The sequence below is a fragment of the Centroberyx gerrardi genome, chromosome 1, assembly GCF_048128805.1.
Source record: "Centroberyx gerrardi isolate f3 chromosome 1, fCenGer3.hap1.cur.20231027, whole genome shotgun sequence".
NCBI lineage: Eukaryota > Metazoa > Chordata > Actinopteri > Beryciformes > Berycidae > Centroberyx > Centroberyx gerrardi.
The window spans coordinates 17202185-17270679 of record NC_135997.1 but is presented as its reverse complement, the minus strand read 5'-3'; the positions used below and the strand labels follow the sequence as shown (position 1 = coordinate 17270679).

At 41.3% G+C, this 68495-nt stretch overlaps 7 protein-coding genes across 13 annotated transcripts in view; 3 read left to right on the top strand and 4 right to left on the bottom strand.

Moving 5' to 3' along the window:
- Positions 1–6849, top strand: part of LOC139920288 (transcriptional repressor CTCF-like) — an 8222-nt gene extending 1373 nt beyond the window's left edge. The window contains exons 2-13 of the mRNA XM_071910267.2: positions 1–222; positions 346–528; positions 689–1058; positions 1279–1449; positions 1785–1918; positions 2026–2146; positions 2247–2396; positions 3260–3420; positions 3545–3727; positions 3838–3973; positions 4573–4716; positions 5315–6849. The exon at positions 1–222 is cut by the window's left edge and continues 61 nt beyond it. Coding sequence (XP_071766368.1) covers positions 1–222; positions 346–528; positions 689–1058; positions 1279–1449; positions 1785–1918; positions 2026–2146; positions 2247–2396; positions 3260–3420; positions 3545–3727; positions 3838–3973; positions 4573–4716; positions 5315–5574 — 2235 coding nt within the window. The 3' untranslated portion in view covers positions 5575–6849. The remainder of the gene's footprint in view (positions 223–345; positions 529–688; positions 1059–1278; positions 1450–1784; positions 1919–2025; positions 2147–2246; positions 2397–3259; positions 3421–3544; positions 3728–3837; positions 3974–4572; positions 4717–5314) is intronic.
- Positions 6850–10007: 3158 nt separating this feature from the next.
- LOC139920295 (uncharacterized) lies at positions 10008–22104 on the top strand. Of its 2 annotated transcripts, none has more exons than XM_078286927.1 (17): positions 10008–10127; positions 12731–12818; positions 13297–13431; positions 13568–13646; positions 13795–13818; positions 13909–13962; positions 14135–14251; positions 14443–14506; positions 14625–14668; positions 14760–14885; positions 15741–15889; positions 16074–16182; positions 17472–18152; positions 18250–18491; positions 20271–20364; positions 20504–20600; positions 20720–22104. In XM_078286927.1, exons 3-17 carry the CDS (start codon positions 13340–13342, stop codon positions 20785–20787), a joined length of 2040 nt encoding a protein of 679 aa, XP_078143053.1. In that variant the 5' UTR covers positions 10008–10127; positions 12731–12818; positions 13297–13339; the 3' UTR covers positions 20788–22104. The 2 variants fall into 2 exon arrangements, with proteins under 2 accessions (XP_078143053.1, XP_078142859.1); XM_078286733.1 differs by having other exon boundaries at positions 14102–14251.
- Positions 22105–22322: 218 nt separating this feature from the next.
- Positions 22323–31338, bottom strand: vrk3 (VRK serine/threonine kinase 3). 3 transcript variants are annotated; one of them, XM_071910269.2, is made up of 16 exons: positions 31284–31338; positions 28911–29131; positions 28668–28826; positions 28396–28515; positions 28120–28254; positions 27800–27940; positions 27234–27277; positions 27042–27108; positions 25915–25999; positions 25717–25819; positions 25476–25568; positions 25188–25320; positions 24738–24855; positions 24449–24507; positions 24213–24349; positions 22323–23339 (listed from the first exon to the last, which is right to left on the bottom strand). In XM_071910269.2, the coding sequence occupies exons 2-15, from the start codon at positions 29128–29130 to the stop codon at positions 24213–24215; spliced, it is 1614 nt and encodes a 537-aa protein (XP_071766370.1). In that variant the 5' UTR covers position 29131; positions 31284–31338; the 3' UTR covers positions 22323–23339. The 3 variants fall into 3 exon arrangements, with proteins under 3 accessions (XP_071766370.1, XP_071766371.1, XP_078143563.1); XM_071910270.2 differs by having other exon boundaries at positions 28683–28826; XM_078287437.1 differs by lacking the exon at positions 31284–31338 and adding an exon at positions 29800–29842.
- Positions 31339–33046: 1708 nt separating this feature from the next.
- rab27a (RAB27A, member RAS oncogene family) lies at positions 33047–45092 on the bottom strand. 3 transcript variants are annotated; one of them, XM_071910273.2, is made up of 6 exons: positions 44967–45092; positions 39047–39214; positions 37140–37225; positions 36894–36997; positions 35920–36043; positions 33047–35458 (listed from the first exon to the last, which is right to left on the bottom strand). In XM_071910273.2, exons 2-6 carry the CDS (start codon positions 39197–39199, stop codon positions 35263–35265), a joined length of 663 nt encoding a protein of 220 aa, XP_071766374.1. In that variant the 5' UTR covers positions 39200–39214; positions 44967–45092; the 3' UTR covers positions 33047–35262. The 3 variants fall into 3 exon arrangements, with proteins under 3 accessions (XP_071766374.1, XP_071766373.1, XP_071766372.1); XM_071910272.2 differs by lacking the exon at positions 44967–45092 and adding an exon at positions 44801–44960 and having other exon boundaries at positions 39047–39249; XM_071910271.2 differs by lacking the exon at positions 44967–45092 and adding an exon at positions 44801–44960.
- A 1447-nt stretch (positions 45093–46539) lies between these two features.
- Positions 46540–48044, bottom strand: pigbos1 (PIGB opposite strand 1). Its single transcript, XM_071910307.2, has 2 exons — positions 47911–48044; positions 46540–47055 (listed from the first exon to the last, which is right to left on the bottom strand). Exon 2 carries the CDS (start codon positions 46987–46989, stop codon positions 46720–46722), a length of 270 nt encoding a protein of 89 aa, XP_071766408.1. The 5' UTR covers positions 46990–47055; positions 47911–48044; the 3' UTR covers positions 46540–46719.
- Positions 48045–49012: 968 nt separating this feature from the next.
- pigb (phosphatidylinositol glycan anchor biosynthesis, class B) lies at positions 49013–53475 on the top strand. Its single transcript, XM_071910288.2, has 12 exons — positions 49013–49485; positions 49650–49779; positions 50189–50306; positions 50421–50525; positions 50963–51093; positions 51198–51338; positions 51414–51465; positions 51731–51942; positions 52029–52093; positions 52206–52425; positions 52982–53159; positions 53261–53475. The coding sequence occupies exons 1-12, from the start codon at positions 49374–49376 to the stop codon at positions 53372–53374; spliced, it is 1578 nt and encodes a 525-aa protein (XP_071766389.2). The 5' UTR covers positions 49013–49373; the 3' UTR covers positions 53375–53475.
- A 9-nt stretch (positions 53476–53484) lies between these two features.
- Positions 53485–62198, bottom strand: ccpg1 (cell cycle progression 1). 2 transcript variants are annotated; one of them, XM_078282921.1, is made up of 11 exons: positions 62109–62198; positions 59784–59871; positions 59290–59404; positions 58983–59068; positions 58683–58872; positions 58395–58490; positions 57245–57562; positions 56825–56940; positions 56254–56370; positions 54668–55974; positions 53485–54554 (listed from the first exon to the last, which is right to left on the bottom strand). In XM_078282921.1, exons 2-11 carry the CDS (start codon positions 59841–59843, stop codon positions 54368–54370), a joined length of 2592 nt encoding a protein of 863 aa, XP_078139047.1. In that variant the 5' UTR covers positions 59844–59871; positions 62109–62198; the 3' UTR covers positions 53485–54367. The 2 variants fall into 2 exon arrangements, with proteins under 2 accessions (XP_078139047.1, XP_071766388.1); XM_071910287.2 differs by lacking the exon at positions 58395–58490 and having other exon boundaries at positions 53486–54554.
- Between the last annotated feature and the right edge of the window lie 6297 nt (positions 62199–68495).

Genomic DNA, 68495 nt, shown 5'->3' with positions numbered 1-68495 from the left:
GCTGCTGCCTTGGTTCCAGAAGGAAAGGTTCTGCCAGAGGGCGGGGAGGCCTTGATGCAGGGGGCAGCCATAGCCACACAAGGCGAGGTAGCCGGTAACATGGAGATGATGGTGATGGACGCTCTTGATCCGACTCTGCTGCAAATGAAGACTGAAGTGTTGGAGGGGGGCGGCACAGTGACCGTTACCGGTGGAGACGAGGGTCAGATCATCACCCTGCAGGTTGGTATGGAATATAGGTTAGAATGGATAATTATGCTGGATAATTATTTATTATCCCCATTGTTGGAGGGTTGAATTTTTGCATTTGTTGATGAAGTTGAAATGACTTGTTCTTCTACGCAGGTGGTGAATATGGAGGAGCAGGCAGGTGCTGCACTAGGTCTTGGTCAGCTTCAGCTGGTGCAGGTACCAGTCACGACGGGAACTGTGGAGGGACTCCAGGCCACTTTTGTTGATGCCTCGACAGCTAACAGTGAAACAGACCCAGTTATCTGTCACACTCTTCCCTTGCCTGAGGGCTTCCAGGTGCGAAACCACATTGAACCACTCTGTGAAACCAAATTAACTCCCTTTTTAGTTATGCCCTCCTAAAACAAACTACCATACTCGGTTAACTGTTGTGCTACCTTCTTCATGGTGTTGAAGGAAAGTCTCCTCATGAAAGATGCACCCTGTTAATCTTCAGGTGGTGAAAGTGGGTGCCAATGGAGAGGTGGAGACTATAGAGCAGGAGGAGCTCCAGGCCGCCCAAGAGGAGCTTCAGGGGACTCAGGCAGAGGAGGAAGTGGCGGTGGAGGAGGACGAGGAACCTGCTGAGCCCCAGCAAGACGACCCCGACTGGTCCAAGGACCCAGACTACCAGCCCCTTGCCATTGTCCGCAGGGGAAAGAAAGTAAAGAAGAGCCGCCTGCGCTATGCAGAGGGTGATCGTGACATGGATGTCTCTGTCTACGACTTTGAGGAGGAGCAGCAGGAGGGGCTACTCTCCGAGGTGAATGCTGAGAAGGTTGTGGGCAACATGAAGCCACCAAAGCCCACCAAGATCAAGAAGAAAGGTTAGAATTCAAACCTGTTTCTTTAGTATATCCCCAAGTCACAGTGGATATTTCCATTGATTCAAAAATGCAAAAAATTGTGCAACCTGTTAAGCATTTGCCAAGGTTTTGCTATGCCATGCAACATGCAATGCCTTACCATCCTAAAAAGGCGTTGTCATCAATGGAGTAGGTCTTTGGTGCTTTCTAGGAACCCATTATCTCTGCTTTTTGTCCCCAGGTGTGAAGAAGACGTTTCAGTGTGAGCTGTGTAGCTACACGTGTCCACGGCGCTCCAACCTGGACCGGCACATGAAGAGCCACACAGATGAGAGGCCACATAAGTGTCACTTGTGTGGAAGGGCCTTTAGAACAGTCACACTGCTGAGGAACCACCTCAACACGCACACAGGTACTTCAATACACACAGCACCACAGGTATTTGAAGAAGTGTGATATTCAGGAAGCCACATAATGGTGGGGAAAAGAGTTTGGTATAGTTTGTAATGATTTGGATAATTTGGTGAGTTAAGAAATTACACTTTGCTCTTTCAACACTGTCCAGCTGGGATAGTTATTGTTATTCCTGCTGAAATGTTATTAGACCAGCAATTTCTCCATTCAAGACAAAACAGAGTAGGCATTTACCACCAGTTAATTTTCACCCCTGCTTCAGGTGTACTCTTGCTTTTCCATCTTACTCTTATAGACTGCAGGAATACAAAACATTTTCTTTCAATTTCTTAGGCACACGCCCTCATAAATGCACAGACTGCGATATGGCGTTTGTGACCAGTGGTGAGCTGGTGCGTCATCGTCGCTACAAGCACACCCACGAGAAGCCCTTCAAGTGCTCCATGTGTGACTATTGCAGCGTAGAGGCAAGTAATCGCACATTGATTTCTGTTTAGACACCTACCTAATGTGAATTTCCCTTTCCTGTCGTCTGGGATGGGCTGTTTTTTGAAGGTTTCTCTCTGTTTTATAGGTGAGTAAGTTGAAAAGGCACATCCGCTCTCATACAGGGGAGCGACCTTTCCAATGCAGTCTGTGCAGCTATGCCAGCAGAGACACCTACAAGCTGAAGAGACATATGAGGACACACTCAGGTAAGACGCTCGCAGCATTAAGCGGTCAGAAGATTATCCTGGTTCACCTCCAGTTTGAGAAAAATCCCTCACTTGGTATACTGTCTCCTCTTTGTTGCAGGTGAGAAGCCGTATGAGTGCTACATCTGCCATGCTCGCTTCACACAGAGCGGCACCATGAAGATGCACATTCTGCAGAAACACACCGAGAACGTGGCCAAGTTCCACTGCCCCCACTGTGATACGGTCATCGCCCGCAAGAGTGACCTCGGTTCGTTGTGTTTTACTATTGACGCTTTTCTGAATATTGAAGTTATCTCATTTTCTGACACCAGGGAAGTTAAATAATAGCCATATTTGATGTTGTTTGTTCTTTCTTTATTTGATTCCATTTTAAACCCCATTACCAAAGAACACCTTTGAATCACTGTTTGGATAGTTTTTCACATATATCCCCCCCCCCCCCCGTAGCTCTTCTTGTTCTCCTTCCTACAGCAGACTTCACTTGCATTTAAATCAGCCATGGAAAAAGTGAGAGCCCTGTACACCCCTCTGTTGTCACTGAGCATGTTTACATACACATTAATAGTTTGATCTTGGACAGATTAAGGCAGTACTCCAACTACTGTTGGAAACTGTCATGTAAACAACCTTTTATCTGATGATCTTGCTTGTCATCAACATCCCCAGACAGACAAAGGAGAGGAAGAGCTGGGAAACTTGTTCTTACGTTGGTTCCTTTAGACTTAATAACCGGGTTATTAGAGAAATCACATTACTTTGAACCATGTAAACCTTGTAATTGAAATATTGCCATAAGCTGATTAGTCCCAGTAACTTGGAGTATTGGTGTGTATGTAAATGTACTCACTGTAGTTCTACTCAATGGGGAATTGGATGAATCTGTATGTACTTAAGTGGAAGTCATCAGTACAATATATCTGTTTAGCCTTCATAGCATATTTCAAAGCAAAACTGCCGTGAACCTCAATTAACTGGCTCCACTTTTTTTCTGATCCCTATACAACTGGTTAAAGCAGCCCATGTAGCACCTGTTGAGCCCATGTAGCACCTGTTGGGACTTGATTCGGCTCAATTCTTATATCTATACTGACTTGACTGTTTCTGTCCCAGGTGTGCACTTGCGGAAGCAGCACTCGTTCATTGAGAAGGGCAAGAAATGTCGTTATTGTGACGCTGTGTTCCATGAGCGGTACGCTCTCATCCAACACCAGAAGACTCACAAGAATGAGAAACGTTTCAAGTGTGAACACTGTGACTACTGTTGCAGACAGGTATGTGTCATGTGGAGTATGGAGCAGTTGTTGCCGAGGTTTCCATTTCACATCTGGATCTCTCTTTTTATTAATTTCTTTTCACGCTAAATGGCTGTCCTTTCTCTGACCTCTTCCCTCGTAGGAGCGCCACATGACGATGCACAAACGCACACACACAGGGGAGAAGCCATTTGCCTGCAGCCAGTGTGAGAAAACGTTCCGGCAGAAGCAGCTGCTGGACATGCACTTCAAGCGCTACCATGATCCCAACTTCATCCCCACCGCCTTCGTCTGCAGCAAGTGCAGCAAGACGTTCACTCGCAGGGTAGAACTGAGCGCTGAGATGTCACACATATGCACAAGTACCCTTCACATAGAAAAGGATAGTTGTTTATGTCACAGGGTTGTGATGGTCGTGTTTTCTCTGCCCTTCAGAACACAATGCTTCGTCATACTGATAATTGCACAGGCGAGGATATCGGTGATGAGAATGGAACCCCGCCCAAAAGGGCCCGCCGTGGCAGGAAAAGGAAGATGCGTTCCAGGAAGGATGATGATGATGACGACTCAGGTACAAGCGCACTATCTATACTTTTCATAAATTGATCAAATCAGTGGCCACTTTATTACAGAGCTGCCAACCTATATGTGTTTGGTGTAGCAGCTCTGCATTTTGACATCAGAACTGGTGCAAGTTGTTACTCAAAAACAGTCTTGCCATTCTTCTGACCTTTCTCATCAATGAGGCATTTTTGCCCTCAGGACTGCAGCTGACAGGATTTGTTTTGTTTATTGCACCGTTCTTGGTAAACTATAGACAATGTAGCACATTAAAATCCCAGGAGGTCCTCCATTTCTTAAATACTGGAACCAGTGCGACTAGCACCAATTATACCATGTTCAGTTGCGTAAATCACAGATCTAGTCCATTTGTGATTCACTGTCTAGAGGAGTGAGCCGTTTGTGTAAACAGAGAGGTTTACCGAATAAAGTGGCCACTGAGTGTATGTTTTCGTATGGTTGTAAGTTGTGTCCTTTTGTGGTGGTAGTATCTTTTGGAAAGACTCAGTAAGTTTGTTCATTATGTTTGGATTTTAAGTCTTTGTCTTCCCAACCTAAGAATGAGTGAAGGATAATATCCCCTACCTTTCCTTCCTCTCTCTTATGTAGAGGATGAACTGGATGAAATGGAAGAGGATGAGGACCTACCTGAGATTGAGGTGGAACAGGATCCACCAGTCGTCCCGATCCCGGCCCCCGTGGAGCCGCCAGCCAAGAGGAAACGTGGACGGCCCCCTAAGAACAAACCAGACAGTAAGTGTCAGACTTCCATACACTCTGCTAACTGTATACTGAAGGTCTATCAGCGTTCGACGTTTTGAGTTTCTCCAATTTCTTTAAGCCATTGTCATTATTAATTGTATATAAGAAGTTGTGTTTGTAAATGGGGCCGGGCGATAATGGTTGAAATCAATATCGTGATAATCAGAAGGATTTTTTTTCTATATAGAGAGGTGCAAATCACGTTAAATAATGACATTGAAGCTCATCACATTGAACTGAAGTGTGATATCAAACAAAATGAAGCAGAAATTTTAAAATAATATTCCTTTAAAGTGTTTCATACCTCAGTTTTTAAATAAAATTTACTTAGCAATTTAGACAACAGAATCACAGTGTCATATAATGTGAGTCCACTGAAAGACGATAAACGATAATATTGTGAAGCCCTACACGATAAGAATGGACCATGTGTTAATTTCAAGAGTCTGTAAATGTTTGCGAATAATTGCATGACTGCATAGTTAATGCAGAGTTGGAAGGAGTGAGGCTTTTTTAAACGTATCTTAAATCCATATTTAGCCCTGGTAGTTTTATAACAGCATTCTCTAACCTGAAACTCTCTTAACAGCAGCTGCTATCATCCGTGTGGAGGACGAGGCCACCGGAGAGGTGGACGACATCATTGTGAAGAAGGAGATTGAAGCTGAGCCAGAAGAGCAGGAGGAGGAGGAGGGGGGCGATGAGGAAACCACTGAGGAGGCGGAGGCTGCCGGGGGGAAATCGGCCGCTCAGACGGAGGGGTTGGCCCAGGTAGAGGAGCCGGCACAGGAGGCCCCGCCCAACGGAGACCTGACCCCGGAGATGATCCTCAGCATGATGGACCGGTGATGGGAGGGTCGACTGTAAACACACACAGACCCTTGAACACACCTTCGTTTAATTCTTGGTATTTAGGCTCACAAAACACATGCATCCTGCACAGAAATGAACATCCCTGTTGTAATTTAAGATTTACTTTTAATCATGTTGTTGATGAAGACTTAGATAAGTCATAAAGATTTTTAATAAGGATTTACCAACCAGAAAAATACATCTCAATGCGTTTCGAAGTTTGGGGTGGCTGTGTTGGACAGTGTCATTAGCCTCCTGACTGTTACCTTTGCCCCCCCCCCCGGGTTTTCTCTCTGACATGGTAGCCAATAGCTATGCCACATTATCTGCATTAAAAATAGCGTGCTAAATGTATTCAAAGAAGGTAGAAAATGAATTTAATTGTATCTGAAAGTAATTACTGTGTGTGTGTGTGTGTGTGTGTGTGTGTAATTTGAATCTTTTATTCAGGTGCCACTGCTGCCCCCTCTACCTTTTTTTTTATTACGTTTTTAGGCAACGTTTTTTTATTTTCAACCTGGGCCATATTTTCCTAGTTTTTGCCATTATGCTGATCAATTCTGATCAAAATTTTGTTATTTTATTTTTCAGTTATTTCACTGAAGAGCTCTAGATACCTCTCAGTGAGCAGGGAGCACTGCTCTCCTATACAGTTGAGGAATGGGCATATTTTTAGGGGGGTTGACTTTTAGTTTTCCTTTTGCCCCCTTGAATTGTATTGGAGAGCTGTGCGCCTTTCACCAGAAGCAGTCTGCATGATGGCAAAAAGATGAGGCCCAGGTTGAAAATGACCAGAATTATCCTTATCAATGTCACAAAATTACTGGCCACAGCAGGAACAAGATAAAGGCAACATTCAGGAGGGTAATGATAACACCGTTCAATACAGCCACCTCAAGGTGGTTAAAAAAAAAATGAAATATGAGATTTTTATTTTTTGGTTTCTTTTTCTGTGGGTGGTGTATCATAGACATCAGCCCATTCTAGTTTTTAAGAGCTTCTGCGCTGCTTATATTATGCTCCTTTCTTGCCACTGTCACACCCTTGATTCTGCATATCATGTGCTAAACATTGTCACTGATAAGTGCGAGGAAAGAACGTTGTTTAGCTCCCTCATGTCGCCATTCCACTTGGGGTTGATGTTTTATTTTTTTGTTAGTTTTTTGTACCGCTGACAGTGAAATGCTAGCAGCTTGAATGACGACTTAATGGATGGCAGATGAGAACAGATGTATGACTGTACAACCAATAAAAAGAAAAAGTCGCATTGAAGTTTTAGGTTTCTGCAGTCGTACTTTTCTTATTAAATAATTTAACATGAAAATTGAAAATCAATGTGTGATGGGCTTGGGCCGTTGTCACATTTTTGTGGTACAGTTACAGCCAAAAATATTCTGTTAATGATCACAATTTGCTGAGAAATAAATGAGTGCTAAAAAAGTCAAATTGCATGTTTTGCATGGAAATGCATTTTATTAGATGGATGATTTTATATTAAGATGTTCACACATTTGTACATTAAGAGAATTTTACCTTAACTATGAAATATGAAACTGACACACCACTGAACTCCTACTGTGACAGATTTGAGGTCTTGTTTAGCTTTAACTGGGACTTGATTACAACTATTTTACCAGGTGTCAAAGCAGTTGATTTGAGCATAATTATTATAAAAGAAAACTCTTGTTTTTAGGCTGTTTGCATTACAAGCTGATGTTTCACTCCTATGTTTTTGAAACCATTCATAACCAATATTTAGAATTCGCAAAATAGATCATTCATCTAAGTTACTGAATAAATGTCTGATTTTGACCGTGATGCTAGAATGCATGTGCAATCACAACATGCCTTTTCTTCCACGATGAGCCATGGGCTATGATGGATCTTATACACAATCCAGTGAACCAAAATTATTGCCACTGTAGCTTATCCTCAAACACTTTGAGCAAAGCAGATCCATCAGCCTCCACTGACACATTTCTCAAAACTTTCTCGTCTAAACTTTGTACTGCACTAACAAAAAGGGACTCATTGTTTAGGACAGTTGATGAATACTGCACATTAAATGAGGTGATGGCTTTTTCAGTTACTTAAAGGGGAACATCACTCAGTTTAAGCATTCATGTGTTATTACTAAGGTCTGGGAGAGCCTACGCAAATTTGTGAATATGAACAATTCTCTGCCAAAGCCAGAAAAGACAGTAACAAAGATTAAATTTGTGATGGATTAGATATAAAGTCTGGAGAATGGAAGGCTGTTCTCGTGGATCCAAACAATATTTTAGTTTTTACAACCATCTGAGCCTTATCTTATAGTAGAGATATCAGTTGTGAACCCCAGGGTGCTCGCCTATCTTCCCATGTCACCTATACAGTACCATCTTTCTCATCTAATTCTCTGTGAAGTAGCTCCAGGCTTTTTGAGTCTAGGTGCACTAGTTTCTGAGGTTTGGGGACCTTCCCATCTAATAATAGGGGTCAGATTAACATAGTAGCTGTAAACAAATGGTCATTGTGCATGGGTTCAACACCCACTGCCTCCCGAAGATACATGTGCAAATGTAGATGGTACTGGTCCATTCCTGCTAACCAGAGTGGGAAAGTTAGCTTGTTCTGCCAGCCACTTTGACAGGATCTGGCGAGGAGATCAACATAACGGTCTTAAAAAGCTAGCTGTTTGGTAAATTAGTGAAAGTGGCTGGAGAATTGTACTACCCACTTTCACTGGCTTAGTTGTAGACAAAAAGTAAGTTTATTTCCCTGCTAACCACTCTCTTACCAGTCTTTCTGCATGTCATATGACTTGCATCTCTTCGAGAGTTCAGTCGTGGCCCCCACTTTGCTCTAAATTACTGAGGCACTATGCAATAATACACGATGGAGTTTCAACCGAAAGCGATCAGTTATTTAATCGAGAAGATGAACAGCAGCATCCTCAGTTTTGACACCTGTAACGTCCTGTTTTGTTTAGAAAAACGTGAGGAAAATGCGCCACATGCTTTCCTTCCCCACCGCCCCCTGCTTTCGGTAAATGTGAACAAACTGTCCTCTGTGCCTGCACGTGATAGATTTAAATTAAACATTCAGACTGAAATTCACCTACACTTTAAACTGAACACCCATGGGTGACTGACTGCTGTGGTTGTGAGAGACGTCGGTACTTTACTCCTTCCTCCGCTTCGGAACACATCATGCCTGTTTTTTTCCGTTGGCTTCACCGTGGCGTCGCCAGCGCAGCAGCAAAAGCAACGGAGAAAATAGTGACAGAGCCAGAGACATCCCTGTTGCCCCAGCAACTAGCGACAACATGTCTTCCGGTTTGCGGATTTGATTTCAAAATAAAAGTAGCGTGATGTTTTTAGATTAGATCGTTGATGTAGCAGCACACAATAAGATATAGGTAAGAATAAGACAAATAGAGAGAATTATACAACAAGTAATTACCACAATCAATCATGAGAATAATACAACAGATAGTAACAGTAAAAATAACTTCTTAGTTAATAGATTTATAAACTTGAAGCAGGCATGGAAGTGTGCATTATTAACTATTCACATATAGCCTAAGGTATTCACTTATAAGGTGTACAGATGGAAGAACATGTATATACATAACTGTACATTTTAGAATTATTTGCATGCAACATTTTAAAAATAAAGCACATAAAATACACTGAAATAGTGAAATAAGAGCTTAAAGATACAATTAGGTCTTTTTTTTTTTTTTTTAATCTAAATTTTGTGTATTTATTTACACAGTTTGACCAGCAGTGGATGGGCTGTGTATAATCCTCATAATTGCATGATGTTTGTAATAGTTGTTAGCTGTTAACTACTAGAGGAGTAGTTTATTTAACTAAAGGATACATTTATGTTTTGATTTAAATTGTTTTGCAAGGCCATAACTTTTGACAAAATGTGACAAACAAGTTTTTAATTTATTTTTAATGCATATAACACAATGTTTTTACATTTGCATTGTTTGCAGGTATTGACAAGCCCAGTCTATAGCTCTGTGACTTCCATTCCCCCCCCTTTCCCTTTTCCCCCTTAATTGTTGCCTCAGTTCTCCATTCAACTTATAGTTCTTTAAGTGTGTAATTCAGTTTGTCTTCATTCATGCAGACTTTTTTAATGGTCATTGTATGCTACTTTTTTTTCCCCAGTGTCAATCACTTTCAATTTCAGTTCTCTCTAAACCAAATATCCCACTTGTTTATCTCTATAGCTCTGTGAAAGAAATGTCATAGAACTGATTTTAGATTTTACAAAGACATCTAGCATACTCTGTATTCCAGTCACATTTTTGTGTTCCCAAACAGATAAACTGCAAATTGCGATTCAGATTTAAACTTTTATTTTGAAAGCTACTGACGGGAAGTTGTTAGGGAACTGCTGCTGGCTTGACCGCAGACACAAAAAACTGCGAAATCAAGGAGAAGGACAGCGCCCAGAGGAGAATATTGGAAACCTCTCCAAACTGTATTGAGCATCGCGACGGAAATGGGCTCCCCGTCAGATTATCTGGGTCGTCGGATTTTAAGACACAGGTAGGGCTGCTGCTTTTATCGCCAAGGTCACAACAAGAATCCTGTTATTTTTCTTTACACGGGTGCGAGTCTAGTCTGTCCGACGTGAAGTTGCTTTCTAGCTAATGATGTTTTGGTGTGATGATGTCCCTTTCCGACATGATGAAGTCAGTCGGGCTGTGATTGCCTCCTCTCGCTCTGTGGTTCTTTTTGTGTGTCGTGTTTCGGTGTGAGGACACTTTTAGAGGGAGAGGGGGGATTCCTGATCCGGGCAGGAGTTGACTTTGTGGCCTGTGATGAGCTCCGGGGGTGGGGTGGGGTAGGATATGGGGGTCGTAACTGTTCCCAAGTTTGCCGATTTAACTCCTCGGGCACATCGTTACTTCAAGAAGAGCTCGGTGATGTGAACATGTATCCGGTTGTCCGTTTACTTAAATGGCCTGTTACCGCCGGGTTAGGCTAATCCAGTAATCTGTAAATCGAGGTGGTTTTATTTTTTTTCCAAACCAGGACCCCCCCCTCCTCCTCCTCCTCCTCCAACACACACTCTCACACACACAAAAGTATGGATTATATAGTCTAAAATGTGCGTGTGCTTGTGCGACGTAGTTATCAGTTAAGAGCTCCAGTCTAGATGCAGAATTGAGGAAAAAAAAAAACGGAATACAGTCTGGACTATACGTGCGCGTGCGTGCGTGCGTGCGCGTGTCTCCATCTACTCGTCGTTCACGCGCCGGCCTGCTGAGTGTGTGACCGGCTCTTTATAAAACTTGAGTCTTGTGAGGTGATTGAAACAGTCTCCTCTTTGTTCAGGCTGCCCGCGGAGAGGATTAATACAGCTAATGATCCCCATAATGTTGATGAAAGGTTACAGAGGGACAAACTAGGCGATTGACACTGATAATCAATACTGATAGAGTCCTGCTGAGCCTATCACAGGTGTAGGTGTAGGCTTGAGGTGTGTGTGTGGGTGGGGGGGTGGGGGGGGTAGGGAGTGGAGGATTTGTGCTGTCTGTCTGGCCTTTCACATGTGTATCAGTGTGTCATGATGACCAACTGCACTTTCATCCATAGCTGGGCCCACCTCAAGGTGCAGCAGGCCCGAGTGCTAACTACATCACATGTCTTCTGCCTTCTGTTTGGCAAAAAGTTGGGGTGTGTGTGTGGGGGGGAAGTTAGTTTTATCTGAAAAGGCTCTCTGGTATGGCACCTTTACCTCGCCATGCTCTCACCCTGACCGGCTCCAGCTAATCCTCTCAGCATGCGGCTGAGATTAGAGGTTTAGCTGGACCCCTGAAGCACTGCAGGCCCACCGAGTCCGCACCCTCACTGGACTCGCTGTCACTGCAGCATTGATCTGGACTTGAAGAGCATATTCTCCTGTCAGTGATGTTGTCTCTGAAAAGGCGTTTGAGCATGTTAAAGGATAGTCTGTCTGTCTGTCTGTCTGTCTGTCTCTGCGACTCCTACAGGCCGAACACTTCACTCTCCCATCTGTTGTCTTATTAACGCACAAAGGCTGCACTCACACATTTCCCTCTCTGTCTTTTTGAGAGAGTCACTGCACAGAAAGTAGTGTGGAGCAACAGATGCCACCAGTTTTTACGCTCTGTCTCTGGTTTGTGTAAGCTTTGTGTTAACTCATTCACAGATCCCATGTGTTAATATGGGTTTGGCTCTTGCTTGACAGATTTAGTCCGGTTTAAGTCTGTAATCCCTTTTGTGACTAGCTTAGCCCCGGCACGACCCTCTGCTCCTGTAGAAGCTGTGCTGGTCATTAGGGCTCGGCAATATGGTTGAAATCTAATTCACCATAATCATAAGGATCCATATATATCAGGATGTGGCTCACGTATGTAAAATCATGTTAAATAATCAAGTTAATGTTCATCCCATGATTTAACAGAATGGTAATTTTCAAATAATATTCCTGCCGTACCTCGTTTTGTCAGAGTTTTTAAATGAAATTTGCTTGTTATCATCAGATTAGAGAGCAGAATTGTGTGTCGCAATATCCCAAAATCACCATACCAACACAATTTGATTCCACTGAAACACGACAAACGATAATATTGAATCATCACTGCTCATTCCTCTGACAGTGGCTTCACGCCACTCTGAAGTGACATGACTTGTGTCTCTGATTTAGTTTTCTCCTCTCGTGTGGAAAGGTTTAGCAGAGCAGAGAGAGGCGGTTTTACACACACACGCAGAGATGGTTTTATATTCTCGGGCCAAACCTCTGTGTAGAATTTCCTGTGTAGAGAGTCAGCCATGAGACTTCCTGAGCCGTGTGTTGGATGTGGAGGGGGGGGTGGAGAAACGGGGAAGGAAGGGGAAGGGAAGCAGAAGCAGACTGTTACTCCCCGCTGTTGTCGGCGGTGGCCGCTGCGGTCGCTGCATGTCGCTCGCCGTCCCAGACTCTCAACAAAACAATGTGGAGGAAGTGAGAGAGCGGTTTCCGTCCTCTTTCTTCCACCATTTTCTCTTCGCTGACCACTGGTATCAGGAATACTCAGTAATCATTAGTGAAGAAAGAGTAAGGCGTGAAGTGAAGAGGGAAGAAGAGAGAGAGGGGGAGGGGGAGTTCGGCCTCTAATGTCTTCCTCTCTGTGTAATTGCAGGACATGTCCTTCAGTCTGTTAGAGCCGCTGTGCTGCACTCAACTGTCCAAGCATGCTGCAGTAGTGACGGTCTTTCTCCACTCAACAGGTGAGCTCTCTCTCTCTCTCTCTCTCTCTCTCTCTCTCTCTCTCTCTCTCTCTCTCTCTCTCTCTGTCTCTGCCCCCCCCTCTCTCTGTCTCTCTCAAATTCAAATTCAAATTCAAATGGGCTTTATTGGCATGAAATACAAAAGGTACTTATTGCCAAAGCAACATATACAAATACAAATTAAAATTATAATGAAAGTACTAACAGTAATCTCTCTCTCTGTCTCAATTCAATTCAATTAAGCTTTATTGGCATGATGTTTTGATAAAACATGTTGCCAAAGCACAAAGTCCCTAACATAAACAATGAAATAATAGAAAAATGAATACAAGTCTCTCTCTCTCTCTCTCTCTCTCTCTCTCTCTCATACTCTCCCCTCCCTTGTTGCCCATTTTGAATGTGCTTGTATTGCACTGTAAGCATGAAGGCCTTATCATCTTTGTCAGAAATGATTTCTCTCTCCCTCTTCCTCCTTCAGCAGTGTTTGGTCCAGAAGAAAAGTGCCTTCTAAGGGAAGCAGGATGTTCACGGGCTCCACCAAACTCCCTCCCACTAAAACACCCCAGCCCGAGAGGCTGGATGAAGTGTACGCTGCCTTGCGTAGAGGCCTACAGTGAGTAAACACATTTGGGGCGCTGTCCTCATTGATTACAGTGGATGGCTGCCAGGTGGAACATCGCTCAACTAACAGGAAATGGCTCTTTGTGAACCTTTAAAACAAAAGTCATGGTGATTGTTTCTGTTGTCAGGTCGTACCTGCAGGTCCACCAGCTGGAGCTGGACAGTCTGGGTCAGCAGATCAGAGAAAACAAGAGGAACGGTCGTCTGGTGAGAACCCATGTAGTCAAACCAGTCGCACCAGTATTACCATCCATCCAGTACCAGCCTAGCTGCTGTCACCTCTATCTATCCTCATTCAGGATGTTAATTTGATGCTTTGTGATGTTAACTGTTTTGTTCTTGTCATTCTCTGCAGGGGTCTTTGTATGAGCAGGATAAGGTGAGTTTCCTTAAGTAACTTGTTTGAAAAGGGTAGAGAGAAGATGATGTATTAGTTTACTGAGTTGGTATTTGTTCCTTTTTTCCCCAGCAAGTGAAAGCCATAGAGAGGTTCATGCGCCGCTTGGAGTTCCACCTCAGCAAGGTGTGTATATACAGTAAATAATAGTCAGTTGGTGATAATATTAATAAACACTATTGGTACAGCTCTTGTCTTCACAAAATGACGTGAAGTGCAGTAAAATAAATGGAACAAAATAAACCTTTGTAAACTGCTTCTCCAGGTGGAGGAGCTGTATGATGCGTACTGTATACAGCGGCGGCTGCGTGACGGAGCGAGTAAGATGGTGGCAGCCTTCAACTCCGCCACTGGCAGTAAGGAGGCGCGGGAGAGCCTGAGCGAGGCCAACAAGGGCTACAGGGAATGCACAGAGGTGAGTATTTCACCTCAAGTAATTGTGTTTGTGTGTGTGAACATGTACAGTAGATTGGATGTGGTTCTCTGGGGCCACACCCAATCTAAAAAAAAAAAAAAATCTTTTGCTAAAAATAAATATTTGGCCACATGTTAATGATATCCCACATCATAAGTTATTCATCCCTCTCCCTCTGTCTTCCTCTGCAGCACATGTGTTCACTTGAGAGTGAGCTGGAAAGCCAGATGGGAGAGTTTCACATTAAGATGAAGGGTGAGTCAGTTTCTGCACCCACTTGACTCTCTCTCTCTCTCTCTCTCACTTGACTCTGCTGTCCCTCCACTCTTTATCAGACGTATTCTTACTTTCTTGTCCGTCTCTGATGTTTCAGGTCTCGCTGGCTTTGCGCGGCTGTGTGCTGGTGACCAGTATGAGGTCAGAAACACATAAACACGCACACAGACGCACAGATTTTGCTCCAGTCTCTGTTCACACACGTAACGTTGGCTGCTTGTTGCCCCCGCAGGTCCTGATGCGCTACGGGCGGCAGCGCTGGAGGCTGCGGGGCCGAGTGGAAGTTAGCAACAAGCAGATATGGGACAGCGAGGATTACATCTTCCTGCCTCTCGTCACAGAACTGCTGTCAATCAAGGTGAGAAAATTAGCTTTAAACCTACCAGTAAAACTACACGCACTAAAAAATATTCCATATCAAGGTTATTATAGGAAACTAAAACGAACACTAGGTGTTTAAAAACCAAATATAAAAAATAGACTAAAACTGAACTAAAACGAACTAAAATAAAAATATAGAGATGATGGTGAGATGTTAGTTTTAGTCTTTTGTTTATGTGCAGGGTAATAAAAGAGAATGAATTTGGGGTGAACAATTTTTGGCTATTTTTACTGAATACTACACCACAAGACACCATGGTGCTATCCTGTAGACCGACATGTTCGGCCCCATGATCCCCTCTGGCTCTCAGAGGAAGTGCCAACAGCATCGCCGTCTGCACAACACGTGTGCAGAAAATAGTTGGGAGAAAATGTTTGGGATTATTTTGAGCTAAATGGTCTGAATTCATTGCTAATGCAATTCATTTATGCAGCATGAAGCCAAATTGGTCCAACCTCTAAGTTAGCTGACAATGCATTGAAACATTTATGTAAATACATTTTTTTAAAGAATATGATTTATTGTTTGTATTACAGAATACCTGTTGCAAACATATTCAAAATACCTGTTATGAACTTCTATCATTAAATGTTTAAAAAACACCACCCCTACCAAAAATGCTAAAACTAGAACTGAAACTAAATAAAAACTAAACTACTAAACTAAAACTTAACTGAAATTGAAGTAAAAATTGAAAACTGCATAAAATATAAAAACTAATGAAAAATCCCAAACTATAATAACCCTGTTCCACATCGTTTGTTGGTAATGGTCAGAAGCTTCAGCTGATTGTCGTCGTTGTTGATAGTTGAGTCTGTTTTGGTTGCCCAGGTGACGGAGCTGAAGAGCCTGGCCAATCACGTGGTGGTGGGCAGCGTCTCCTGCGAGATGCTCGACCTGTTCTGTCCGCTGCCCCAGACGCTCGCTGTGGATATCAACGACCTTGGAACAGTCAAACTCAACCTGGAGGTCACCTGGAGGTAAATCCAACCTCAGCAAATCCTTCTCATTACCTCACCATCTTGTGATTTCTTTGACCAAGCTGAAAATAAATTACTTTTCAAGTAGTACAAAAAAAAGGAAAATGTTAATTATTAAAATGTGTGTTAGGGTATGCTTTGCACTTTATCTCACTCCTTGTCTGTACTGTTTTTGTTTTTTTAGCCCGTTTGATAAGGACGACCAGACATCATCCACCAGTACGGTCTCCAAGCGGCTGTTATCCAATCAGAGCCCGCCTGACACACCCTCCATGCGGGAGCAGGTGTTCTATGTGAGTCACATGACCAGAGCATATCCAATCTCAGCATTTTGACTGTCCGCTAACAGCAACCTCCTTCACACCTGCTGTTATATCACCAGTAGTGTAGTTTGTGTGAGGGGTTTATAGTACACTTACTGTATAACGCAGTTTTTCATTGCAAAATATTTTTCCTACATTTTTTTTCTTTTGCCATTCATTCCTACTGATGGCTATTATTACTTTCATTTTGCTGGCTTGTTCTGTTTCAGCTGCTCCCCGACTGCTTTGTGTGTAGCGGTAGCAGTGATGTGTGTGAGGATATTCGCAGAGGAGTGTGTATTAGGATGTGTGGTCGTGGGACAGGCGTGCGTGACTCGAGGGGAGCGACTCCCCAAGTGAATGATAGCGGTAGTGGGATGTGTGAGACCAACAGTATGTATGAACAGAGCTGTGGTCCTTGTAGCTGTTTAATAGTGGTTGAGTAGCGCTCCAATCTGTCCCTCCTCTTCCTCACCTCGCTGAAGAGCGCGGCGCCGCGGGTCGGGGCCGGACAGAGCCGCTCGCTGGTGGAACTGTTCCATGACAGCTTGACGGACCGGACGGCAGCCTTACGTTGTGACTTCACCGGCACAACACCCCGATTCACCTGTTTACAGTTGGTGTGTTGGCATGTAGCTGTAGAGTAGTATGGTGTGTTGTGGTGACAGAACCAAAAGAAGTCAGAGGGAACATATAATGAATCAATAATGAACTTTACTTGTATATCACTTTTGTGGAAGCAGTTATAAATTGCTTTATGGGACACGATAAAACAAAGGTACTATACAGAAAAAGAATTTAAGTAAACGAAGACACAGCACAAGTTCAAACGAGCAAAATCAATAAAATATCATCTTAAAATAATGTGTTTTTGGATGCAATTTTTTTTAGCTTATGTTCCTCAGGCAAGTCATTCCAGTTTAGGGACCCTGATAGCAAAAGCCTGTTCACCTTCAGTTTGAATCTAGACTGCAGAAAGGCCCGCAGGGCCCTCAGCAGCTGCAATTTTGACATATTATCTGTAATTAGAGACATGGTGTGTATGGTGATTTGTAAGATTGAGTGTAGCATTATGTGTGTAGTATTGCCCCTTTGGGTACAAAAAGGGGTATTGTACAAAATATTTTGTTTCCTGGATGTAATTTGATAACCAACATGCGCATGAAAACCATAATCATTTCTTATGTATAGACATAATAGAATAATGATGTTTTAATCTAATGTTTTTCTGTCTCTCTCCTCTCTCTGCCTCTCCTCTCTGCGGCTGGGTTCCTCTCCAGTCTCTGTTAAAGAGGCAGGGGGAACTGGAGAACGGGACCGTCTGGTCCAACTCCTCCGAATCCTCCGATGACTCCTCCAGTCCGGCCATGGCGCACCACGCCCAGCGGCTGACGGCCTCCAACACGCTGCAGACCACTCCCACCACTCAGCTGTCCTTCACCCCTCACCGCTCCGGCACCTCCACGCCGTCGCTCTCGTCCAACCAGGAGGAGGACGAGCCGGACGGCGCGGAGGCTTTCTGTCAGACGGACTCCTCGAAGTGTTCGGTGCCTAACGGCCACCTGCAGAGTACGAGCTCTGACGGCCACATCGGCGACATTAGCCGAGATTGTACTGTGACTGATGAGGCGTCTGTCCAATCAGTCGAGCTTTCTGAAACCTCAGAAAACCTGAGCTGTTCTGACGTCTCCTCAAACCATCCTGTGTTGCTGGAGAAGCCGGATGGCTCGGATTTACCCGAATGTGGAGACCCAGACGTGTGTGTGTCAGCCCAGGAGGGGAACGATGACACACCCAAGGACTCAGCAGCACTTCAGGCTGAACAGTCTGAAGTGGAGACGGAGGACAGCACCACTGAGATGGGAGCAAATGCAGAGGGACTTAGAGAAGAAGCCTCAGAGGAAAACGCTCAGCCACACCAGTCCATCCAGGAGTCAAAACAACCAGAAGATCCTCCGGCGGTGAGCGTGTGCATGTGTGCACGTTGGGTGTTTTCGCGTGGGTATCCACTATGTTGACGGTGATATTTTGATGCCTAAATTTCTGTTTTCTCCATAGGTTTGTTTGCCTAGTTCTGCTAGTTTCAGTCAGGAAGTCGAGACGGCCCTCGAAAGTTTCGACTTTCTCAATTGCTCTGACCTCGAGGAGGAGGAGGAGGAGCAGGAGGAGGAACAAAAGGAAGAAGACCAAGTAGAAATGGAAGACAAGGATGGAGAACATGGAGAGGACCAACACAAAATGGAGGAAGAGAATATAGCGGAGGAAGAAAAGGACGAGGAGAACATATACACTGGAGGAAGGTGTGTATCATCTGGGATTTTTGTGTCGGGAAGTGTACAGATCGCCAAAAATATTTGTTGTTGAACACTGAATAGTTTCTCAACGCCTACTCTTTTAGCCTGATTTCATAAGGACTTCATATAACCCAAATTCTTATGTTATCTATCTCCATTCCCATTTCACATGACTGGCTGCCTTTTTTTCACCCATGCAGAAGTTCAGTGACATTCCCAGTTTATTCATATGGAATAGTTTTGTCCATACGCAGGGCTTAAAGCAAAAAAACATTCTGAGCCTGAAATGTTCCTGACTGATTGGGGGGGGGGGGGGGGGGGGACAGATTTCTGTGCTGAATGAGTGAATATTCAACACACAGCATTATTAATCTATAAACCTAGTGCAATAAGGATAACTGTGGAGCCCCCCAGGGGTCACCTGGTACAAAAAAAAAATGATGCGGAAATCAGTGGGCACGGTTTTCTTACAATTTACTCCTAAACCGTGCCCACGGATTAGTCAACCATGCGCACACATTTGTAATATCTATGTTGATAACATCAAAGAGGGACTTTTAGGCCTATATACAGTGAGCCAGAGCCATCACACACAGCTTGGCATACATATAGTGAGCTGTAATAGCCATAGGCACGTAGACCATATGTGAACCATAACCATTGATTAATCACATCAGTAGGTCTAATTTATGATCCGATGTGTTTTGGTGACAATATGAAACCTATTTACTCCCTATAAATCATGCTTGTAGAAAAAGCATGTTAATTACATTTTATATGCAACTCTGTGGGCCGCTGTGGTGTCCCTGTTTGACGTTATCAATATACATATTACAAATCCGTGTGCACGGCCTACTAATCCGCGGGCATGGTTTAGGACTCCGTGCGCACTGATTACTAATTCGAGGGCACGGTTTACTAATACCCATATGGATTTCCACATCAATTACTTTTTTCTTACCAGGTGACCCCTGGGGAGCTCTGTAGAGAACAGCCAAAGCAATGCCACATTTTTATGCTGAATGACGATTGTAAATTGTGAAAGACAGGTCAGGTTCCGGTCTGTCAGTGCTGCTGGAGCGGCAGCTGTAACTGTCGCTCCCGGTGTGCTCAGATATCGGAGTGCGCGCATAGCGGCGTTGTGTCTGGGATTTACCTCATGTGGAAGGAGCACTTTCTATCTGCTGGTTGAGCACAATTTGTCGCACCAAGTGTCAAACGGTTTCCCGTCTCCACCCGTTTATTCAATCCATACCTATCGCCGTTTGTTTTTTACTCCTCTCTCAGTGACGCGTGTATCTTCACCAGCTTTCATAAACTTCGTTTCCATATTTCAGCTGTGCTACACCACGGAATCGGCGCTACATTGTGATAGAAAGTAGCTTGCTGTTCATTGGATAAAAAAAAACTTGCTCGCATTCCATTGGTAAATGTAAAATATTGCTTTGCTTCGCTGAATATGATTGGATAAAACGCATCAAAAACAAAAACCCACGTGGAGTGAGTTTTTTTTTTTTGTTGTCGAAAATAGTTTGTGAATCTAAAATGTCCATATGCCGGAAATCCGGCACCTGGCCGGAGGTCTTTAAGCCCTGCATACAAATCCATAGGAGCTATTTAAACTGAAGACATGACCCATTATACTTTTGAAATGATTGACGCTCCAATCCCACATTTTCATAAACCTGTTTCTGTTTAATACCTTGCTGTAAATAAAGCATGATAAGGAAGGCTTTACAGTAAAGTATATTTGACCTGATACATGTATTTTGTCTCTCTCAACAGTGATGAAGAGGAGGAGGGGGAGGCTCTGGAGATGCTTATGGAGGCCCCAGAAGGATTTAGGAACTCAGATGAAGACTGTTACTCCCAGTCACAGGTAATCAGAGCGTGAATGTCTGTTGAACTGTTTGCTAATGCAGTTCTGTTCCTTGTCCAGTGTGCCTTGTGTCCATTTTCATGTTTATTAAATGAAAGTTTAAATAATACAGTGCGTAACAAACTTATATTTTGAAAAGGGGTCAAGCGTTGAGAACCTGCAGGACTTGGGTCAGGTGGAAATGCCCGAGGAGGCGGAGGAGCACCACAGCGAAGAAAAGGGAGATGAACAACCTGGTGAGAGGAGTTGGCCAGTATGCCGAGTCGTAGTTGCTGGTATGAAAACATAAATGCATGTCTGATGCATCAAGCATTATGTTGATTTGTCTCGTTTTTTGTTTGCTTTCATCTTTCAGAGGAGACGTCCCGTGATCAGGAGGACCGTCCCTCTACCCCCAGCAATTTGGCCACTACTGTCCTGTAATGATGTAGTGGAACCATAGCTAAAGCATTTCCCCGACTCAGATCTGCTCATACAATCTCCCATTTAGAGATGAAAGGCCTCAAGGATGTTCCACTTAACTGCTCAGACAAGCAAGCTCTGCCAAACGGTGGAGATTGTGCAGACAGAAATGTATTTGCCTTGTTCTGCCCAAGAACGAAAAATGTTGGGGTTTCTGCACCCCGGTCGTGACTGAAGATCCTTCCACTCCAAAGTTCCCACTCTCTTGCCTCCACACACACACATAGTTTCATAATGTAGCCCAGGTTAAAGGGGAATACCACTCAATTTATAAATTCACAAATTGTTGCTGTCAGGTGAAAACGTATTTCTAAAATGTCAACAATTCAGTAACTAAGAAAAACAGTCTTGTTTTTAGCTTGATGACAATGCATTTTTGACGTTAATCTGATGAGTTTTGAAAGGGTTTCATGGGACCAAAAGGTTAGAGAATTTTCTCAACCCATAGAGGACCGTGTATTCCTTCAAACATGAAAATCACCAAAATTGGAGTTATGAGGTTTTCACCCGACAGCAACAAAACATTATGTGTGTATGAGGTTAAGGCCCAGGAAAATCCGGTCGCTATTTGTGGACGAGAACAACCCTCAGAGCTGGAAACCAGAATATCCGGGTTATGATTTGCAATGTCACGTCAATGCACGGCCTAGAGCCGCTCCGCTGACAGCGGCTGGGAAACTAGACTTTATGACCATGTGATGTTTGTCTGAAGTTTTATATCCAAGTGAGCCACAGTGCTAAGTGGTAATTTAATCAGTTCCAAACCAGGATTGTACCCTGATATCAAGAAAATCCTCTCGTTCTGGGCATCAGAGACCGTTCTAGAGAATGTTCACCAATACACACGGGGTGCAGGAGTAACGTTTCATAGCTGAAATTCAGTGGCATTTCACCTGAAGCCACACCAGAGGTTGTATTGAGTATATTAGTACTGGAGATATACACTTTAGACTTGAAGGATAGGACTGCCTAATAATCTCTGCTGAGAATCTCTTCGCATCTTTCCACCAGATACAGAATGCATTTTGGTCCAGTGTTTACAAACAATGCAAACATACAATTTGCAATTTCAAAATATATTTAAACCTGCATGTTTAGCTGTGTCACACTGCCAGTGTGTGTGTATCAAAAGCTCAGATGATCAGTTTAAGCGTTTAAAACTACTCTTCAATCTAAGGAAGCTATCGAGTCTGTAGTTGTGTACAAGTGTTGCCTCAAGGGGGCGCTATACTCTTTCTGCATTATGCTTTAAATTGATCTACAGAGCCTCTTCATTCAGAAAGTGCCTCAAGTGACAGAAATGTAAGGTTTTACATAAATTAATGCCATGAACGAGAGAGGAGTATGAACATGGGCAAAGATACAGTGTTTATTTTCTGAATTACTTACAGAGTGTGCACAATAAGAGAATTATTTACTGTTTCATATAAAGAATTGTATATGTTCTGAAATGTTTAAAATTTAAATGTTTATGTTCAGAAATGTTAAAACTTTATAAAGGTTTCTTTGAAAATACCTTTGAGTGTATTTTTGTGTTGAATGAATCAGCAAGCTGTGTGTGTGTGTGTGTGTGTGTGTGTGTGGTTTGCTGTAATTTGGACCGTGACAGTCTCAGCCCAGGAAGCGCTGTGGTGAAACAAACGTCACACCAAGAGCTCCAAGCTGGCTCTCTGTGAAATTGTTGGGAGTATTTGGAAACTGTAGAAGGATTCTGATCCACATAGGAAAATGCTAAAGGAGTGCTCTTTAGATTTCAGGGTTCAGAATTCAATTTCAGAAGGATACTAAGGCACTCCGACTTGCTAATAAAATAGCCATTTATTGAGGCAAACGCCCAACGGCCCACACATCATGTAAAGAAGCGTCAGGGAGTGGGTCATTTGTTGATCCATGTCTGCTGGCTTGTCTCCAGTATTTTTACATTAGTTGGTCATATCAGAAAATGAAGGTAAGCATGTATACATAATTTACATTTGTCTACATCCTCCTTTCCTTTGACATTCACAGGAGATAAAGACAAAGTGGAAGGTATATCACTGAAAAGCATTTTAGAATGTCAGAAAAGATTAATTAAAACTCCTAACACCAGACAAAAAAGTATAGGAACACTGTGACACATTTGCAACTGTAACAATGACAAATCACCTCAAATCTGTGTATTAAAAATTGCAACTTGGGCTCTGCTATTCACATTGCCACTGTAATGCTACAAACTGCAGTGCACTGTGAGCAACAACAGACAAAATGCAATTGCTTTACACTTTCATCCAGAGAACCTTACAGCACCATGAACTCATATATTGACCCCATGAGAACCAAATCCTGACAATGTTAGTGTCTGGGTCGACCCACTGAACTACACAAGGAAACCTGGCACAGTCACAGCTGTGCTAACAGAAACACGCAACAATCACTCCCATTTTAGTGCAATAAAACATCACAGCTAAAACACATCATTACTCTAAAATCAGTAAAAGTCCATCTTCCAATTATCTCCTTTCTGTGCCATTCCTCTGAAAAATAAAACAAAAATACACTCTTACACACCCCTTTTGAATATTGTCACACAGAGTGAGCTAAGCTCCAGACAGTTTGATGTTAAGGCTTCATATTCGTATTTAGTCACAAAGTAGCACAATCACTATAACATTTAAGTGTTTTTTATTTTCCAATAATGAATAAAACCAGGCATCAAACAAGACAAATGCATTTCCCAAGTGTCAAAATGTTACTATGATCCATGGTGAGGCGTGTAGGTAGGAAGAAAAGATTATAAAAAGGCAGAAAAAATGTACAAATAATTAAGAAGAGAGGGAAATACCACCATGATGAGCTACAAACCAAGAGGGTTTGTGGACATCAGAATTTTTAACTTCATACTAAAATGTCTACTAAATTATTTTGAATCCTGAATACTTATTGAATATAACCTTAACCGGTCCAAAACCTTTTGGTACCCTAAAATCAGAATGTGATGTACAAGAGGAGGAACTGTAAATTTTTAAGTGTTCATCAGGTGCAGCTGAAAAAGTTGTGAAATTAAAGCTGACTGCATTTAAACCACATAGTCGTCGTGTCATTTTACATCAAAACCACAATTGGAGCATTTGGAGCCAAAAGATAAAACAATGTACCACAGCCCAAATAACTGTGGTGTTCACAGTGTTGAGCTGAATCTCTTATCCACAGTGACTTAGAATAAGAGCAAAAAAGTAAAATATATCATTGTCTAGAGAAAGTCCTATACAAGTTAAAATACTGCTTGAAGTGGCAGAATCTCACAATGTAAAATCAGGACTACGCGCTAAAGCAAGTGGCTCATCTGTAATCAGTGGCAAAAGCAGGCTGTGTACCAGAGATGTTCAGGTTCAGTTGTGTGTTCTCACCTATAAGCCGAGCGGCTGCTCCAGCGAGCCGCCCAGCCGCAGTAAGGCGGCACTTAGCCCGGCCTTCAGCGCCGAGTAGTCCGGCTGGTCGGAGTACTGCAGAGCCGTCACTTCAGTCAGGTAGACCTGCAGCGCACCTGCACCAAGACACATACACATATGAGCAAAGGTCATGTAACCACACACCGATTTTATGTTATATGACATAAACAATGTTCAGAAGGATTTTAACTCACTGAAAACTCGCTTCTTCCCAAAGCAGTGACTCAACAGTGCAGGCACATCCTCCATGTACCTGAGATGAGATTTGAAATGTTTTAAAGTGACTGAGATTTTCTGTCAACAAACAAACTATTTTTGCATAATTTCATTTTGGAAAAAAAATGACATCATAACTGAAGTACCTAGTTCAGTGGAACATAGCAATGTAGAAATTTTAGAAGTTAGAAATTGTAATATTTCTATGCTTTTTCAAATTTATGTGGACCTAATGCAGGTGATTCCACTGATGATAAACTCTCTCACCTCCGTTTCGTGGCGGCCACCTGGTCGGGGTTGGTGAGCTCAGCCCATGGCAGCGTTCCTGTGTGCCAGCGCAGCATGCAGAAGCCCAGAGACTGCAGGTCGCTGCGTCGAGATGGGGCTGGAAGAAGAAGCAGCTTATAAAAATGCTTATGCTTACAAAAAAAGCATCACAAACAGCTTCACAAGGCAGAAACACTATGTACACAATTCAACTTAAAAATAAGAGAAACACAAATCACAATCTTATTATGTGTGTGTGTGTGTGTGTGTGTGTGTGTGTGTGTGTGTGTGTGTGTGTCTGCGGCCAAAGAATAAAGATAGACCGGCAGCAGGGAAGGGAAGGGATGAAGGCTGGTAGGGTTTGGTTTATCGTAGACTGCAGAATATGCTAAATAAACAGGTCTGTGTAATTCCCTATCATGGGCAGGAATGTTTTAGTTTTTGACTCACCTGCTCCCTTATGGGCGTCCAGACTGATGAACTCTATGGCGCCCTCATGTTGCGTTCTGCTAGCTTCGCGGTACTCTACATGCTGCCCACCTGGACAGTACCGGAAAGCATGGCAGTACCCTACAAGGTATACCTACACACACGCACACACACACACACAAACACAAGCAATGAATCACATATTAAAAGCAAAAGCACAAAAATTGATACACTGATATGTACATCATGAAAATGTACATTAACTGATATTTCAGGAATCTGCAGTTTGCACTCCAGAATGTTTCTGACCTGTGATTGCTCTCCTGGCTTGATGTAGATGTTTTCTGCGTGAATATCGGCATGAACGTACTCATTTGAATGGATGTATTCCAGCACATCTAACTGCAAGGAGAAAACAATGTCATGGTTTGTTACATAAGCAGCATCATGGGAAACGGATACATAGTTTTTAATGAGCTCTTGATCATGTTTTTTTTTTCAGGGATTAAAGAGTATCGTCCGAAAACGAGTCCTACAAGAGATAACTCACTATTCTACAGGCAAGCTGAAGAATGGCTTTCTCAGACAGCAGCTCCTCTTCCTCCTCCATGACAGACTGCAGAGATCGGCCCATGCTGGGGAAAATCAGAAACCTACAAAAACACAGAACATAGCAAACCTCTGCTATCATCCAAGATGCAGTCATATAATGTGCAGAACTTCACAAGCAGACAGCGCTCTCTCACACCTGTAGGAATCGGCATGTAGACCAAAGCCCACACAGGAAGGAATCCCGAGAAAATTCATCTTGTTGTGCTTCATCCATTTGTCCACTAGGGAGAGACAAGAACATTTCACATAATGTAGTCAGACCTCGTCTCTCAGCCAGTCCCTGTGTATTCAGGTAGGCCTGGTTGAACACACTGTAGGTCCACAACAGGTATAGGAAGGGGAGGCACCCAACTAAAGAGTTTGATACAATAGATACAGAACCATATATACTTTTATTTATTTATACAGCACCTTTCTAGAGCGGGCGTCACAAAGTGCTTCACAAGTTAATTAAATCAAAGTTGTAGGATATGTTCAAGATTATTCTCATAATAAATCAGACTTGTCTTTTAAATAAATCGTATTGGGCGCCCCGGTGGCTCACCGAGTAGAGCGCGGTCATTTGCTGCATGTCCTCCCCTCTCTCTCTCCCATACCTTCCTGTCTCTCTCTCACACTGTCTATATCAATAAAGCATAAAAATGCCTAAAATAAATGGGGGGGTTGTAAAAATGTTACTCCAATTGACTAAGCGCTTGTCTACTTCTGCTTTGCTTGAATGGATTATAAAGAGAGAGATAGATGGTAGTGTTATTTTACTTTTTATTGTGTAGTTAGATCACATGGGAAATCGCTAGCAACCAGCCAGGTCTATTTCAGGCTGCAATATTGGTGGATCTCAACCTCTTCTGACTGGTTTCTGTGGTAGTGTCTGGGTGTCGCCTGAGAGACTCTGTCTTTCAGTTGGCTTGCTCTAACTTCTGTAAACTCTTGACTGTGACACACAATGTGCACAATCCTGAGAGAGAGCGGCAGTTTTGACAAAAATGTTGACAAAATTTAGATCTCTTCTAGGTATCACCTGAAAAATGTACCACAATACACACTCCTGCTCCTCATCTTCCTTATTCTCAGTTTTTCAAAATTGAGGTCCATTCAGTATAATAACCCCTTAACATATGACATTATATCCATTTTGTTCTAAACTTCACGCTTTTCGTCCCTCTTAGAAACGCCTGGGAATAAACATTCAAATGTATTGCTGGAACTTAACTGAAGATTTGACCATGCTAAGCTTGGGAGAAAAGAATTCATAAGCCTCACCAGATGAAGGCTTAGCGGCTCTCTGCAAGAAGTTCTGTTCGTTGAAGATCCTCCCATCTTTAGCTCCCTAAGAGATATCAAATATATATCAAAATCACGTTAGATAAAAGCATAGCAAGCGAGATGATAATGCATCACTTTTTGGATGCTGTATTCAGAAAAACTTCAAAGGCGTGATGAGGTTACACTTACCAGTTTGAGGATGTGATTAGAGTCCTTGGAATTGGACGGTGACACTATTTGCAAGATTGCAAAAAGGAAACAAGGAGAATATTAAGATGTGACAAGACGGGGCTTGGTTCTACTGTCAGTTTCCTCATTTTCATAAGACTGTTATAGTCTTATGAATATATAGTGTGAGTTATAGACTACTGCAGACTATTGTGACTCTCTAAATCTAAACAACATGAAAACACAACACATACCGTCAAAAAGCTATCCTTTCTCCTTGAATCTACGAATGGTAAACTTTTATCTTTTAAATGTTATTAAAATGTGTTTACAAACTTGTTTCCAACTGTGGGTTTGCCTATTTGTGCTAGTTTTATTTTAATGCATTTTATCTTTGTCTTGTGACCTTTATATCTACTTCAAAAAGCGATTTAAAAAATAAAAATGCTGGCTGACTGATTATAGGAAATATGTGATCTAAATATCCCAGACTGCTTCATTGTAACTTTCAAGGAGGAGAGACAGCTTGAAAAAAATTGTGTATATCTTCAGAACTGAACACCAATATCATCGATATGATCTCTCACCATCATAGATCAGTTCTGTTGAGCTCTGACTAAGCAGTTTCACCAACTTCCACTTCCTGCCCGTTGTGTCTGTCACCTCCTCCCCTTCCTCTAGTGGCTCCACAGCAGGAACACGCTTTGCCTTCTTTGCCTTTCCTTTGACTGCACATGAATACAAACACGATGAATCATATTAGAGAGAAAAGGTAAAATGACAGTCAGGAGCAAAAGATAAAAATAAGAAATTTACATGTAGGTCAGTACAGCATAAAATAAATGCAGTGCCATTCAGCCTGCTCTGTGTAATGTCTTGTGTTTTTCTGATGGCTGCGATAGCTCACCTGTTGATGGGGACCTGTAGATCGGTGAGGAAACAGGTGAAGAGACCGGCAAGGAATGGCAATCTACCGTTGTTTCCTCCCCTTTCCTGCTTGTTTTGTCATTCACAGACCTGGAGATCTTTCCCTTTCCCTTCACTGCGCATGGATCCAGTCCCAATGCATATAAAGGAGAGAAAAGATTGTGACAAAGCAAAGAAAAGAGAGGAATCATATTTTCCACAACACTATGTGGATGGATAGAAATCGTCATGCGTTTATTTTTCTGTTTCAGCTCACCTCGTCCAGGAGACTTTGAGACAGGTGAAGACGACTCTAGCGCCGGCTCAACCTCCTCGTTCAGTTTGAAAGTAACTGTGTGTAGTTTATGTGGCGATACCTGGGATCCAACACCATTATCTGTTGACAGAGACCAAGAATAAAGGCATCGGCTATCAACCTATTTTGAACTACACCCAATGTATTCATATAGATCTAATTTTCAAAATCAGTCTTTTATCAGAACGCATTATTGCTCAGAAAATATTGTTGCTTCAAGACCATGTAAATACCTTTAGCCCTTTTACCTGCGACAGGAGTAGAGGAGGGAGCCACAGGTTGGGTGGCACCTTTGAAGGGGGATTTATCTCCCTTGTCCACACGAAGGGAGTTACGGGTCTTTCGCAGTGGAGGACGAGTACATATTGGAATGGACGAGATACACGCAAGGCCTATAGAAGAGAACAACTGACATCAACTTTCACAAGTTAACACCAGTGCAGACATACAAATGTTGTCAAAAGCATAGCTCTTACTTTCTGCGGCTTCATAAGTTGTGTTTGAAGCAGGCAGGCTTGTTTTGTTTACTGATGATGCCGTTTCAACACTTCTGAGTGGAGAGACACCTGAAGAAGTGGTAGCACCCAAAGGTGCCAAACTATCAACAGGAGAAGGAAGCTTCTCCCCACATGATGGACAAAATCGGAAGTCAGGCTGCAGCTTCGTCCCACACTGGGGACAGAAATGGAAAGGCATCCTGCAAAAAACAATTCGATGAGAGATTAGACAGACAGATGGACTGACACACTGACTGACTGACAGACAATAGATATGTCTCAACTCCACCTAGTGTAATACTGGGGCTGATCCTGTGCGTACGTCCTCGCACCCACAGACCTGCACTGACAAACACACAGAGCCCAGTTCTTATTGAGGCACTCCGTCACGAGCAAATTATAATGCTCTTGATATTGCACTTGAACAGCTAAAAAGCTGGTTAGCAGCTAGAGAGGCTGACATTTTAGCTGCTCAAGTGGACAGGATTGCGTTTTCCATACCAGCCAGAACTCTTGAGCCAAATTCAGGTTCATGTTGCCCATGTTGTTTGCAGGTACACTGCATATAAGTTGTTTTTACTATAGCACATTTTTTATTAGCACATATACAGCTGACAAATCAGATTATTCATTTCCACATGACAAATATCCGGCAACTACTCCTATCTGTCATGTACCCAGCGCATGTGTACTTAGTTGTGAAATTATATGATCTGTGCATTGATTATCTGGCAAACTCGCTTAAAGTGCAGAAAATCATTTCACTGCTACAGTGAGAAGCTACTTTAGTCAGTGATTTCCCAGTTTTAAGTTTGGATTAAATTAAATCCTTTTTGTTCACTAATGTTCTTGAAAAGCTTGCCAGTACCTTTCATTTACTGCAGTGATGCACCAGGCAACTGTTTGGGCAATGTACCTGAGAACAGTCAGTGTATGAAATATCAGCAAAATAAACAATAGAAATTTAGCAGGCCAAAATAGAACAAGTCATGCAATCAATGGAAAAGTGTTGAGACTATTGAGATCTTTAACAACAGATGAAACATGGAACCAAGACACAGACACTGTACCTAGGTCCAGCTCTAGATGTAGGCTAATATTGAAGCTGGGAAAAGTAGCACATGGAGTTGTTAGGAGTTAACTTTTTCCGCATTAGGCTTTCACTGACTTATAATGCACTGCATTGAGTGTGTGAACACTTCTGGTGTCTGTAATAGTTGGAAATATCTTGGTATAGATTTTCTACAAATCAGTCAACATGAATGCTTAAATTTGATGCATTTTTGCTACAAACACTTTTTTCTTTGCAAAATAATTTTCGACCTGGCCCATATTTCACTCAGGTAAACCTGATTGACTCATGGGTTTGCCCCTAGTTAACATATGCTAGTCCTGTCCAAGAAAATGATCATTTGTGAATATTTATTGAACTGGAGATGTATTAGCTGAAGTGCAGTTTGCCATTGTATCTCTCTGCTGTATTCTGCTCACTGATAAATGACAAGGATTAACATTGCCCAAAGAAAAAAATTAAATGAATAAAGGGTTTAAATAAACTCTTCCTTTAGAATGTAAAAAAATGTTTCCTTGTTTTGGTTTACAGCCAACATTCTATTGGTGATGAAAGAACGCCGGTTGTCATAGAGATTCATGTTCTGACAAGCACCTTCCTTCCTATCTAACCAAGTAAGATGGTTTATTATATGTCAAAAACTAAGTAACACGATAATTATGGTTCTTTTTCATTGTTGAATATACAGTATTTCAATGAGTGTGTCCCTTCTAAATCTTACTTTTTGTTTATTTTCCTAGTACTCATGATCACTCTGTGGTCACGGGAATACTCTAAGGGAATAGAAGTTCAGACCTTACACGCAATTTTGGTTGCTCGCATTTTGTGGTGATCTAGGAAGTGAAGCTTATTCTACTGTAATGTATGCAAAACAAGTCATAACGACCAACACAGTCTTAGCTAACAGCTAAGGTAGCTAACGTTAGCAGTGAGGCAACACCATGAAAAACCAACCCATTTTGGCATTCAGTAGCTTCAGAAAGCAGCAGGTCCTGTGACACTAACATGGCGTTAATTTAACATGTGCCACTTTCAGATGTGAAAATATAGTAAAGAGCTAACAGTTAGCTAACGCTGAGACGAGAGACAAAGATTGTAGCATTTGAAAAAACCCTGGGGGAAAGTAAAGGGTAGTTCGTTATCGACGGGAGTATCCCGCTGCTGGCTTGGAGCCTGGTGGTCTGTCTTTAAAACTGGAGCCTGGGTACAATTATAGGTTATATTCTATTCCTAAAAGCTTATCCCTAAACCCAAGGCTGCTTAGGTCCCTGTTCAGGTACCTTAGTCCAGAGGAAGGCACTCCTCCCCGCTGGTCAGAGTCAGCCTACACTTCAGGATTTCCAGCAGAAGTGATCTTCTTCTTCGTCTGCTAATATTTTCTGGCACCAAAGTTGCACTGGCCACGTGCTGCCCCCTGTAGGAGGTTAGGACGGACAACACCTGTTCAGTATCTTCAGCAACCACTTCATGATGCATCATGGCTCCTCTGCAATGTTAACATTATGTTGATGCTTGTTGTGAGATATTCGCAGTTTTGTATGAAAATGTAATAAGATGTGGACGGAAATAATAGATACCTAATCCGGATTAAACCAATGTCAGCTAACATTACTTACCAAATATGTCTTCGAAGTGTTATTGGTCTTTAATATTGTGTATGGATATTTTCAGTTAGTCACTAACAGCATAATCACAGCAATGTTTTTTAATAACAGTGTTGTTACTGGAGGGCTGTTATCATTGTTGTTGATATCAGATGTAACTTAATCTTGCTTGCTGCCAGGCCGTTGTTTTTGGTGAAGAGGAAAAGGGGGGAGGGCTTTGAGCTTTCATCAGCATCCACAAACACTTGAACTTTTCTTTCTGAAACACTTTTTCCACATTTTGTGATGACGCAGCCTGAATTAAAAATGGCTTCAGTGGAGATTTTGTCAACAATCTGCAAACAATAATGACAAAATGAAAACATGTTTTCGAAATCCAATACGACTCCTTTCATGACGGAGTTTCTCCTCTGACATGCACCATCATCTGTGGGACCTGATATTGACATAGGTGTTTCTTCTAACTTATGTCCAATCAATTGAATTAACCATAAGTGGACTCCAATCAAGTTGTAGAGACATGTCAAGGACATTGAAAGGAATTTGGATCCATTATTGACTCAAAACATTTCAGATTTTGAATTTTAATTATTTGGTAAAAATTTAAAGTTTCCTTCCTTTCCACCCACTCATTCAGGCTCATCCCCACTTCATAAGTGCTCAATTTACAGTTTTCCCAGTCACATTCATTAAAATCTTCTTTTTGGCTATGTTTATATAATGGGATGTATTAATGTAATGTAAAATGTAGTTACTTATATATCCTTGGCATTATTAAAATAATATTGGAAAAAGTACTGGAAAAGTACTTAAATTTTACTTGCATCATGGTGAAGCGATTATTATTTACAGTCCTATGTGTTGCAGGAACAACATGCAATAGATTAATAGCGGCTACGGGACCTGATATCCACGGCACCTTTGTACTCACTGACTCAAGTCTTATTTTCATCCATTTTCCTCACAAACTCCCCTCAAAAAGTTACCAACTTTTAATTACGTCATAGAACATGATGTGAACCTTTGACATGGCTGTGAAATGTTTCCAAGATAAGTAAATGAGATATGGCTTCAAGACATGATTAAATAAATATTTAAACATTTATTTTTAGATATAATTTACATATTTGGCATATGAAAGTGTTTGGCATGTTTGACAATATCAGATCTATATTGCAGGCCAATCTTCATGATATAATCAAACAAATTAGATTTTAGTGATAATTTTGCTAATATTTGAATCTGTGGACTGAAATTGTGAGAGTGTGAAATATATATCGGTTTACATTAATGATCAGTCTTAACTAAATATATCATGTGATCAGGACTTATACTATTCAAGAATAGATGACAGTGTATCATAAATAACCCTTTGTGTGTGAAACTGTTAAATCCAGTTAGGACAAATATTCTCACATAATATGTCTTTTTCTACTGAGTGCAATTATACGTTACACATTTTTAATGTAAAATGTCAACAGTATATACAAAGAAATGGTACAGGGGGCATTTGGATTCTAAATGCTCACTATGAAGGTAAAGTGTCTGATATAAAAGCCCCATTTCATTTTCTTACTTATACAAAGGCTTACTCCAAAAAATTGCAAAAATGTAAAACCAAAATGTGGGTTTATTAGCTTTGAAAAATTAAAACACCCTGCAATCTACATGCCCCTGCTAACATATGAAGGTCAGACTAACACCTGAAACACAGAGACTTCCATCCAATAATGTAGTTATGGTTATGTAATTTAGCAATGGAGTCTTCTAGTGCCCAGAAACCTAGAAGTTAGAAACTTACATTATGCTAAAGCAATCCTTCCTGGATGCAGCACCTGAACAACTCATTTTCATTTTTTGTTTTTTTCAACTGTTGTATTTGCTTATTAACCACAGCTTCAGTATTCAAAGCTCTGGCTTGGGTTTCCTCAGGAGGCCGTTTTGACGCTCTGACACTGAGCAGACTGGAATGAAGCGTGAATGCTTCTCAAAGTGCGGTCTGAGGACCTCCAGGTGGCCCTAAGGAGGAATCCCCGTCAATATAGAATAGTTTAATTTTACTGTTATTTAATTTCCCAGAAGTTAGCCTAATGAGAGAATGATGACTATTTTGGAAGTTTCACCGGACTGTTTACTCACACCCACAATATAGAAAGTTATACAATTCTGTAACGTGATATCTTATCTACAAAACTCTACTCTACAAACTTATATTTGGGGCTCATCTGGGATCTAGTGTAAGGGAAGCAGCCCCAAAGACTGTTGAGTCATGTATAATTCAAAACAGTAGGCATGTTTGACAAGTGAATAAAACCAAAACCAAAAATGAGTAATTCAGGAGTCTGGATCCAAGTCCGCCTCACTGTACCTGATGCTGCCTACAGTACTGTACAGTAACATTATTCTCTCTAGACATTTCATGTCTACAAAACAATTTGAAGTTATCCAAAATAAAATATGAAGAATAGTTTCACAGACTAGACTTGTGTTGAATTGTTTTCTATTAAATAAATTTACAGTTTTTTTGCACAGGTTTCAGACAAAAAAATCCCAAATGAATGTGTGCATTTTGAGATCCATTTATAAAACAGGATGAAGAAATGCACAAAAAGGTCAAATAAGTGTATAAAGATAAAAATATGTTTTCCTGAGGTACTGCTCAGTTTCTACTTTCAATATCGGTGACCCATTTACCCCAACTATCAAACCATTGAAGAGCCAATTTTGTAATTGCGTGGCTTGGTCAAATTGTATTCCATAATTTACATTCTGCAGGCAAACATAATCACAAGTGTTGATTTAGGAAACAAAATACATAAGTGCTAAGGTGGAAAGTAACTCTGGCTTCATTCCACTAGCAAGATTGCCGAGCTAATGCTGGATGGACAATTTGAGCCACGGTTTTCTTTGCTGTAGCGCCAATGAGGTCGCAGCGTTACTCTGGACATACACAAGTATCACATCAGTAGTACATAATCGGTTGCTGGTGGGTAGCGTTTCCCTTCAGTTCAGCCACAGCCAACTTTTCTGCGCCAACAAAGAGGAAATGAGGTGACCGTGGTTAACATCAGTCAACGTTTCTCTGGCTGTAGAAAATGAATGGACTAAGTGCCTTGCTCGCAGTGTGAATGCATGCTAATGTTTCAGCAAGTAAAGAGAGTATTCACATATTTATAACATTACATATTTGGTATCGCAGCATGCTTTGTGGCACCCTGTGGAGTGGTGAGGATGAGGCAGGCAATATGGAGCGCAGAAGTCATGCCTGGAAATGTGATCAGCATATTGAACCGGTGATCAAAGTTGGACATTTAAGCCAGGCATTACAGGAAATAAATGTGCCAATATGAATCAATTACTTAAAAGACTCATTTCATGAATTCAAATGAAAATGCCCGTGTTCAAAAGGCACTTGACTCTGTACTGACTTAGCAGAAACACGTCAATAACAGTTTATCAATAATGCACTGGTTTGTGGGGCAGTGGTCAGCAGTTAATGTTAGTTTTACCTAACATAAAATACAATATATACTCTATCTTTGTTAAAAATCAATGTCACCACGAACGTAGATGTCTTATCAAATGTAATCCATTCCTATTTTACACCAGTATTACAGAGAGGGGGAACTAAAATGGCTTCTCGTTGCTGTGGAGCCTAACATGAGCATTTGCTCCTGTCCGAGCCTTCTGAGATGTCTGGGTTGGTGGGTCCGTTAGCTCGGACGGTCCCGTCAGGGATCCAGGATTTGTCGACACACCGCTCCATCCTCTTCATGACGAGGTCCAGCAACACATCCACAGCATGGCTGACGTTCTGTGCGTTCGCTGCACTTGTCTCAAAGTAAGGGATTCTGCATGGAAGAGAACACCGAAAACAAGGATCAGGAACTGCTGATACCATTTACAATGCAGGACAAACATTTGGAAAGGGCATTTAAACTAAAAAAAAACCTCAAAATTTAAACTCAAAAACATAAAAACACAAAAATGTATTGTACTCTATGCCCAATAAAACTGACCGCCCAAAACTTCATATGTGTCACAAGTATGGGGTTGACCCATATCTTAAAGTCATTTACAAACATTTTTTGAGGCACAAATCCATTGAGAACTTTTTGTATTCATTACAGGTGTGTCGAATAGGCCCAGAGCAGGATATTTTATAAATGTGCACAAATATTTGCCTTTCAAGGAGGACCAATCTATTCTGACATTCTCCTGCACAGACTTAGGCAAACAATGCAGCCACTGCCTTCTTGACAAACGTTTGAGGGAGAGGTTCATGTACAGATGGATCCAGACTGACACATACCCGTACTTCTCTGCCAGCTCACGGGCCTCTTCTTCTCTGACTGCCCTCTGCTCCCCCAGGTCACATTTGTTGCCACAAAGAACAATGTCTGGATTTTCGCAGTACGCGTGAATCTGTAACTGGCCTGAAAAACACAAGCAGCAATTCATCATGTATTCAGCCCAATTTTATGGCCTAGTAGATTACAACGCTGTAACTCAAAGGACCTGGACCTGAGAGAACAAATAAAGGATCATTTATCTGTGGGACGATTTGCAGGGCTGGAAAAAGGCGGAGGAACAAAATTGACCTGAAAATTCCACTTTGGGCAGCCCAATGCAGTGGTGGACCTGGCTTGTTGGTGCCCAAGGCAATAGAGAGGTGAAGTCTGATGTAATTTTGTAGGCTGTAGAGTTAGCGTTTCAACCACTTGGTGTGTAGTCCAAAATCCCATTGAAAAATGGAATGGGATTTGCAAGAAACACCAAAAATCAAGTCTGTGCTACACAGAGGCTTACTAGCTATACTTTGTTTTGTTCCATGAAATAAAATACATCAACTGACAGCACTTTGTGAATTTTCATCTTTCAATTACTTTTTATATAGCGATTTTTGCTAGAAAAATGCTAATTATTTGGGAAAGGGGACGTCAGCATTCATTAGCCTGTTGCTAGCAACAACTGGAAACAAGGGTTAGGCAACTATAACTATATATGAACAATAAGAACTATAATAACTACTCAAAGCAACACTATGAAATCATAGTAATTTGAATGCACAACAGTCGGGATGAAATGAGAGGTAAAGGAAGTCACTCATGACCTCTGTGTCAAAGCAATGGTTCAGTGCCATTAGATGATTAGCGGGTCGGCACCTCAGCGCACGTCATGGGAGCTTATTTTAGGGGAAAGAAAAAAATGTTCCATGCTATACCAACACTGATTCTGGATAAGAGCATCTGATAAATGACTAAAAATGTAAACGAGAGGACATACTCATCCAGTTTCTGACGTTAAGGAAACTTTGTTCATTCGTGAGGTCGAACAGCAGGAGGAAGCCCATTGCATCCCTGAAGAAAGCAGTTGTCAAACTCCGAAACCTGACAACATACAGACAAAAAAAAAACACTTCATAAGAAATGTCATTCATCATGGATAAAATACGTCTTTGAAAACAGCTGAAGACAACTCCAGGTTGGCGAGTGTGAGAAAGTAGAAAGTAGGAGATGTCACTTCACGTACCTCTCCTGTCCTGCGGTGTCCCACAGCTGAATGTGGATCTTCTGCCCTCGGCCCGTAGTTCCATCTGGACCGTTTGACCTGTATACCTGGGGGACAGAGACAGGGGAGGTCTAAATCTTCTTTGCACTCCATTTAACATGGGATATTAAAGTTATTAATTTAAAATTTTAAAAATTACCTTTTCACCTTGTTAGCTAATTTTCCATGTCATAATATACAGCTATTTAACAATAAATGCCATTTTCTTGTATGTTAACATCACAATCCCATTAGTTTTACTTCCTGGAAAACTTCATGGTGTACCAGTAAGCGAACATGAAAATTCCAACCAATAAAACCATCACATATTTTTTAACAAACCCCCCTAACCCCTCCCACTATATAAAACTGCCCTTCTCTCCCTGACGGATATCCCATTGTTTTCCCATTTTTTCCCCATTTTTGAATGATGCCTCCCTACGTTATGTCCCGCCCTAACGTCCTGTTTCAACCGGAAATGTCAAATTATGGAAGTAAGACACTCTCAAAATGCAGTTTCATTGTGACTTTTAAAGCGTTTCTACCCATGTTCTGATGTGGGAGCAGCCAGCTCTACTCTGGTGTCTCTGGTAACAAGCCCCTTGCTCTGTAGCTTTAGGATTAGTCCGCTCTCAACCTGAGTAACCATGAAGGATGGGTTAGGTTACTGAACTGAGCTGCTGAGAAAGGTTGACTTGTTTAGCTGCTGCTCTGCCCTACCTGCTTCTTAGAGGATGCAAACCATTTAAAGTATCCATCCAATTTATTAAACGCCTGTGGCCACTGGACAGGCTTCTGTGACACTGCATCCACCTCATTATACCACTGCATTTGTTAGGACTTTAGTGATTTTTTGGTCCAGGATGCATCGTTGTCACTCTTTATGGATTTTCCCAGTGAAAGCCAGCTGGCACAGCACTGGGTGGTCTGAGGACACAGTGAAACATACTGCGCTTCAGCCGTGACAAGAAAGGACAAATGTGTAAACAGGACCCAGAACCACCAGCTAATGTTAACTGTGAGCAATTAAGACTGCTTATTAACAAATGTTAGGTATCTCCATATTTAAAATATATTTTTACTTATGACATGCCTATATCCAGTACAAGTCCCTGGAAGAAGACAGAGAGATAACAGTATACAATGTCTGAAAGGCAGCTCTAAACCAGAAAGTTTCTTAACTAATGCAATTTTTCAGTTGAAATGGCAATTGTCCGAACTTTTGTTTTGAAATTTTCACTCAAATGAACACACTGTGTGATTGCTACATCGCTAACTATATATTGTGAGCCAAAGGTCAACAGCATCAATGAGTGCATACTGAGTAAATACTGAATACTGTATTGCTCTGGTGTTTGCCAATATGGTATGAAGTGTTTATTCTTAAGGAGGGTGCTACCGTTCAGCCACATTAGTCATCCTCCGAGCGTTACGCAGATTCGTTTTGCAACACTCATCAGTAGTCTTTTGTTACAAGAGGTTTGCTTAATCGAGTGGGAATGCATTTAAGCTCCTAATTAGGCTGCCATAAATGTTTGTAGCTCGCACTGAAACAAAGAAATGTTATATCACAAGGGGAGAGTGGAAAACGTGTGCTTTTTTAAAATAACATGCTCATTTAGCTTTAATAAAAAATGATTGACCACTAATTGAGAAGCCACTATATCTAGTCACTAACCAACTAGTGACTAGATATAGTGGGCAGTGGCTTCTCAATTAGGTGGTTCTTGAAGTAACAGAGAAAGGTTTGAAAGAAGACCCACAGTCAACAAGAAATCCTAACAATTCAAAATGCCAAAAAATAAGAATGACTTGAGAAAACAGTATTATTCCAAAATGTCCCACATACAACCCAGAAGCATGTAATGTAGCAGAAGATGTCAACTTACCACTCTCTTTTCTCTAAAGTCTATTCCCACTGTAGTGATGAACTTGGAGTTAAACTTGCCATCTGTGTACTGGTAGAGGAAGCTCGTTTTTCCCACTCCCGAATCCCCGAGGGCTAGGAATTTGATGAGGTAATCGTAGTCCCCATCAGACATAGTGAGTGCTTATATCTGACACACACACACAAAACACAAAACACACAAACCTGAGAACAATCAACATCCTCTTGCCTAAACTTCTTCTGTAAACCTAAGGCAAACTACTTGACACACTCTAATCAGAGTATTTTGAGATTTAGGTCTATGTACAAATGAGACAACACTGAGATCAAATGACAATATACTGTGTGATGAGAATATGACTTCTTTCCCCAGATTATGGAGTGAACTTGTAAAGGAAAGAGAGTGAAGTTGTAAAGTAAAGAGATGATAGAGAGAGAACCAAGGTGACACACAAACTGGATCTGAACCCACACAGTCAAAGCACCCTACAGTTCCCCGAGCAGCTCACCAATCCACTCAAACACGCATGGAGCGTTCGACATTTACGGCTGTCTGATTATCCGGGACAAGTGGAAAGTGTGGTACGTACTTCTAGTAAGCTACAGATTGCCAGTTACAAAACAGGACGTCTTTGATACTGTACATTAGCCAGTTGTCTACCCCAGGGCTAAATAAGGGCTAGCTGGGGCTTAATTATTAGCCATTTGTCCACTACAGGGCTAATACATTATCTGTCTCCTTGAAGACATTTAGATAATTTGTCTAACATTTTGTTGCCAACATAGATAATTTTTAATATGAACTACAGTTTCAAATGAACAATTATAGAACTTAGATATTAATTTCTCATGAAGAGCTGAAGGACTGATCACCTCAATCTGTGTCCCGTTCTGTGCCTGGCTTTTAGTCAGTAGTCTAGTCTGTAGTCTTTTTAGTCAAACTGGTTGGTTAATAGTATGCAATCTACATTCACTAACAGTACTGGCCATCATCTTTAGATGCGCTCCATCCTCACTCAGGTGATGCAGGTTGACCAGGAGCATGAACAGCTGTCAAACACTACAGCAGGTCTGCCTGTGCCAATTTTCTGATGTAGTGTTGCGTGAACGAATGTCCCGCACCTCACAGAACTCAGTTTACTACAGAAGCCAATCCGAATTTGGCAACGTGTTACATTGTACCCATTACAAAACATAGTGACAAGACTGTGAGACAGCTTAGGCCTAGGCTTCACTTTAAAACTATTAACTATGCATAACCATTACCGTAAGTAACCCATTAGATATCGCAACATGGCCTAAAGCAATATCCATTTCCTTTATGTGAGGGAAAACAGAGAAAACAGGCCGAGGCCTACCCACATAAGACTCACGTTCTATGTGGATTAACTTGTAGTCAATTCTGGGAGAAGAAATACATATCAATTTAGCCTTTTTTTCCAATATGATGCAACCCTTCTAGAAATGTAGACACAGTAGCCTAGATAGAAGTGCTAATCTGTGTACCATGAAGTCTTTCCTGTTCTTCTTGCTGACACAGTAACAGGAAACACTTGAAATCCCTCTGTCCCTCTGCGGCCACTCACACACACCTAACCAAATGATATTTCAGTTTTTGCCTACACACACCATCACTACACTGTGGCATGAAAGTACTTAGAATTAATTATATATCTAGTTATATAATTAGAATTTCCACAGTGAACTTTCCCCTGATTAGTAGACTGTTTTTCTTCACGTTTTGGGCTAAAGACTGAAACATAATGAGAATTACAGCATAGAAATCCAGCCTTTTCTTACAGCTACACAATGAGAATAAGAAGCAGATATCTACTGGATGTTAAATTCCCAATCGGCAAGGTCTACAAATTCCTACAGTACAAACTAAGAAAACATAGCATGAATCATATGACCATGGCATAGAAAAGGATTCAGACAAGTCCAACATTCTTCCACTGTGACCGGCACTGAAGCCTTCATCCTAAGCAATAAGCAGCTTAAGGTCTCGTGCAAAATCAAGATCCATGATAAATGCGGTGTGATGGAAGTGGTTTGCTCAAGCCGGTGATGTGCCTCAAAGGTTGGTGAACTATGAACACGAAGCCCTGCAACTATGAAGTCTGACGCTCCGCTTGTGGCCTGATCTCTGCAGCTACAGGCACAGAGTCTGTCGGCACGAGGAATTTGTATTATTTTTATTTGTTTTAAGATTTTACTTTGCACTTTTAAGACACAGGCCTTTGGAACGGCCTGGCCAAGGAGCTTAGGCCGGCTCAGCATCATCGTATAAACCAGTTCTTAAAACTTATATTTACGTAATGATCTTTAGTGCTTGACAACCACTTTTTACATGACGTTTTCAGGTTCTTGCTTTGCTTACATTGCTTTTTACTTTTTACTACTGATGTTATCTGATGCTTTTATTTAAGCTCTTTGTAAGTGTGTTTTGAAATGTGCAATGCAAATTAAAATTTTACCCTCTATGTGGCAACCTGACCCATTAATCCACGCAGTCTAGACTCTTCTCCTCCCTGGCTTCCCGATGATGGAAAGACCTTCAGGCCTTCACAGCCACTTTCCATCAGTGTACACTGAAAAAAAATCTTCAAAAAAAAAAAAGCATCCCTACCTTATTAATAATATAAATAAGTCGTGGCTATTAGCAGGCCAAACTTTCACTATCTGCCTTCTGTTGTTGACGAATATAAATAATAAGGTATGGTTATAAATTGGTACCCCACAGTGAAATGTATTAATCTAACAGGCTAAACTTGCTAGCAAGCTCGCTCCACATCTATCAATGAACTAAGTTGCTCCTCCTTCCTCAGGCCACAACATGCACATTCTTTGTATTCACATGTAAGCAAGGTGGTTTATTCACTTTAACATGACAACTTCTTGCCACTTTTCATCTTTCCTGCATTGTCGCTCATCTTCCATTTGAAAGGCCCTCTGATACACAAAAGTCCCCAGTGCATGTATTTTAAAATCCTTCAGCAGTGTGATGTGCAAGACGTCAAAAATAGTGAATACTTTTTTGAACCACTTATTCTATTTGGATATTAAAATGACAATTTGTTGAATAAAGATACACTTAGGCTAAGTAGTCAAATAGCCTTCATTGAGTCACTATTAACAACTCTGAGAGCCAAAAGAGAGATTACTCACCAAGGACCATGTTTATCAGCATATATATTTGACATTATCTTTTTTCCACCCGAATAATTGACATCATTGAAAGTCCTGACAGAAAACTGGCTGTGCTGCTATCCAAACGAACTTGAGTCAGTACAGGATATCTGCATGTTACTTGCAGTGGCCTAAGTCAAGCAAAACCACACTGTTGAAGATGCAGATTATGTAAGTGAATTACCACAGACTATCACCAAGATAACTGAGCATGCTCATTAAGAAACGACATATTGGTCCAATTCAAAACATAGATAACATGTCCATATGGCGGTTGGTAAAGTGAAAAGAAGGTGGAAGTGGTCATGCATATTAGTAGGCTACACCTAGTACATAAAACTGTGTTGAAAACTGAATTTTCAACACCATTTTGTAGTTATATCACACTATCTAGTCCTATCACAACTTGAAAAGGAAGCACAAAAGCTATGATGGCAGGGCAAGATCTTCCGTTATGTTAGGCAACAAAATACTCTGAGTGCAGTAAAGGAAGCAGTGAGAGGAAATATTTAACTCTTATCCTAATTACTGTCTAACACAGACCGTGCTGAACGTAAAGTGAACTCTAATGCCCTTATCAGGCTTGATTTCCAACCTTCTAACCCTTATCCCTTTACTGGATGTAGACTTCTCTAAATTAACTATAATGATGCTGATCTAACTATTCACTTAAGTCAAAAAGGTGGAAAGGAGTTGGTTTTAAGAAAACATGAATTCTTGGCCAGAATACTTGGCAAGACATCTGTCTCCTCTTAGCCTACATCAAAATCTAGGGCTACATTGTGAATCATTGGCTGGGAGACGGGTGTTTGTCTGCCCATTTCCAGCTTGCCTTATTAACTTGCCCATATTGACCTTTCTGCCTCAGAAAACATGTAGGTTAACCTAATCTGGGTTAAATCGGTCCACTTTTAAAGCAAAAATAACAACTCTGTACCTCTTTATAGACAGCACCTGAGGCCCTGTCGCACTAAAATACCAAGGTGTTACAGAATATAGTATTTCCCTTCAGTGGAAAGGTCTTACAAACAGCATTTACACCATGTGACACTAAAACGATCCACTCAGAGTAATGTAACTGAATTCTTTCAGGTGGGGTGGAGGCTCCTCACAGCAGGAGAGGCTCACTGACTGTGAAATGGTAGTGAAAACACTCCATGACCAACTACTGCAATTAGGTTAACCGAATGTTTTGGTGTCTAGAACAAAATATTAAGAAACATTTTGTCTAGTATGGAACTGATAGCTATAATATAAAGCAGGATTCTCCTGACAATTTTGTGGAGGACTGACATTTTCAATATTCTCAATTGTTGTACTTGTTCATTATTGAAAACTACTGACATTTTGCTGATTGTCTAATTGTAGTTTAATATGGGGGTGAATAGCTGTAAGGTGGTCAGATTGTTTGGAGGACCAGCAGGTTGAACACTGGAGCAGCTCCAAGCCGTACCTTGATATCCCTTTCAGCTGGCATTTCTTCCTCAGCTGTAGCAGCAGGACTGAGGGAATTAGCTGTGTTTGCCAGGCAGCTCCTACCACCCACACAGACCAGCAAACAAAAACTGGCTTTAATCAGACGTCAAGAAGAAGTGCAGGACCCACCCTGGGCAGCGGTCCAACACAGAGGCTGTCAGCTCCTCAGGAAAATGAGGAAATGCAGATACCATAAACTTAAGCCACTGTAACTGCACAAGATGAAAAGGGATGTAGCAGAAGGGCGACACTAAATGCCTCGGCACTCACTTGCCACACAATGTGCTAAAATGATATGCCACTTTTTATAGATGCCACAAATCTATAAAAAGTAATGGGTGATAATAGATATGAATGCCAAGCATCTTTAAACTCTGGCATCCAATGTCACTAACTATCCAGTCATTAAAATACCTGTTGAAGAAGCCCAACACCAGCACCAGGATGTGAGAGGATACATGAGGCATGACTGAAAACTCATTCCCACGATGAGACAGAAACTCATCAAATTGATTAACTGAAACAAATGCCAACTTAAAACAGAGAATGACCCTGATCTAATGACCCTCAGCTGGTCCTCATGTGGTCGTCCTGGGTGGTCAGATGACCTCTCACACAGAAATGACACTTTTGGAGATGATATGGATCTCTAGAAGACATTTTGCAACTTCCCACCTTCATCTGTCACACAGAAATATAGCAGCCTACAGTATGTCTGCCAGACTGCCTGGAAACTGTTAGGTGTTAACTACTATTCCTGCAGGGTGAAGGACTGATTTATAATCACAACACAGAGGTTTGTCTGTTTAGCTGCCGAAAAGAAAAGCTAACATTACAGTTGAGAAGAGAAGAAGACAGGTGTAAAAAAAAACACAAAAAAAAAACAATCAAGAGAAAAAAACATGTTTCCCAGCGTCTGGTCTTGGATTATGTGAGGGTTCAAATTGAAGAGCTGTAAGCAGTTTATCAGTCATTGTAGCAAATAATCAGGCTAGCAAGCAAGTTAAGCAAACTTTCCAGCCTCTCGCTAACTCCAGGCAGATGCTAGAAACTGTTTTCCCCGAGTGACATTTCCTGAAAATACACTTACCAGCCCCTGGGCGTTGCTGCGTAACGTTTCGTGATTAATAACAGCTGTAAACTAACAGTGAGGCTTTCCCGAAAGGTAAACTAAATCAGGACCGTGCTTTCTCCGTCGCCCCTTTGGGCCATTAGTTGCATTAGCTGCCTAGCTTCATTAACACCACACTACTTACTTTCCGTGGTATTCATGCTGAGGAGAAGCGGCTCCTCCCACGAAGCTCGGGGCCGTTGGTTACTCACCAGCTAACTGGAGGGGAAACACCACACGGCTACAAAACCATCTCACATCTCACGCTCAGCTCGGTTATTGTAGACCTGCTGGGGTCGGAAAGGAGCTTCAGAAATCTCCGCCCAGGCGAAACACTTTTAAAGTGCTTTAAGAGTGTGGTGGATGGATGAAAGGTTAACGGGGCTACAGGATGCTCCGTAACCCCTGCTGAGTGGAGGGGAGGTCGGTCCACCAGGCCCGGGGCATGTTGTGCTGATTCACTGCGGGTTTCTTCATGTGCAATAACTATCATAATGTAGTTACTGTATGTCAGATTAAAAAAAGTCTCTAATTTGGGATTCCCAAAAGTAAAAATTAAAAGTTCAAAGCGCTTTTGCACCATCACACACCAGCACCTTTGGGGCACTTCACCCCAGGACTCCAGCTACAGTCCATAAAGAGGAGGAAAGTGCATCTTGATGACAGGGTTTGCCCCACAGAGCCTGACATACAGTGTCATCATAGATGAGAGGTCAGGTGAGATGAACTTGCCAAGCTAATAGATGAGTCCGCTAAAAGTAACTTTTCAAGTCAATATGTATTAAGGTAAAAGTTGTTGTTAGCTTTCAAGTAATTGAATCTATGTCTTTAAACCAATAATTATAATTCTGAAAGTTGTGTTTTTGCCTAAGTAATGGTCCAGTCATCTCACATCTGAGAAGCATGGCGTTTGATTGGGGATGATGGACACATATCACTATCATTTTATGCAGGCTCTTTCCTGGAGAGGACAGCCTGCCACCCGGAGGAGACTTTGGGAAATGTTTTAGCATCTATCAGCTCCTCCACTAGTGGGACACCAGGCATCATGCTGAGGTGAACATTGTGTTTTGGGCCACTGCGGGAATGAGGAGGTAATGAAGGAAAGGAGGCATGTGTTATTTTTGGCACAGTCTGTTTTACTGCCTCGCCTGAAAACATTTATTTCTTGTCTGTTCAGGCCACACTCACCAGGCCATTTCCCCACTTGAATCTGAGATGGAAAAATCTGTTTTGGTCAGGCTGAAACCAACTTGGTTAGCCCTTGAGTCTTCATAGATTAATAATTCAGTGAACTCACATCTGAGAGAACATTTGGGCTTCATTTCACAGTGCGAAGTCGCCTTAAAATGGCAGTAATGGGAATATTTAATGTTTGAGTATCTAAACTCTTGTTAGACCAGGCTAGAAACTAGGAAATCTAAGTATGGGATTTTATAGTCATACACTAGCTGCTTTATCAGTGTTCCAAAATATTTGAATCAAAGCTAGTTTGAAAACAGTAAGATTGCATATGTCATGTTGCTGACCTGTTTGCTGCAATATTTAGATTCAAAACGTCCTAATTGTGCTTTTTTGCCAACAAAGCCAATATGCAATATATCTTAGTGGGTTTATAGTTTCTTTTTTGAGGGGTGATTTTAGGGGAAAATGTTGCCAGTCTATTCTCCATGCATGTAGTGGAAAAGAATAAGTGTGAAAGAACAACAAAAAGAAGAATTCAGTGCAATTTTCATTGTTTCATTGTACAAGCATTGGACATCGATCAAAAACATAGTAGACAAGAACAATGAGACATGAAACTTTGACATTGAGAAGATAATTAAGTGAAATAAGGCAAATTATTAAATACTTTATGTTGCACAATAACAATCTCTCCAAAAGACGCCTGGATTCATCTATGCTGGCCTTTTTTCTGGTGTGGCCTCTGGTTCTGACAGTCCACCAGCCTCCGACGCAGCTCCTCTGGCTTCTGCCTGTTCAGGATTCTCTGGGACTGACAAATAATTTTCCTCTAATTGACTCTGATTCTTTGGCACATCCTGATTTTGCTGTCCTGGGCTCTTCTGCAGAGGCTCAAAATAAGGTCTGTAAATATAAACACCACCAGCAACTCCCAGCATTGTGGCAATGGCCATCTGTGTGAAGGGTATCCTCTGTCGAAACATCCTTTCCCTCGATATGGAACCGGGAACCCCAATCAATTTATCCTTTCACTGAGTCACAAGATGATCCTGGAAGAACAGAACAGTGGTGTTAAGGCATTCAGGACACTTGAAAGGATCATGCTAGTGCAAAACATCATTGAAGTACTGGATCACAGTGTGAAGAAGTTTTCCTCCTCCTTCATCCTTCAGAGAACAGGAGGCTTCTCTTCGTGAAGAATAGCTCAATATCCCACTAACTAACAAACTAACCCAGTTCAGGACTTGTATGACAGCAATCCAAAAAGGACTGAAGCTGGTCAAAGGGTGGCCCTTCAACTTAATAAGTGTTTGATATTTATATATTGTTAGGTGTTTCTATTATTTTGTCCAGCCCCTGCATATATCCTACAGAAGCTGAATGCAGGGCCTTTATTTAATTGTAAGCTGCATTTTAAACAAGGCAAATTATATAAATTTGGGAGCACACATTGTGTTTGAAAGCAGTATTATCTAAAGGGAGAAATCATTTGACGTCAACAAATATAAATAGTCAGTCTTCACAACTAAGTATTTTGCAGTATGGACAATTATGCAATCTTTCAGATGGTAAAAATAAAAAAAATAAAAAAAATATATTGACATGATACAAGTATTTTATTGGCAACGTGGCATGATTGTATGTTCTTCATTTAAAAATATTTTGCAACATAAAACTGACCTTTCATTTAATCAGATTTACCAATTTCTCTAAAAAGTTTGTAATCTAGTTTATGAGGACTATTATTTTGAAAGATCCAGATCGGATGTCAGAGTGAGTGCCGTCTGCTGGCTTGACAGTGACCTAACGAGCTAGCTAACTGTATCGCAAGAGACATTTTGATTTTAGTGATTTAGTGGACATTGACATTCCCTACAGCAGCAATGTGCTACGAGCCAACTCACCGAAGTAATCTTTTTATCCGAAGTGGTTGAGGACACCAAACACGTTAAGACAGAAGAACACAGTGCTTGAAACGTTGTTACTGCTAAAGCGCTTATTGTTGTACCAGGACATCACGATAAGCACTCTTCTTCTTCGGTAAATTACTGGCAGACCGCAACGTAAAAGGTGCATGGCGCCACCTACTGTACTGGTGTGTGTAGTGTCATGACTTAATTGAACTATTCACTATTTCTTATTCCTGTATCCCATAGAAAATCAAAAAGAGCCCTGCTGCACCCCACACTTTCCCATTGCTATAAACTCTTTCAAATTTCATTCCCTTCCAATGTACATTTCCAAAGTATATCCACTATATCTTCTGGAACATCACAATTATCACATTTATCTGAATTACATGTTGACATTAGAAAAAGAGATGACTTCTTCTCTCTTGCTTTTCCCTTTATAGGGTTTCACCTTTATAGATTTCTATAGTAGGCTATTTCCTTTCTGTATTATCTGTATCCCATTTCTTTTGCCAGGAGTTCATGACGGCAGTTCTTATCAACAGTTTCACCTCAACCCTTCCAAATGGTACTTCCAGTATGTCGTTATCATTTAAAATTGAAGGGGTCTCTTTGGTGTCTGCTTTCTCTTTGTCATACACTATGTGGCAGGTATCCAACAAAGCTGAATAGAGCAGTTCCCATTCTGTGTCATCTTAGCATTATCATCAAAATTTCGATGATTTAATAATGGAAGGTCAAACTGACTGCAGCTGAATCTGAACAAACCACAACTTTCCCTGGCCGTTCCTCCTCAGCCTATTACAAAGTATCGTCACAATTATCTCAGCTAAGATAAATATGTTATTTATTCTTTGACATATTTCAATATTCAATTTCACCCCCACGCACATTTTGTTTATATTAGCATGTTCAATCACGCTAGATATTCAACCAAAAGCTTTTAGTGATAATAACAAATTAATTTAAATAATGTGTTTTATTTAGTAAATACGTCCGTTTTTATGATCATCGCTTCGTTCAAGCTTCAGGACTTTTATTGTGAAATCAGGATCAACATTCTACCGGAAGTGTACGTGAACCCGGAAGCGGACTGGACAAGCTCGGTGGTTCACGCCGTTTACTGTGGATAGTATTGCCTTAGGGGGACATGATAACAACAACACGTTAATAAACGAAGAGACACCTCGTTGTTCCTCCTCAGCCCGTCGCGTGAGCTCGTTTGAACAACCGGCTAACAGCTAGTGCTTACACACCCGTTTCTTCAGTTTAATTCACTTCGTCTGATTTCCTTGACATGAGAACTGTCAGCCCAACTGTTTACTTGGGAGCTTCAATGACAAATCTGACTGAACAAACCTGATTTACATCTCGCCGGCTACAGCAGCGACAGGTTGCAGTATGCTGCAGGAAGACTGCGCAGACAGAAGACTGTGGCCGTAGGAAAACACTTCGTGATGGAAACGATTCGCGCGCGCTTAAACTTTGGGAATAAAGTTGAAGATGTGAAATTGAGGAAACGAAAATCCCAACTATACAACAAGGAAGATGCAAGTCCTCTAAATAATGGTGGGCCCCTTATTTGTTACATTTTATTTTCTGCAAGTAATGCTAACGATTAAGATAATGGTAACAAGTATTGTCTCCATAAACCAGTGTGTGTTTATCTGGTAACTGATGATAACTTAAAACCTTTTTAAAACTAAACTGAAATGATGTTATTGACTCCTCAGGTGTCTTGGGAGCCAACGTTGCTCTGTTTTGTGTGGCTTTCCGCCTTGTGAACTGCTTCCTGGTCCAGACCAGCTTCGTCCCTGATGAGTACTGGCAGTCCCTGGAGGTTTCCCATCATATGGTTTTCAAATATCCTTTGGGGAAAAGTAATGTGATTATAATCTCTGTGACTGTGCTGCTATTACTGGTTATTAGGGATGCAACTTAATCAAATGAATCAATTAATCATTTAGCCTATAAAATGTAAAACAAATGCCAGAGCCCAAAGTGATGTCTTAAAACTGCTTACTTAGTCTGACCAGTAGCCATTAATCCAAAGTATTCATTTTGTAATGGTATCAAATGGAGAAAAGCAAGCAAATCATAGCAATTTGATAAATTACTAAAACGATTCATTTATTATCAAAATTGATACATTTTCTGTTGACTGACTAATTGATTAATCGACTAATCGTTTCCGCACTATTGGTCATTAATATTATTATTATATGTTTAAATAATTGTTACTATTATGCTGTTACAACCTTGACAGTTTCACTTATGGGTATCTGACCTGGGAATGGAAGGAAGGAATAAGAGGATTCTCCTACCCGCTCCTCTTTGCATTCATATACAAGATATTACACTTTATAAACTATGACTCAGTTTATCTCTTGGTAAGTCCATATCTTTCACTACTTAAGACAATTTTTTTTATCAGCATATTTATGACCAGATTAATTTCTTGTGGTCACGTTGTTTCACTAAACCTGGTCTGACCGGTTCTGCAGATTTGGCTTCCACGAATAATTCAAGCTCTGCTGGCTGCGTTTGCAGATGTGAAGTTTTACCTGCTCATCCAAACACTGGAAAATCAAGATGTTGCAAAGTGGACGGTAAAGATTTAGCCTGTTTATGTTCCAATTCATCTCATTCACCAAACTGCCCTTTTTGTCTGTTTTGATTCCATTCAGGGCTTCTGCATTTGCAAGATACACAGGCATCGTCTTACTTTGTTTTTTATCAAAAAGCTAAAGTCCTTGCACTCAAAACTTAAATATAAAGCATCAATGAAGAGGAAAATGAAGAGAATGTATTCCGTAAATAGAAAATAAACAAAAGGAAGGTGTAAAGCATGCAAAACATAATGAGCAACAAAGAAAACATATTGGTGTATCATACTTTCATCCATGCAGAAGTTAATTCTAAATATTTACCTTTTTTGTTAAGCCCCCTTTTGCTTTATATTTTATGGCTTGAGTGTAAGGACTGAAGTGTTTTGTGTTGTTTCATGGAGTCTTAACCCTCTGTTTCATCTTGTTTGCGTCTCCAGTTCTTCTGCCACCTCTGCTCCTGGTTCTCGTGGTTCTGCTGCACCCGGACCATGACCAACACCATGGAGACGACGCTCACTACTCTGGCTCTGTTTTACTTTCCCCTGCCAGGCTCCAAAACACACAGCAGGTCGGAGCCCACTGAACGTTTAACCTTTCTCATTTTGAATCACATTCATCTCCAAAATAGATTGTATACAAAACCATTGTTGATGTTTTTTTTTTTTTTTGCAGTAAAAAATATTTGAGCCTGGTCGCCTTGGCAGTCATCGTTCGCCCGACAGCCCTGATCGTTTGGCTTCCTCTGCTGATCTACCATTTCTGGCAGGAAGACAACAAGCTCAGACTCATTACTCGCCGCTGCGTTCCCATCGGGTTCGTACTTTCACTCTGCTTCTTCTGCAGTTTCTCCTTTTATCTGTATTCCATAATCCTCTGTCTCATTTGCAGGGCTTTGACTGTTGGGATCTCAACATTAATTGACTGCCTGTTCTATGACAAGGTAAGAACTATTTATAGTATTCCCATGATGTTACATGCTTTTCCTACCAATATGGCGTTTTACCATATACACAGCTCATTGGCTGTCATTTGATTATAATCACCTTTTAATTTATTACAATCAGCTGTTATTTTCCTACCAAGAGGGCTGTGTGTCGATGTAACAGAATACTATGAATTGAGTCTGAGTAATTTGTGAATTGCAATAATTGAATTGCCTCTTCTGAAGTCAAGTGCATATCTAACAGTAGTCCTCTGTTTGACAGTGGACTCTGGTGCAGTTCAACTTCCTGAAGTTTAACGTCCTGCATGGTGTGGCTGAGTTCTACGGCTCCCATCCCTGGCACTGGTACTTCACTCAGGGGTTTGCAGTTGTGATCGGTCCTCATCTTCCCTTCTTCCTTCATGGATGCACCGTAGCTTCAAAAAGATACAGAATACTGCTGGTAGCGCTAGTCTGGACAATAATGGTTTACAGGTAAAGTATTTGTGTTTTTACCCCTGGTTACATGTAGTGTAGACACTTTATAAAGACAAACTGACATATTGAATTCTTTTATCCAGTTTGCTTCCTCACAAGGAGTTCAGATTCATCTATCCTGTTCTGCCGTTTTGCATGGTGTTTTGTGGTAAGTGCCTGATTTCAAATTAAAAGTCTAGTTTTTCATGGTCATGAACAGCCAGACAAGACATTTATATTGATCGTATGTTTGTTTTTTTTGTGCTCAATGGCTACTACAGGTATATCTTTGGCAAATTTGAAAACGTGGAGGCGAGCTGCTGCCTACGGCTTGCTGGTGACCAACTTGTTTCCAGCTCTGTATACCGGCCTGATACACCAGCGAGGCACTCTGGATGTCATGAGCCGTCTGCAGACAGTGTGTGACATCAGCAGCGTCCCGGCCCGTCCCCAGCCAGACGTCCTCTTCCTCATGCCCTGTCACTCCACTCCCTTCTACAGGTACGCTGCTCCAGACCAGTGGGACAGTTTGCAAGTTAGGAGCTGCACAATGGAACTTGAATGGGGGTTCGGTATTTTTTAATTCCATGGGAGAGTTGTGTTATTTAAAATTGAAGTGTTTCTGATATTTCTCATGCTTATAATTCAGTGCCACTGCTGTCCACTTCAAATTCTCCTGCGTCCTTCATATGCAGCCGTACCTGCTTCGAACTGAGCTCAATTAAATGCACAAATCTAGAGTAATAACAAAATAATTCCTGTTGTTTAAATATTCCTTCACAAAATTGTATCAAAAAAACTACAAAATACTTGTGGCAAAAATGTATTGAAAATATATTTACTTTGCATTTTCAAAATACAGATTTGGAAAATAAATTGCTTAATGGTAATGATTATTATCTTATGCCACACTCATATAGTTGAATTTGCTACCTTGGATCTTACTTGACCCGACTTTTCCAACCTAAAGAACCCACTTGAATGCCGTCAACTCATAATTTGATCAGGATACACCTGCCAGTCAAATGCAGCACCTGACGGTCCGTTCTCCTTGCAGCCACATCCACTGCCCAATAAGGATGAGGTTCCTCGAGTGTCCTCCAGATCTCGGAGAAGAGGGTTATGTCGAAGAAGCTGCGAGATTCTTTGACGAACCTCTAAATTGGCTGAGGATTTCATTTCCATACAAGTCCTCTCTGCCGACTCACCTGGTTTTGTTTGATGTTTTGGAAAAGGTAAGATGTTTTATAGGTGGTAATTCTGCACAGTTATATAATTTGTGGAAATGTCTTATAATTGTGCTTATTTTACCATTTGGTTTTTTTTACCATTCCAGGAAATCTCTGCGTTTTTGGAAGGGAATAAATTTGTGAGGACAGCAGAGATATTTCATACTCATTTCCCTGAGGGAAGAGTTGGAGGAAGCATCTTTATTTATGAAAGGCACTGACAGACTCTGGAACAATGACAATTTATTTTCCTTATTGAGAATGTTTCATGATATTTGCTTCTGAAATAAATCTTTTCAGCTGAAATGTTATGATTTTTAAAATGTCACTGGTCAGACAAACTTGTGAAAGATTATTATTCAGGATCAAATTTAGTCATGGTGAACTTACTTTTTATTGGGAAACATTTTTTTTCCAACACATCTAAATGTCAAATTAAATTGCCAGCTCCAGTAAAAACGAGTTATATGTGGAATGTTAGAAAACAGCATTTAACTTTGAAAGCAAACTGCAACCATGTCAAACAAAGCTGTCCTTGTAGCAGCAAATAAAACAATTATGGGGCTGAAAACAGAAACATCCAAAATATGACTTACATCATTACATTGCATTTTTGTCTAGGTTTAACAGTCCACAACAGTTATGTTTCCAATTAACATTTTTCCCCAAGTCATTTTTAATGACAGTTGTCATGTTTAATGACAGTCATGTGGTTGAGGGTAAGATCCATGGTGTTTCAACATGAAATCTTCAGCAGGTCCATAGTGATTTGGCCACAAAAATAACATAACTAAGACTGATTCATGTCCACATTTCTTAAATGCACTCATAGATAAGTTTGTAAATATTACACAGCTTGTAAAATCTTTCAAAAAAAAAAAATCCCAAACTGATCTAACTGCTGTCCTGATAGTCCTGAAGATCACACTGAAGTTGGCTGCCACCTGCCCTGTATTCCCGCATAATGCTCTAGTTCCATTCTTACCACAATAATTTAAATGCAAGTAGCATTATTTGCACGACATAAAAAATATGCCACATTTTACACTCTAACCTAGTTAGGATTACTTCACTAAACACAAAAAGCTTGAGGACATTCAGTAGCATTAAAAAGTTAACTTTGTGCAAAATTACAAAAAAAAGGACTTTCAATCTAAATAAAACCAAAAATAGAATTTGCAACTATGATCAGGTTAAGCCTATGTAGATATTTTTCAATATTTTGGATCAAACGGCATAGGGCCCAGCTCTATTTTGACGTCAGCCATGTGTCTGTCTGCGTTCCTTCCTGATCTGCTCCACTTCTTCTCTCTCTGTGGTCGGGGGCGAGCCTTCTGCTGCTTACGCTGCTGCTGCTTCACCCGGGGCTCCTCTTTAGCGTCTGGTCTGTCAAAAGGCCTGCTGTGGGATTGCAGATAAAAAGTAAATGGCCAAGTATCAGAGTGATGTGTTTTGCACTCATATAAAATATGCAGAACTTGGAGCATTATTATGGAAGAAGGGAGGAGGCTTACCTTGGACCGTAGTTTTTTGAGTAAGTATCTCCAAAGAAGTGCCTGTACACGTACTCGTCGAGGTCTTCGAACACGTCATCATCAAGGCCGTGATACTCATGCATGTCCTCCAGGTAGTCTTCCACGCCACTGACAAAGTCTGTGAACAGCATCTGGTCGTGGATAAACACGCCGTTACGGAAGAAGTTGTTGATGAATTTCTCCAGCTCTTTCCAGTGGCGGAAGTGGTCGACCTCTTGCTGGAGGTAGCTTTGAAGGAGCTGGTGGAACTCGTCCGCTCTTATCGGCTCCATGGCTATGTTGAAGAGGCTCATGGATTCTTGGTAGGCACAGTCGAAAACCCCAGAACAACCCTTGGGAGCGGTTTTGTGGGCGTCCTGATCTTCCTGAACTTTACTCCCTGATTTTCGAGTGTTGTGGTTGCTCTGGAAAGAGTCGTCTGTGGGTTTGTGTGGGTGTCTGTGGTGCGGCTTGTGGGACCTGTGCTGCCATGACTCCTTTGCATCCTTTTCGCCAGATCTCCTGCTGTAAGACCCTCTGGCCTTGTTAATGAAAGTCGAGGCTGAGTCCTTGAAGTGGCGGAAGGTTGATTTGACAGAATCAGAGAATTTCCTCAGGTTCTCCTTCACAGCCTCCTTGGCTTTCTTGATCTGCTCCTTGTGGTGGTGAACAAACTCCTTGGTAGAGTTCTTGACAGCATCAAATGTCTCTTTCACCTTCCCTGCCATGCCATCTTTTGTTTTTTTAACTTTGGACTGAGTGTCTCCTTTGGCCCTCTCTTCTTTGGTTTCCACGTACAGCCTCTCCCACAGGTCAGAGCGTTGCTGCTCAAAGCTGAGTTTCTTTTCCAGCTCCATCAGACGGGACTGTAGCTCTTCTGTCTCTGCGTTGGCTTCCTCTCCGGCCGCAGTGCTGTGACTGCTCAGCTGAATCAACTCTTTCCTCAGCTGGTCTGTATCCATCCTCTCCTTGTGAAGCTCCTTCCTCAGTGTCTGGATTTCGGCCATCAAGCTTTCCCTCTGGCCTCGGAAGCTCCGGATCAGCTGCTTCTCCTCCTCCAGCTGGTCTTTCAGCCTCTGGTTTTCCGACAGTAAGGAGTCGGCGCCAGCTCCTCTGTCCTCGAGGTCTCTGATCTTGGAGCGCAGGTTTCTCAGTTCCTCCTGCAAGGTGGACAGGGACTTTTCTTCACGATCCAGGGAGTTCTTCAACAGCTGGTTCTCAGCTGTCAACTTCTGCTGCCAAGATGCCATGTTAGTCCTCTCCTCAGTCATCTGTTTCAGCTGCATTTCCAGGTCTTCCCTCTGGGCCTTATTGGGAAAAGGTTGGGGACAGGAACGAATTATGGCTCATAAAAGTCGTGGTTAAACTGGTGATTCATTTTTGGGTCAAAATGTTCACTGAATGAAAACAATCATTCTGCCTCTAAGGAGGTGAACAATAAAACAAAATGCAGCAGCAAATTGTATTTTGTTGCAGCAATGATTTGAAACTCATAGTATCCTCCCAAAACATAATTTGTTATAACATTTATATTTATTCTGTATTTGCTTTATGTCTTCAAAGTGCAACATGGACTTGCAGGTTACCTGAATCTGCGCCTGCTTGAATCTGAGCTCCTGGTTCTCGTTTGTAACCTTCTCCATTATTCCTGGGAGTGACTCCATTATGTCGCGCTCATCTCGGTCTGCTCTCTCAATCACTCTCTAAATGTGTGGAAACACCATCACCAATGTGAGCACAAGCACTCTGGTGAGAAGCTCCACTCGCTTAAAGCGGAGTCTTAAACTTCAGTGTTCATATAATAAAGGGGATTTCACGAGCTTCAGCATTTCCAAACAGGGAGAACAGGTGCTTTCCAAAATAGGACCGTCATGTAAATAAGAGCCTCTGGGCCACTTCATGTAGACTAACCCAAAGGAAATACTGGAGCACACTATTTTCAATTATATGCTTAATTTAGTTCATTTTCATAATAGTTTAGCTTGATTATATAATATAAATGAAATATAGATATAAATAAGATGCATTTTATGCAAGACAGACAAGTCACAAGCATGGTGCAAAATGGACTGACTGAGTATTGTTACATTCAGCTGCGAATGAGTTTATTATGATTTATGAGTTGTTGGCTTATCAGTTAAACTTCATGTCACTGACCTGGCTTGTGAAAATATGTTCTTTCAAACGCTGTTGAAGCAAATCCCTGACATCACCAAGCTCATTCTCTCTGATTTTCTCCACGGTTTTCTGCCTCTCTTGAATCTGGACTGTGCCTGTAAAATAAATAAGAGAATGGCTTCAGAACAAGAATGTTAAAGTCTTGAGTCGCCCGGCCAAAACCCAGACTTGAATCCCATTGAAAATCTATGGGGATGACTTGAAGATAGCTATTCACAGATGCTTCCCATTCAACTTGATCAAGTTTGAGCAATTAGTTATTTCTGTATTTCATCTTCAGCAATTTTGCAAATTAGGATACAGTGCATTCCATTCTACTTACTTTCTATTATAAGCGCATTTTCTGCATCAGCAATAACATCGGTGGATTCTTCCAATTCTATACGGCAAGTCTCTTACCATAGAAGTGACCAAAACCCATGCTGATGGCTATGACGAGGGCCAGCAGGATACATTTGTTGAGGATGCCACCGATGTGGCCTTGCAGTGGGGGGGCAGTGGGCTGTACTTCAGCCTGCTCCTCCTGCTGCACCTCCTCTCCGACCTCCTCCTCCTCCTCACTTGGGCCAGACTCCAGTGCCTCTTCCTCAGGCTCCGTTGCGACGCTGGTGGTATTCTTCCTCAACCTCCGTCTCCGTACAACAGGCGTGGCGCTCTCCACTGCCTCATCCTCACTGCTGCTGGAGTGTGACACTGCAGGCTGCTGCACTGGGAAAACTACAGCAGAACACATAATTTAATTTGCAGTGGTTACATGTTGAAAATGAATTAATGAAGAAGTCCAAACAAACTTAACATGCTTGGAAACCATGCATAAGTAATTCAATCGTGCACAAAACAAATACCACTTGAAATATGACCACAACAATAAATTGATTCAGTAACACGATTTATGATCAGAATGGACAAATAAATATTCCTAACAAGTCTTTATTCACTACTGTGTTTCTCAAATGCTTTCGAATACATTAAGCAGAAGGCAGCCAATACAAAACAGATTCAAATTAAACCAAACCAAAATGGAAAAACAACGGTGCTCCCAAATTCTACTCTCCCTCTGATTACTGTATGGTTTGTTGATGGTATTATCTCAATTCTCCAAAAAGAAAAACTGCATGGTTTCACCAAATTCACACCTAAAAATTTGCACATGCACAAAAGTATCAAACACACAAAACAAGTTATCTTAGTTTTCTGGTTTCTGGCTTTGAGAACTTCTGATGTTCACAAATCTGTGCCCTAGACCATGGGAATAACATTTATCAATTCTCAAATTAATATTTAGATATTAATAACACTTATAATCTTAGTCAGACAGACCTAAAAAAAGACCCACACATGCACACACATTTAGAGAAAGAGTGAGTGAAACCACACACGATTTTCTTTCCCCACTGGCAGTTGCAACATGCTTTAAAAGAAGCACAACTAGTCACTAGACACCATCAGACAGCATTTGTTCCTGGCAGCAATTTATCGGGGTTAGCTCTGCACATTGCTGAGCAAGATGAGCATACTATCATATTCACTCCAATATCAATTAGGCCACCTGGGAGAGAGCGGCTTCCAGACAGCTGGCTTTTCAGATGGTAGCCTAACTTCCACAGACTCTGTGGAAGCGTCCACTGATTCAACGTCAAACCTGCTTTGGGAAGGGAAAAACAGGCAGGGGGAGAAATGTTTTGTGTTGCAGTGTTTCTCTCTTTGCCGTCGCTTTGTGTCCCTGTGCTACTACTGGAATTTTGGCTGTAAGTGGAAATCAAATCCGCTTGTCTAATGAGAACATAGGGACGTTATTGTGTTATATAGTACAGAGTGTGTAGTGCTGCAGTCCTACCAGTCTCGGCAGCGGAGAAGGCGTACTGGCTGCTGGAGGAGGTGCCCAGGTAGAACTGCTCATTGGCTGCTGCCTCTTCCTCCACTGCTGCATGCTCATCGTCCTTCATGTCCCCTAAAGTCACAATGTCTGAGTGGTCACTGGAGGACCACAGTGTCACATGCTCTTTCCCCGCGGTGCCACCTCCAGCCTGGAGAGGATACGTTCAAGATGGTTGGTACAGAGACTGGCAAGAGGGCGTCATGGGGTTTCAGCAGAATGTAGTGAAAACCCTGCAGATTATTTTCATGGTCTTCTCACCTCAGCAGCAGACAGTGTCTCGTCTAAGGTTTGTTCTTTCAGAGTGTCGTCATGGGAGTCACCGCCCCTCTCTTCGGCACACCCAGCTGAAATGGAAGAACGTAATGTCAATACCTGCTCACATAACAGAGAGGAGATGGCCAGACCTCTTTTAAAGCTGACACATACTGCTAACTGGCATTAAACTTAATATGTAGTCATTTTTCATGTTGCTGTTTTGTCATTTGCTGTTATTTTGTCTACCCCCTGTATATGTCCCTGTATATATGCCCAATAAGGGGACGACTGAGCATCTGATGATCCTTACCTCCAGGCAGAGAGGCAGGTGGGTCCTGCAGCTGCGGCTCCACAGCAGGACTCTCCAGCAGCTCAGTCCCATATTCCACTGCCGCCTCCGGGCCCAGGGTCTCAATATCTGAACCCTACAACACAATTGCAGACATAAATTACAACTGGGCGAGAATGAAGGTATTAGAAAAATCTAATTTATGAGCCCAACCTTTTTAGATAATTGGTGATAGATTTATGTCTAAGACATACAGACATAAGACAGACATACTCCATCCTTATCGATAACATGTTGTGCTACAGTAGACTCCATGTTGCTTCTGTGCTCATAACTATATTTTGAGTTTTCAGGATGTTTTACCATGAGAAAGGGTGTCATGTACACAATGTAATATCAGTGGACTATACATGCTACATGGACACAAGCAACCCCCCTCCCCACCACCTTAAAAACATAAAATAATAATTAAATGAAGATGGGTGGGATCAGAGATCAAGAAACATGATTCATACCTCATTACTTATAATAGTCCAGCCACAAGAAGACTCTGCATCACTCGAGGTCTCCGACATTGCTGTCAGTTGTCAGCAATAAAAGGATCTACAGGAAAAAAAAAAGGTTAGTTACTGTGTAGACTACAATGTGTTATGATGATGAATATTTTTTTTAAAGACTGAAATGCCTAGTGAGTTCAGATGTTGAGCAATATGCCTAAACATAAAGTAGGTCAATGATATGACACAAGCCGAAAAGTTCATACATATTATACCTACATGTCTCCCCTTGCATAATTGTGTGAGTAGGAATTGCGCAAATTTCAGTGTATGGAAGGGGGAGTGTCTTGGCAGTGGCAAACTGCCAGGCGTCACATATAAGGCAATATGGGCTGGCTTGTCCTGCAGTTGTGGGCTTCACCCTGCCTCCACCCTTTTACTCTGCTGCTCAAACTCTGGCTGCTAAACTGCAACATGTCGGTGCACTGGAATCCCACTTCCAGGCCTCTGATTACTGTAAGCTTAAGTTTGCTCTTTGACCTAAGAAATCAAGGCCAGTTGTGCACAAAAGATTTTCAGAGCTGTGGGGCAATCAGTGAACTATACACACTACTTGGACACAAGCTAAAATAAAAAGCATAGCTACAAAAAACATCCATAATATAGAAAGAAATCCCACTTCCCAGGCTTCAAACAGACCAGTGATGTCACTGTTACTTTGTCCTTTATTTTCTATATGTCTGTCAGCTTGTTCTGACCACATGTTAACATTGTAGCAATTTCAAAAAAGGCAAGATGATAGAGCAAGTGTGGTGATAAAATCTGTTGGACTGTTTGACTATAATCATTTTATTACTGCTTCTATTTTTGGCTGGGCCAGCAAGTGGCAGCAGCCACAGCTGGCGACCAACCCAAGAGGTCGGTTGGTCTGAGTTGGACAAGTTTGATGAGTTCAACAAAATTAACAAAATGTTAAACTAAACACCAAACCCAAATCTGTGTAAAGCCTGACATCTATAGGTACAAAGCATGCTACTGAAATTGCCATCTGCTATTGGCTGGTCTTTGGTGCCAGGTGATGTCACCACCTGTTGTACTCTGTAGAAGGTGACATCACCTGGCACCAAAGACAACAAACAAATCAAAGAAACAATGTGAATCATAATGTTGGCAATGAATAGGCCTTTTATTAACACTAAAGATCAAAACTGTAAATGCTGTCAGTTAACAAGAATTTCACACGATCGATTTGGAGATAAGCCTTTGAATTGGACCTTCTTGGGTAATTTGACCTCTGGCTCTGCTCATCACTCAACAATGTAGTCAATTTTGGTATATATATTATATTTCATTTCAGACCAGAATGGTTTAGCCACCACTAGGCACGTCTAGTCTGCTCCTGGCTGCCCCCTGGAGGAAGGACATGCCTTGGATGGGTCAAATGCAGAGACTGAATTTCACCGACCACCGTCAGCATGTGTGTGTGTGTGTGTGTGTGTGTGTGTGTGTGTGTGTGTGTGTGTGTGTGTGTATGGTCGCTGCATGCAAGTGTTGTGGTGTGTTGTGTGACACAATAAAGACAAGCTTGCTTGTCCGATTTTCTTCTTAGTCTTGTTTCACTGGCCAACTCCTCCAATACAGTAATCAGTAGGTGCCACTGAGTTTTTTGCTAGCACTGTCACCGACATAATGCAAGATCCAATTTTGTTACAAACACAATGCACTATCCCATTTTTCTACTTACATTTATTAACTTTTATGTTAGGGCTGTTTAAACGGTTGGCCAGCCTGACCAGCTAACTAGCCCAGTAGCATCGATTCCTGGAAGTGTCCAAAAAGACCAGCATGACCAGCCAAAACCACCACTAATAATAATAATTATAATAATAATAATAACTGGTCTACGCTGTTTTTTTCAACAGGGTAACGCGCACCCTTATTACCTTTTTATTTCTAAATCAGAGACACTTGGGACTGATTACCTGTCTGGGTCAATTAATTGGGTGTAAACAAACAAGCAGACAGACAGAAACAGCGCCCACTAGCGAGCCGCAGACCCCAAAACCTGGCAGATGATGCCACACAGTGCGGCCTATGACTGTAAAACACCATAATGTTTACTTTAGGCAGCGCAACTGCCGTTACAAGCTAACGTTAGTAACGTCTGTTACCTAGCAGTTACCATAAATAGCGGTATTAATGGGTCTTAACTAACTAGTAACGTCACCTTTCTGTGTATTGTTCGTGCATATCTAATTAACGTTAGAGCATGACGTTGGTTAACGTTTGCGGCAGCTCGACAGCATGAACCGTCAATTTTTGAAACTAACGAAGTTAACTTACCCGAAGCTTGATGCCCAACGATGAGGCAGTTGATTACAAGCTGTTGCAAAATTATTGCAGTATGCCCTCAGCCTAAGTTACCCATTAACAACACTGCGAAGCCGACAAACTGTGGCTATGAATGGGAAATGTAGTTTTATGGTAGAATAGCCGACGACTGTGCGCACGCGTCCCCCAAACTATTGGAACGACGTTTCCCACGGTGCTGATAGTCAGTCACGTGACCAAACAGGCTCAGCAAGGGTGGAGCAAATTGTGAAACAAAAAAAAATGCGTCCCCGACCAAAACATAAACAAGGAAGTGTGACAACGCAACGTTTAATGAAGACGAGAAAATTCTAACTTGTCACATGTCTGCAATGCTGCAGCCTTGACGGACATGACAACGGTGTTTGGCAAACGCTACACATACAGGGAAAACGTTATACTTAACAGAATGCACGTGCTCGTCGTTGTTATGTTGTGAACTGTAGGCGCCAAGATTTCACAGTGTTTCGTCTAGATTTCTGCCAGGAAAACAACCGGTTGATAAACAAAGAGCAACGTTTTACCAGTTATATTGGTTCTCCCGCCTGGCAGGCTGGCGCTCTCGGTGGATGACATGCGACCGAAGAAAATAAGGCACGAGACATGACCTGTAGCCTGTAGTAAAAATTTCACTTTCATCTCTTTAAAGTCACTATAACTATTGTTTGTCATTAAAAACCTATCAAATTCTTCTGTTAAATACACCAATTTGATCCTCGTTTAATTCTGAAGCGAAAGTATAACACTGGAAAACACTAACAATAGGCTACTTAAACAAAATAAGCACGCATGTTTTTCTTTAGTTATATGTAGGCCTATGCCTGCTTCATTCCGAAGGACAGTAGCCCTAATCTCAGCAGTCCAGTAGGTAGTCAGTCAGTAGGCTATAGGGTCGATAATATGATCTGTGTTGTTAATTTATATCAGCAGAGGTCAGTGTTGTCAAGGCTATGCCATATTGCCCTGCCCTTCCCTTCCTCATTGGGCGCCAGGGAAACATACAGGGGCGCTACTAGGAATTCTGGGTGCCCCACTCAATTTGTAATCCAGTATGTGTGTGTGTGTGTGTGTGTGTGTGTGTGTGTGTGTGTGTGTGTGTGTGTGTGTGTGTGTGTGTGTTGGGTGACTTGCAAATAGATTCAATTCATTGGAATTATTGAAAAGGCACGGAGGGGAGGGAGCATGACAATGTGTTTCTATAGGACAATCTATATGACACCTAATGTGTCACAAACTATAGGAAAGAAACAAAATATCTCACTTTGGTGTTACTCCCTCACATCACAGTGTCATTATTATTATTATGGAGCCCAGGAGCAGCTGCGGTTGAGAAAAACATATACTTTAACGCCACGACACTGGGGCACAAGATGATATGGTGTGTGCACGAGACAGACCTCATGCTCTCTGACTGGTTAAGTTGTTACACAAATGCCCATACTTTATCAAAATGTGTGTGCGCTTTTTAAAGTGTGCTCAATTTAGTTTATTCAGCAAGTTGAAATTGAATTCACTGAATTAGTTGAATTTACTTGATTGCACTGATTTAGTTTAATTAGCTGGATATTTTGTTGAATAGAGACATATTTAGTTGAATGAGGCTTTTGATAAAGTACAATGGATAGAGATTTGTTGATCAAGTTTTACTTAAAAAGTTATCAAGGCATTCCCTGCTGACAACGCTTGTGATCTAAAGTGTCATTGTTATTAAGACACAATTGACAAGGACACTCTGAGCTAATGGGCTATACAGTCAGGGGCGGAAATTACGGGGGGGACAGGGGGGTCCGGGCCCCCCCTTCCTGGGACTAACAGAGAGTTGTCCCCCTCAATATATCATTGTAAACATAACTATATAATTTTAAATAATATAATAATATGCATTGAAAGCACTTGTGCTAATTATAGACGCAAAACAATGCGTTTTTAAGTTTCGAAAGATTGCGTCCCCCCCTCATACGCCTCACAGTGGTTTGGTCCACTGCCTACCTGCCTCCCCGAACCCCCACACACACACATTAGCCCTCGGTACGAGTGTCTGTGGAGGATCTGTGGAAGTGTGTCAGTGGTGGCAGACCTCCAGTAAGAAGCTACTTTGCAAAGGTTAACTTAAAACAAAGGATGTGTCAGACATTTTTCTTTACTTCTACCACTCAATAGAATAAAACACATTCACAATTGTAACCAGACTACATTTTGTTCCGTTACCTCGCGGTTGAATCTTGTGCGTCAGCGTGTTGGTACGGAGCCGCGTCTCCTAATGCATGTATGTGTATGGAGGCAGGAAGTCTGTCCACAATTAAAATCATCATAACTCACTGAATTTTCGACCGATTTTCAAGCGGTTTGGTTTGTTACAAATGCCAGACATGTATTTATGATACAGGATACTTGGTTAAATTAAAATGCCGGTTTTCATAACAAAATACTTTATCTTTTGTAGATGGTAACAGTAATATTTCTATAATATAATATTTAAGATTAACTTACCCTACGTAATTAGGTTCTAAGTATATTATTTTTTTCTTACTGCATGTAAAATGGCTGCCACTATGTTATTTTGTTCATAATTTTGGAAATAAATTAAATTTTAAATTTATTGAAATAAAGTTTCTGGCAGGCTTCATAGCGTTCTGGACTTTTACACATTAACAGCAAAACATTAGAGATCTGCTTTTTCGGGAAAACTAAATCTAATTAGGCATATATTAGCTTTAGTTCAGTTAATGGGTGTTGCATCTCACCTACTACTGTAAATAACCTGCATGCTGTGTGTGTGTGTGGGGTGTGTGTGTGTGTGTGTGTGCCTATTTGTCAGCCAGTCAGTTAAAATGGCAGAGAAAAGAAAAACAGACATCCGATCATTTTTCAGTGCACCGAAACGCCAAGTAGAAAGACCCCAGTAATATCAAAGGCAATTTGATAAAATCTTCATAAGAAAGGAATGAAGTGCTTATGGAAATGTTTCATAATGGACCTCTATATACATTTAATACAACAGTACTTTTGGCGGCACCTTTGGTGTCCCCTTCAGGAATTGCTCTTGAGAAATTTTTCTGTTTATTGTCCCCCCCAACAGTGAAATGAAATATCCGCCCTTGTATACAGTCATCAATATGTAGACTTGAGGGATGTTATAGAAAGTTGATCAGTTGCAAGGATTTATATTGGTCAACAATTTGCAGTTCTCCATCTCCAGATCACAGAGAAGTGGTTGGTGCAGCTGGACTGGCTCTGTATATTAATGTATTACAACTACAACCCACTTCTGTTAGGTAGATGAAGGAGCAGATCAGGTACAATAACATCTCATTCGATTTCACTACAGTCAACAACTCATTTAACTTTCAGTAACATCTAATTGCACTTCAATAACATTCCATTTCACCTCAATATCATCTCAGTACGTTGAAGATCAATATATATTTTAACCTGACCAAAATAGCATGCAACAACCATCACTGTTTTTGTCCATAACTTAGCTAAGTTAGACTAACCAGCAGCTATAGACAGACATTAACGTATGACACCCACACAGAACTGTACAGCTAGTGCAGCACAGATAGAGCTGGTAGGGATTGTTTCCTGTTGAAAGACACTTCAGCTAGTTGATGCTTGCTGACACAGAGGCTTGAACCTCGGTCCTCCAGTTACTCACTATATTACCCCGACATGACACCTACTCTCAGGCCTTTACCTAGTCCACAACATCACACACAATAACATCTGATCTCACGAAGATCTCCAACAGGCAAATGGGACAGTTGACCCTTCTGACAACAATGAGCAAAAGCAAACTGTCAAGAAAAAGTACACAATTGTTTTCCTCAGTGATCTCATCTGTCTTTTGAACCAGCACAGGAACTGAGTGACTGTTTAACACCTGAATGAAAGAAATGAAAAAATAAAATACAACTGTAGACGAGTTGCTATTTCTATACTTTTATTTGAACTGGGAATCAGCCTTTTTCATAATTAACCACTGTATAAAATCTCCAAGCTAAACATCATTTTTGGCAGAAACATTCTTGCAAGTAATTTTGATGAGGGACAAAGACAAACTGACAAAATATACCAAAACATTAACACAAAATATCAGAAAACCATTATAATTACAAAAGGTACATTCAATTTTCAAGACTTGACACCTGCTTTCACTTCAAAAGGTGGAGCAGCAGTGGGTTCCCCTGAGTTTAACTGTAAATGACCCACAGCGCCCCACCTTTGCAGCTGAAGCCATCTGAGCCTTAACAGAACACAATGTTACTGCAGAAGGGACAACAGAGCAAGTCAGCTCATACACAAACCAAGCTCTACATCTTATCCCTTTAAATTCACAGAAAGGAACATAATTCCAACATAACACCATTCATGAGATGAAACAGACACAGGACAACATCTCATATCCCTTGTTGTTTGAACTTCTTACATCTTGACCTCAATCTCATGGACATTGAGGACCCAGGTGTATTGCATCTGCATCTATCGTAATAAAAAAAAATTAAAATAAAAACCTGAGGTAGCGATTATGTACCTGAATGGACTAGTAAAGTCCAGCGGTCACCTGTAGTAATATTATGACATGAAAACATGAACAGTTGCAGTTTTTATGAAGTGGGAGGTCAGTATCTTGTCATTGCTCATGCTGCACATATTAACAGCTTCAAAACATCACTTGAATGCAGAGTTTTGGTTTTGAAGATTTTAACATAAAGCCAGCATGAGCGCAAAGAAAAGCGCTGGTTTCAGGTTGTGGCGCTACTGATACAGGATGGTCGACCCCCCCCTCAAATATTTAGCTGCACATCTGCAACAAATGGGGCTTTCATGTCAAATATTAATATATTTTAGGATTCATGTTAAAATGAAAAGTTGGTACTATGGTAAAAGCAGGATGCATGTGATTCCACTGTGGTAACAATAACCCAATTTCTCAAGGTTAATAAAATGAAAAAAAAGAAAAAAAAGAAATCTAATTGAATTTATGGGAAATAAATGATGATCAATCACAAGCACAGTGTACCATTTCCATCTTGGTTTGTCGTCTAGTAGAAACACATTACATAGTTATCAAATGACAAATAGTGTAGGTATGAGAACACTGAAAATGACAAAATATCACACAAAGATAGGATGCATTTTAACGGATCTCTTGCCAATATGCAACGGTGACCTCAAAAATCTTTGGTTTACATTGTTTGCTTTTCAAAATAAAGTTAAACTGATTGTGTCGCTTTTCATGCCAACAGCCGCCTCAATAGTTCCCCTGATTGAATCCTCTCGAGAATCCTCTGATTGAAAATACAGCAATGTGCAAATGTTTATGCATCCACTGACTTTTTGCACTCCTTGAGAAGCTATTTTATTTTATTTCAGAACTATTTTAAATGGAACATGTTCAAAACCTATAACTACAATCTGAACATGAACTTAAATTAACAAATAAAATGAACAAATGTTTGCGAGTGTTTCATTTAATTTTATACCTTAACATACATTTCTAGAATTTGCTTTTCCGTGTTGTTACAATACTTTGTCACAACTAAGGAAAAATCCCAAATACTTAAGTTTTAAATTATTTTGTTAATTATTTTTTACTCATTAACAAGATGAGTAAAAAAAATCAAGGGATGCACATTTACACACGACTGCACTGTTGCAACAGATTGAAATCAATATAATTTACTGTATATAACTCCATATAATTTTCACCTACAATGTACAGATCTATTTGCAACAGTCACATTTTTCGAGGACATCTACAACAGGATAATTTGGTTAGCGTGCATGAAACTGATTATAATTGTCACTTCTTTATCCATCATTAAGTGCCTGGGAATCCTGTGGGCACTTTTCTCTGAGTCAACCCGCATCACAACTCGTTTGGTCACGGGACAAGGCCACTAACGTGCAAGGCTTTGTTTCAGGAGCAGCATCTCAACTTATCTGCAAGGCCGTGTTTCATCTTTGGTCTAATGCATAAGATTATCTCACATTCCTCATTCACCTTTTGCCAGAGGTCAGTTGAGAAGTTAAAAGAAATCAGGGAGCAAACAACTCTTTGGATAATAGCATCAGTCACCGCTGCACATTGGCTGATAATACAAAACTACTTGACAGACAAGTGCTAATCTTTATCTACTCTACAGTAAAGCATAAACTACTTGGAACAAAAGTAACTACAATGTGTACTCAGTAGCACATATCTTCTAACAAAAATATAGATTTTTCCGAGGTAAAATGTCTTATGGTGTTCATTCAATTCTTCACTTTCGTCTCTGATTAAACACTTCCATTGCTTTTCAACAATCATACTTCATAAGTGTTGCATCCCCATGTGGAGCTTCTCCCTCAGAAAGA

Excerpts from the sequence above, each read along its gene's own strand:
- pigbos1 (XM_071910307.2), bottom strand. The coding sequence starts at position 46,989 with ATGTTTCGACAGAGGATACCCTTCACACAGATGGCCATTGCCACAATG.
- LOC139920295 (XM_078286733.1), top strand. The coding sequence starts at position 13,340 with ATGTTCACGGGCTCCACCAAACTCCCTCCCACTAAAACACCCCAGCCC. Across the intron at positions 13,647-13,794 it reads ACAAGAGGAACGGTCGTCTG|GGGTCTTTGTATGAGCAGGA; the intron begins GTGAGAACCCAT and ends CATTCTCTGCAG. Across the intron at positions 18,492-20,270 it reads AACATATACACTGGAGGAAG|TGATGAAGAGGAGGAGGGGG; the intron begins GTGTGTATCATC and ends CTCTCTCAACAG.
- rab27a (XM_071910273.2), bottom strand. The coding sequence starts at position 39,199 with ATGTCTGATGGGGACTACGATTACCTCATCAAATTCCTAGCCCTCGGG. Across the intron at positions 36,044-36,893 it reads TAACGTCAGAAACTGGATGA|GCCAGTTACAGATTCACGCG; the intron begins GTATGTCCTCTC and ends TGTGTTTTTCAG. Across the intron at positions 35,459-35,919 it reads GAGCTGGCAGAGAAGTACGG|AATCCCTTACTTTGAGACAA; the intron begins GTATGTGTCAGT and ends TCTTCCATGCAG.
- pigb (XM_071910288.2), top strand. The coding sequence starts at position 49,374 with ATGGAAACGATTCGCGCGCGCTTAAACTTTGGGAATAAAGTTGAAGAT. Across the intron at positions 51,339-51,413 it reads CGCCGCTGCGTTCCCATCGG|GGCTTTGACTGTTGGGATCT; the intron begins GTTCGTACTTTC and ends TCTCATTTGCAG. Across the intron at positions 52,094-52,205 it reads GTTTTGCATGGTGTTTTGTG|GTATATCTTTGGCAAATTTG; the intron begins GTAAGTGCCTGA and ends TGGCTACTACAG.
- vrk3 (XM_071910269.2), bottom strand. The coding sequence starts at position 29,130 with ATGCCTTTCCATTTCTGTCCCCAGTGTGGGACGAAGCTGCAGCCTGAC. Across the intron at positions 28,516-28,667 it reads CGCAGGTAAAAGGGCTAAAG|ATAATGGTGTTGGATCCCAG; the intron begins GTATTTACATGG and ends CTCTGTCAACAG. Across the intron at positions 24,350-24,448 it reads TGGGAAGAAGCGAGTTTTCA|GTGCGCTGCAGGTCTACCTG; the intron begins GTGAGTTAAAAT and ends GTCTTGGTGCAG.
- ccpg1 (XM_078282921.1), bottom strand. The coding sequence starts at position 59,843 with ATGTCGGAGACCTCGAGTGATGCAGAGTCTTCTTGTGGCTGGACTATT. Across the intron at positions 59,405-59,783 it reads GGACTATTATAAGTAATGAG|GGTTCAGATATTGAGACCCT; the intron begins GTATGAATCATG and ends ATTGTGTTGTAG. Across the intron at positions 55,975-56,253 it reads TCAAGCAGGCGCAGATTCAG|GCCCAGAGGGAAGACCTGGA; the intron begins GTAACCTGCAAG and ends TTTCCCAATAAG.